We start from the raw sequence: 72089 nt of genomic DNA, 5'->3' as shown, positions 1-72089 counted from the left end.
CAGGGATGGGCTCAGGGACATTAACCCTTACTGTAGAGACGGTGAAGACATGATCTCTGTTTTTCAAATCCCATGCATAAACAGCTTTCCGGTATCAACTCAACAAACAGAATTTTCGTTTGTTCTGATTTATATCATCCCCCTCAAAAAATATACTTTTTTTTTCCCTCTTTTAACAACACAAAATACAGAAAGATTTATGAACCGTATTCAGATTGCAATAGATAACCTGAACAAGTTATTACCTGACCTATTCTGAACACCCTGGTACTCCCTGGTTAAATGTGTGTATCTAGAATTTTATCAAAGGTTTGTAGACAAATTGTATCACAATCACAATTTCTAAATACATTTTGGCATCCCTGTTTTTAATCATGAGCTCCGGTTAATGTATTGAGTTTGCATAGCTCAGAGCATCATACCACCACTGGCTTGCCTTCTTTCCAAAGTGTATCCTGGTGTCATACCCCCACCTTCCATTTTTAAATGGTCCATTGTATTAAATTTCAGCAGTAGAGAGGAATCAGCATTGGCAATCTCCAGTTATGTAGCAAGCTGTAATGAAAGGTGTACTGAAACTTATTAGATCAGATTCAACTTTATTGTCAATGTGCACAGTACATGTGCATGTACTATCAGAGCCAGGCTTTACTTTTCCAGTAATTTGTGCTTCAGGAGCTCTTCTATGAGACTGAGCTAGATGAACTAGCCTTCACTCCCTCTATGCATCAGAATGCCTTAGGAGGCTTTGACCCTGCCACCAGTTCACCAGTTGTCCTTCATTGGATCACTTTTAGTACATATTAACCACCGTATTTTGGTGACACCTAAAAAGACCTGTCATGTTGTGTGTAAAAAATATCTTTAAAATCTAACATCAGAGTTTTGTATAAATCAGAGCTGTACATGTAGCTCATGGTGATCACGGAAAGATCAGAAACAGTGTGATTAATATGATGTGGCAGGCAATATTTGTCCCTTATTGATCAGCCTGAACTGAAAATCAGCTCATGTGAGTGAAGATAACTGATGGTTTATTGTGCAGCCAATAGTGACATACTGCTCAGTTGCTGAGATGTTTTATTTATTTATTTATTTATTTTTTATACTTCCTGTTAGACGTGTTGTTGCATGTGTTTGTGCAGTTGCTCTGCTTGTGACAGTTAATAACATTTCTGGTCTCCTGCATACAAATGCCTTCATGCATTTCATTTAAATTAGAGATTCATCACAATTCAACAACAGTAGCGACATTGCAAATTTCATATTGTGGGTAAAAATCAACAATTATTTGCTGAGACTGTGTGAAAATTAATTTGACATCACAAAGATGAAGTGCATAAAATTGGCATTATGAAAGGACAAGCTAGTTACAAGAAATATTCAAGAAATATGTACCAGTACACAGTTCTTCACTGAATAACTCAACGTGTGAACTGAAACAATGAAGTTTTATGTAAATGCCTTTCAGCATTAATTCACAATCAGAGGTGTTCCAGCAAGCAATCGAACAAATCTTTACAGGCTTCTCATGTGCCATAATTATTGATGATATAAATGCTGGTAGGAAGGGAGAGAATCACGAAAGGTCAAACTGAAACTGAACCCCCACACAAATGCAAATTCAGGTTTAAAGAAATCAGTTATGTGGGTCATCTGTTCATGGAACATGGACTAAAACCTGATCCTTTTTGCTGGCAGTAGTCTTCACCTCTTAAATTCTTATCCACATGTATGGGAAAAGCAGTCGTAGTAGGGATGGACAATCGACCTTGTTACTATTGTGAGTAAAAACTGCTCCCACACTTTTACAACTTAAGCTGCACAAATTCAAACTGACACTCACCTAAAAGAGAAAAGCAGTTCTGTCGGACACACTCTCACATGCTCCCTGGAAAATAATAACACTTCACTTAGGAGGATGAATCTGAAGTGTTGACAGTCTGGCTGATCTCTCCCAACCTTAAACAAGAGCTCAGAGACTTCATGCCAAAAAAAACCCCAGCGCTCTGCAAAATCATTCAACCTGTGAAGCATGAATGACCAAAGAGAATAAAAATGGACACTTGGAAGATGAAGCCACTAAATGTAGAGCATGTGATGTTGCCGTTAACAAGATATTTAAAACAATGTGAAGTCTTGAGGCATATCCAATGCCCTGAATCCTCATCAACAGAAGGAGACACAGAGTTCACCTCCATGACATCCAACTACCATGGGCTGTAGAACACATCTTGAACATCTTAAGACCAAAATCAAAGACAAGCTAAAAGAATCAAATCATGCTTTCCTGTACATAAGTCTCAAGTGGTCCAGCTGCAAACATCAAAAGGCTTTGACGAGATTGGAGTAATAAAGAACTACTTGTCAACCCCATTGTGGAGTCTGAAGGTAAAGTGTACAGGTGGAATCATCAACATTCTGTCTTGAAGAAGGATTTCCTGAAATACATAAAAGACAAACTGAATGTGAGAATATACCTTCAGATCCCAAAACAGATTCAAGCAATGACACTGACTAACAGTGCAGTGCATGTTGAACACATCATAACTGATCATAACAACCATTCTAAAGCCACTAGATATTTTAAAATTCCAAACCCAATCCTAAGAATGATGTTTAAGTACACTGATCAATCATAACATTAGAACCACTAACATGTGAAGGTAATAACTGATTATTTTGTTATAATGGTATCTGTCAAGGGTTTGGATATATAAGGCAATTAATGAACAATCATTCGGGAAGCTGATGTGTTGGAAGCAGGTCAAATGGGCTCAGAGTGACTTTTACAATTAGTTTCTTTGTGATTTGTGGCTAGATGAGATTTCCTAATGACAGGAAAAATAGTAAATAGTAAAATTCTACTGATTTTATTAGCACTTGACTATTTTACTCATATTGAACATGGGGTCAAAGAAGCACTATTCCCAATACAAAGATACATGTATTTAAAAAGCCAAAAACAATTGTGAGGTTTTATTTTCTAAAATACAAATCAAACTGAGCTCAAGACCAACACAGCAGCCTCTTCAACAGCAACATCGCCACTTCTGCAGCAAAATGCAACTGTCAAATTAAATATAGTGGAGTAAAATGTACATATAATGAATCATAAATGTAGTCGAGTAGAAAGTAAACATTGCTTATAATCAATAAAAAAAAGTGTAGTAACAGAAAATGGAAGGTTTTGTATGGTGTTCATAGTATGCAGTGGTTATTGAATGTGGGGTTAAAATAGTGACCTGGAAACAGGGTCATACTTGCTGAATTCATTGATGCTCTTAGGAATTCTGACCATTAAATTATACATTTTTAGTTTATGTAAAAGATATAAGAAAGAAAATGGAAATGTGGAAATAATTAAACGTATTATTTTGGAAGAAGGTATAAAATTATGGAAAGGGAATGTATGTAATGTCGATATCTGATGACTTAATATATATGTGTGTGTGTGTGTGTGTGTGTGTGTTAGTTTGTATCCTAGCAGTTATTAAAAATCTTTGGTCTCCTATATACAAATGCCTCCATACAAATCAATCTAGTTTTGATCTAGTATTTTATAATCACTGATCACTGATTCTGTTTTAAATTTTACTATATGTTTTGGGAATGATGACTATGCAAAAAAATAAATAAATAAATAAATAAGACTGTTTAAAAAGTATTTGCTAGTCATGTATCTAGCCCAATGAAAATTATACACATTGTGATGTACAGTGGTGTGAATTCTTATTTTGTTTGTCACACTTAAATGGTTCAGATCATCAAACTAATTTAAATATTAGTAAAAGATAACACAAGTGAACACAACATGCAGTTTTTAAATGAAGGATCTATTATTAAAGGAAAACTAAATCCAAAACTACATGGCCATGTGTAAAAAAAAGTGTTTGCCCCTAAAACTAATAACTGTTTGGGCCACCCTTAGCAACAACAACTGCAATCAAGCGCTTGCTATAACTTGCAATGAGTCTGTTACAGCGCTGTGGAGGAATTTTGTTCCACTTATCTATGCAGAATTGTTGTAAATCAGGGTTCACGAGCATGTACCGCCTTTTTAAGGTCATGCCACAGCATCTCAATAGGATTCAGGTCAAAACTTTGACTAGGCCACTCTAAAAAAACTTTCTTTTCGGCTTCTCCCGTTAGGGGGCGCCACAGCGGATCCTCCGCACGTTTGATTTGGCACATGTTTTACGCTGGATGCCCTTCCTAACGCAACCCTCCCCAATTTATCCGGGCTTGGGACCGGCACTAAGAGTGGCTGGGGATGGTTCCCTGACCGGGAATCGAACCCGGGTCGCAGCGGTGGGAGCGCTGCATCTTAACCACTAGACCACCAGGGGACCTACTAGGCCACTCTAAAGTCTTCATTTTGGTTTTCTTCAGCCGTTTAGATGTGGATTTGCTGGTGTGTTTTGGATCATTGTCCTGTTTAAAAAAATGTATTGATTGTGAACAGGTGTGGAAGTAATCAGGCCTGGGTGTGGCTAGAGAAATTGAACTCAGGTGTGATAAACCACAGTTTTAACAAACACTTTTTCACACAGGGCCATGTAGGATTTTGTTTTCCCTCAATAAAAAAAACCCTTCATTTAAAAACTGCATGTTGTGTTCACTTGTGTTATCTTTTACTAATATTTAAATTAGTTTGATGATCTGAAACATTAAAATGTGAAAAACATGCAAAATATTAATTTTTTTGCGCACTCGTTTTCCTTCCAGTTTTCAATAATAATAGAGTTCAGATATTTGCCTTATTTCAGAAGTGGCTATATTTTGTAAAAATATATATATAAAATCAAGAACTCTTTGTCTGTTTTTTTTTTTTGGAGAGACGTTTTGAAAGCAAGAAAATGAGTCAGAGTCTTTGGCGAGCTCATTCAGTATCAGAGTTGATTTGTATTTGCATCAGTTTGTCTATAACACAATGCAACATGGTGACTAATTTCTAGAACAGTCTCCAAAAGTATCTAAAGTGACTGACACTAGATTCATTATGAATTAAATTACAGCCTCACTCTTAAAGGTGACCTTTCGGCCAGTTTATAATTGGACATGTGTGCAGCTTTAATTAATTCTCTATTATGCAAAATATGTCTCTCATTACCACAATGCTAATGGCTGAAGCTGCAGTATTTAATTTTCTACACACTGTTCTATTCGATATAACCCAGAGCACATGTTCATGCCATGCGTCCTCTAGGTTCCATATAGTCCAAGACGGAGCATTCTTTAAGACCAAATGCAAATATGTTCTCTTTTATAGCATGCTGATTTAATTTTTCACGTCAGAGTACCAGCAAACTGACAGATAAGGAGTTTATATTCATTCTTTTTTTTTTTTATCTGAGAATGAAAGCTGGAGAAGGATGAGCGAATCAATTTAAATTGTGTGTGTCACAATTCATAAAGATGATCTCAGGGAAGGATTGTCAGGTATAATGAGGCGCCTCATGTCAAATGGACAGCTCTGACTGCGGCTCGTCCACTTCACTGCTCCTTGGCAGTGTTCAGACACAAGGCTTGAGTCTGAGTCAAGTTTGTACAACTGAAAGCACACATGCAGATTTAATACTTTGATCCATAAAATCTGATTTTGGTTCTGTGATGCGTAAATGTGGTTCAGTTGGACAGACTACGTCGTCTTATCCTGGATGTACAGTGGGTACGGAAAGTATTCAGACCCCTTTAAATTTTCACTCTTTGTTATATTGCAGCCATTTGCTAAAATAATTTAAATTCATTTCTTTTCCTTATTAATGTACACACAGCTCCCCATATTGACAGAAAAACACTGAATTGTTGACATTTTTGCAGATTTATTAAAAAAGAAAAACTAAAATATCACATGGTCCTAAGTATTCAGACCCTTTGCTGTGACACTCATATATTTAACTCAGGTGCTTTCCATTTCTTCTGATCATCCTTGAGATGGTTCTACACCTTTATTTGAGTCCAGCTGTGTTTGTTTATACTGATTGGACTTGATTAGGAAAGCCACACACCTGTCTATATAAGACCTTCCAAATCACAATGCATGTCAGAGCAAATGAGAATCATGAGGTCAAAGTAACTGCCTGAGGAGCTCAGACGGAAGCCTCTCCTCAGTGCAAGACACATGAAAACCTGCATGGAGTTTGCTAAAAAACACCTGAAGGACTCCAAGATGGTGAGAAATAAGATTCTCTGTTCTGATGAGACCAAAATTTTAACTTTTTGGCTTTAATTCTAAGCGGTATGTGTGGAGAAAACCAGGCACTGCTCATCACCTGTCCAATACAGTCCCAACAGTGAAGCATGGTGGTGGCAGCATCATGCTGTGGGGGCGTTTTTCAGCTGCAGGGACAGGAAAACTGGTTGCAATTGAGGGAAAGATGAATGCGGCCAAGTACAGGGTTATCCTGGACAAAAACCTTCTCCAGAGTGCTCTGGACCTCAGATTGGGCCGAAGGTTTACCTTCCAACAAGACAATGACCCTAAGCACACAGCTAAAATAACGAAGGAGTGGCTTCACAACAACTCCGTGACTGTTCATGAATGGCCCAGCCAGAGCCCTGACTTAAACCCAAGTGAGCATCTCTGGAGAGACCTAAAAATGGCTGTCCACCAACGTTTACCATCCAACCTGACAAAACTGGAGAGGATCTGCAAGGAGGAATGGCAGAGGATCCCCAAATCCAGGTGTGAAAAACTTGTTGCATCTTTCCCAAAAAGACTCCTGGCTGTATTAGATCAATAGGGTGCTTCTACTAAATACTGAGCAAAGGGTCTGAATACTTAGGACAATGTGATATTTCAGTTTTTCTTTTTTAATAAATCTGCAACAATGTCAACAATTCTGTGTTTTTCTGTCAATAAAGAAGGCTATGTGTATATTAATGAGGAAGAAAAATCAACTTAAATGATTTAGCAAATGGCTGCAATATAACAAAGAGTGAAAAATGTAAGGGGGTCTGAATACTTTCTGTACCCACTATATATAGTGCCTTATTTAATTGTCTGTTTTACTTATCTTCTTCTTCTTCTTTCGGCTGCTCCCATTAGGGGTCGCCACAGCGGATCATCTGTCTCCATACCACCCTGTCCTCTATATCTGCCTCTTTTACACCAACTGCCTGCATGTCTTCCCTCACCACATCCATGAACCTCCTCCTTGGCCTTCCTCTTTTCCTCCTACCTGGTGGCTCCATCTTCAGCATTTTTCTACCAATATAATTCATGTCCCTCCTCTGCACATGTCCAAACCATCTCAATCTCGCCTCCCTCACCTTGTCACCAAAACATCCTACATGTGCTGTCCCTCTAATAAACTCATTTCTAATCTTGTCCATCCTCGTCACTCCCAACGAAAACCTCAACATCTTCAGCTCTGCTACCTCCAGCTCCACCTCCTGTTTTTTACTCAATGCCACTGTCTCTAATCCATACAACATCGCAGGTCTCACCACAGTCCTATAAACTTTCCCTTTCATTCTTGCAGATACTCTTCTATCACAAATCACTCCTGTCACTCTTCTCCACCCACTCCACCCTGCCTGCACTCTTTTCTTTACTTCCCTAACACACTCTCCATTACTTTGCACTGTTGACCCCAGGTACCTGAACTCCTCCACCTTCTCCACCTCTTCTCCCTGCAACCGCATCACTCCACTGCCCTCCCTCTCATTCACACACATGTACTCTGTCTTACTCCTACTGACTTTTATTCCCCTTCTCTCCAGCGCATATCTCCACCTCTCCAGGCTCTTCTCAACCTGCTCTCTACTCTCACCACAAATCACAATATCATCTGCAAACATCATAGTCCAGGGAGACTCCTGTCTGACCTCGTCCGTCAACCTGTCCATCACCACTGCAAACAGGAAAGGGCTCAGGGCCGATCCTTGATGCAGTCCAACCTTCACCCTGAACCAGTCTGTCGTACCTACTGCACACTTTACTGCCGTCACACTGTCCTCATACATGTCCTGCACCACCCTCACATACTTCTCTGACACACCTGACTTCCTCATACAATACCACAACTCCTCTCTCGGCACCCTGTCGTACGCTTTCTCTAAATCCACAAATACACAATGCAGCTCCTTCTGTCCTTCTCTATACTTCTCCATCAACATCCTCAAAGCAAATAAGGCATCTGTGGTGCTCTTCCTCGGCATGAAACCATACTGTTGCTCACAGATGGTCACCTCTTCTCTTAGCCTGGCTTCCACTACTCTTTCCCATAACTTCATGGTGTGACTGATCAACTTAATTCCCCTGTAGTTACTGCAGGTCTGCACATCTCCCTTATGCTTAAAGATCGGTACCAGCACACTCCTTCTCCATTCCTCAGGCATCCTCTCCCCTTCCAGAATCCTGTTAAACAATCTGGTTAAAAACTCCACTGCTATCTCTCCTAAACATCTCCACGCTTCTACCGGTATGTCATCTGGTCCAACCGACTTTCCATTCTTCATCCTCTTAATCGCTGCTCTCACTTCCTCCTTACTAATCCTATCTACATCCTGCTTCACCAACTCCACATCCTCCAACCTTCTCTCTCTCTGATTTTCCTCATTCATCAGCTGCTCAAAATACTCCCTCCATCTTCTTAACACACTCTCCTCACTAGTCAACACATTTCCCTCTCCATCCTTTATTGCTCTAACTTGCAGTACATCCTTCCCAGCTCGGTCCCTCTGCCTGACCAATCGGTATAAATCCTTTTCCCCTTCCTTAGTGTCCAACCTCTTATACAGCTCCTCATATGCCTTTTCCTTGGCTTTCGCCACATCCCTTTTAACCTGCTGCCGCATCTCCTTGTACTCCTGCCTACTCTTCTCATCACTCTGTCGATCCCACTTCTGTTTTGCCAACCTCTTTCCCCTAATGCTCTCCTGCACTTCCTCATTCCACCACCACGTCTCCTTGTCTTGCTTTCTATTTCCAGATGTCACACCAAGTACTTTTCTAGCTGCCTCCCTCATCACTCCTGCAGTAGTTGCCCAATCATCCGGCACCTCTTCACCACCACCAAGCCCCTGTCTGACCTCTTCCCTGAACCTCACACTACACTCTTCCTCCTTCAGTTTCCACCATCTTATTCTTCTTTCAAACCTTACTTTCCTCCTCTTCTTCTTCGCCTCCAAAACCATCCTACAGACCACCATCCGATGCTGTCTAGCTACACTGTCCCCTGCCAACACCTTACAGTCTCCAATCTCCTTCAGGTTGCATCTCCTACACAGAAGATAATCCACCTGTGTGCACCTTCCTCCACTCTTATACGTCACCCTATGATCCTCCTTCTTCTTAAAATACGTGTTCACCACTGCCATTTCCATCCTTTTAGCAAAATCTACCACCATCTGCCCTTCCACATTCCTCTCCTTAAAACCATACCTACCCATCACCTCCTCATCACCTCTGTTCCCTTCACCTACATGCCCATTAAAGTCTGCCCCAATCACCAATCGTTCTTTCCTAGGTACACCATCTACCACTTCATCTAATTCACTCCAGAATCTTTCTTTCTCCTCCATCTCACAGCCAACTTGTGGAGCATAGGCACTGATGACATTTATCATCATCCCTTCAACTTCCACCTTCACGATCATCACCCTATCAGAAACTCTCTTCACCTCAACTACACTCTTACTGTATGCTTCTTTCAGAATCACCCCTACACCATTTCTCTTCCCATCCACACCATGGTAAAACAGTTTAAACCCACCTCCAATGTTCCTGGCCTTACTCCCTTTCCACTTGGTCTCCTGAACACACAACACATCTACCTTTCTCCTCTCCATCATATCAGCTATCTCTCTCCCTTTACCCGTCATAGTACCAACATTTAAAGTACCAACCCGAACCTCTACTCTCCTACACTGCTCCTTTTCCTGCCGTCTCTGTAGACGCCTTCCTCCTCTCCTTCTCCTCCTTCGGCCAACAGTAGCCCAATTTCCACCGGTACCCTGTCGGCTAACGATACCTGTGGCGGTCGTTGTTAACCCGGGCCTCGACCGATCCGGTATGAAATTCTCATTTGTGATCCGCATATTTGATTTGGCACATGTTTTACGCTGGATGCCCTTCCTAACGCAACCCTCCCCATTTACCCGGGCTTGGGACCGGCACTAAGAGTACACTGGCTTGTGCCCCCCTAATGGCTGGGTTCTCTGTTTTACTTATATTTTGTTACATTATGTCTGTACTTCTCCTGCACTGAAAGCTCCTGTTACCACATCAAAGTCCTTGTGTGTACTTGGTAATAAAGCTATTTTGATTCTGATTCTGATTTAAGTTTCACAGTAGCAGCTTATCACTTTCAAATGGAGAGAATTAGTGATAAAGAAATGTAGACCCCTGATAAAAAAAAAATCTACATTACATTATGCATTTGATGTCAGTCACAGTGTGAGACAGAAATCAGCTCACTTGTGTATAAACGCAAACATTCTTTGAATTTAGTACAAGGTGCATACCGTATTTTTCGGACTATAAGCCGCTACTTTTTTCCCACGTTTTGAACCCCGCGGCTTAACCTTTAATCGGTCCTTGGGGTCTATATGACCCCAATCGACTTTTCCTTGATGAAAAAAGGGTTCCCTTCATCTGAGTGGAATAATATTTTGTGACTTTTCCTACATAATCTATCTATACACACACACAAAAACTGGGCTTGATTCGGTTGTTCTGAAGGTATGTAAAAAGATTTTTTACACTTCTGGTCTTCGGGGTCAATATGACCCCACATTGAAATGAATGGGAAATGTGAAAAAAACTCAATATTTTTTCTTCATTTGTCGAAAAAAATCTATAAATCCAGCATAAATCAGAAATTTAGATCATCATTTAAGTGATTTTTTCATAAAAAATTAATATTTCATATGCAAGCTTATGGTGTAGTTAAGGAATTGTGTGGTAAATAGGTACAAAAGTACTTCATATCTCCCAAAACACAGCATTAATGAATAGATGAGAAGTAAACAAAAAAATATATATATTATTCGTATAATTAAAAATGTATATTTTTTGTATAATTTCTCTATCAATTGTTGGGGTCATATAGACCCCAAAGACCAGATTTGTAAACAGGAAACGAAGACCTTATGACAACGAAGCGGCTTATTTATGAATTTTTCCTGGGTTTTTCCCGGTTTCACAAACTTCAAGCCAAAAAACTGAACTCCATAACATTAGACCAATGAAAAAAAAACAATGAAAAACGCACCTCACCTGTGTTCTGAGCTGCACGGCATCGGGAGAAAAAACTTTTATTTTAAACGCACGACGATGCCAAAAGATAAACTCCAGAGAGAAATTGTTGTGAAAGGAAGGAGGAAGACAGTGAACAATGACTTTCTTGGTAGGCTACTGTTTAGATACAAGCCGTTGTAACGCGTTGAGTCTGGGTGAAGGAAAATCTCGCTAACTCCAATTGCAACAGAAATCATATAAGCACAGACAGGTTTCCAAAACTCGTGCTTTTTTATTTTTCTTGGCAACAGTGTTAAGGGTTAGTCAAAGAAACTTAGAAATAAGCATCAGAAAATAATAGGGACATAATCCTTAGTCTTGCACACATGCAGTAATAGCGGAAAAATGCTGCAGCAGGCTATTCCAAAAATGCCGCTCTGCTCTTAAAGGAAGCGCAACTTATTTCACCCGTTACACCGTATAACAGACTCTGTCTTTCGTTAAAGCCTGTGTAAAGTTTATTAGTTTCAATGTAGACACCTGCGGCTTATAGACAGGTGCGGCTTATTTATGTTTAAAATAAAAATCTTTGTCAAATTCAGTAGGTGTGGCAGTAGTATATGGGTGCGCTTAATAGTCCGGAAATAACGGTAAATGGAAACTAGGCATGTCAAGAAGTCCATGTTTGGAATTAAAAGCATTTTATTTCCAGGAAATTCTGGTTCAGATGTTGTAATTGTTGTGAAAATGTTAATAAATAACAATCTCTGCACATTTCTGTAAATTTTCAGTGTAGGATCCCCAAAATGTAAAGATATTATTGCAAGATAAATATTAATTCAGATGTGTTTATAACACTAAAGAATCGTTATTTATTATATGTTGCAGTCTCATGGCCTACAGTCTTTCACAGAACCTGTTAAATAATAATAATCATTTTCTGATATTCTTCATTACAAACCATAGTGTACAGCGCCTCCCACCACTGCCAACATGCATATATCATGTCATTTGAGCATTAACTATATATACCATATATTATTACCTACTGCACCTTCTGTACATTATTCACCCTCTCCCCTGTACATATGGACCCCATACCCTTATTTTTCACACTGCTATTTATTTATTGTAAATAGGCCACTTATGCACTTTTGGTTAGATGCTAACTGCATTTCATTGACTCTGTACATGTACCTTGCACAATGACAATAAAAATCTAATCTAATCTAATCTAATCTAATGTCAAGAGAGAAAAAAATGAAAGAATAGAGAAGATGAAGAAAACTTAAAGTCTCATTCATGCAGCTAGGATGTGTTGCTGTAAATATTATTTTCAGTATTTTTCCAGCATTGACAAAGAATTTATTCAAAACCTGGAGGTAGACAAATGACTTTTGTCTCACACTGCATAGAGATACTCTGGGGAAGGATTGTCATTTGAACTGGTGTGAAAAGGACATCTTCTGGGCAGAATTCAGAATTCGGCAGCAGTGAGTGATTTGCATTTGACAGTGGTGTTATTCACTAGTCTGAATAAAAAATAAAGGCAAATATTTGCCACATACTTTCATTATTGTGAACAATATTGTTATAAAAGCATTTAAGAACACCTTTGTAACTGTATCACAGTTGCAATTAATTATTAGGTGTGGAGTCAGTAATCTTCAATAACAACATATGGAACTAAATAAAATGTAAACATTATGGTTCTGGTTGTACAGATTTTTTTTTACTTTACAGTACAAAGATGATGTTATAGTTATGATCGCATCACATTCAGTAGTCTCTCTGTCTTTCTCTCTGTTAACTAATTTATTTAAAATGTTTATGTTGCTTGCACATCCACTTGCATATCCACTAATAACAACATTAAATGTAGCTGCTGTGCTGTAATGTAAATAGGGAATAAAACATTTTGGGCAATGCTGTTATATAATAATAATCAGCAGCCATATCAGAGATACTGTTATCAACCTGACAATCAGCCTTTTCTATAATAATGCATTCCAAAGTGTTGTATTCATCTTATACAACAGTTTGTTAACAATTTAAGATTTTATTGATTAGAGAATGTCATATTTTTACCCATATATAGTTACCTTTAATGTTGTAACAGCTGTTAATACATTCCCTAACCAGCCAATCTTTCTATTAATAATAATAATAATAATAATTATAATAATAATTATAATAATAATAGGAACTGCATCTAGTCTGCTTACTAGAAAAAAAGAATTGATTTCACATTCCTGAAGACTTTTCTACTGTATGATTTAATTAATGTTTTTACCACATTTTTTTAAGATTTTAAGAATAATAACCTTTCATTATTAGAGTTACATTGTGCCAAGCATCCTTTGTACAAGCTGTTGCTATAGAAATGCTAAATTAGAGGAAATTAATAAGCTTGTCAATATAAAACTGATTTGCAGCTGCAGGACTTTATAGAGAATTAATCAACACCTTCTGACTAATCACAAAACCAAACTCAACAGCGCTTAGGTGTAAGAATAAATTAAACTTGTACAAATCGCTGTGCATGACATTGAATTGCTGGCTTTCAGTTTGTTTTGTTTGGCAAATCACCCACTGATTCATCCTCGATGTTTAGCCAGGATCCGGAACATGGCAGGTGTTTAGATGGTTTTTGTTAATGAAGCCAAAAATCAGGCAGGAATATGAGCACTCAAGAGCAAACAAGAACCTATATCGAAAATACAGGTGCTTTTTATTTACACACCTGCCGGATGCTGGTTATAAGCAAACACTGTAATACATTTACTAAATGAAAGGGTTGGTACTGTAATTATAGAGCAGTTTTGTACACACCAAGTAGTGTGTGTAAGTGAGAGTGTGTATGAGTGTATTTGTGTGAGTGTGGGCAATCTGGATTATGTAACATCACAAAAAAAATTATAATCGGAGTAGGCCACCTTCAAATGTCCATGATTAATACGGCTTTTATAAAATCAAATACTGATTTACTGATTCCTGCATGTATGTTCTGAAAACCCATGAACTACATATTAACTGTGAGAAACTGTTCAACTCTAGACAACCCTATAACATTCCATTGAGCAGCCTTCAATCATTCAAATGTAGACCTTTATACATGTCTACAATTAAGTGTTGGTCTATCACAACATTCTTTTAGGACAACGAGGAACCTTTAACTAATCAAATAAGACTTTTTTCATCCTTAACAGAGAAAAGCATGTAAACTGGACAGCTTTTTTCTGATTTTTGTCACCCTTAAAGAAATGTAGGTGGGAGGTGTTAATAGTAGGGATGAGACCAGGAAATGGTGGGAGTAGAAACTGACACAAAGAAGAAAAACAAAGAGTAAATTTACTTTTACTGCAGATGCCGTTTTTTTTTTTTTTCAGAAATGCTCTAAAAGTCTCTACTAATAACATCCTTGCAAAGCCGTCTTACAAGCTGATTTGGCCATGCTCTCTGTGTGGGAGGGGCATACTCTCTCTCTCTCTCTCTCTCTCTCTCTCTCTCTCTCTCTCTCTCTCTCTCTTCTCTCTCTTTCTCTCTCTCTCTCTCTCTTTCTTTTTCTTTCAAGTGTGTTACACTGTGCTGTGATGTAATTGGATGGCTGCACATGTCTTATAGTTATCACATGTTAGCCTTCAGCCTCCTCTTGTTGGTAGCTGGGGCGTGTTAGGGGAGATGAGGCTCGTGGTTGAGAATTGGTTTGTGACCAAAATTAGGATATAGAAAAAAAAATACAAAATGAATACAAAAGAAACTAAACAACAAGAATTTTCTATGCCAGTCCTTCAGGGAAATGTTAGTGCAGAAAGAAAACATGTAATACTTGGCGAAGATAATAGGGTTTTAACTATTGATTGGAAGGTTATGAGTTCAAATCCCCGACACACCAAGTTGCCCTGTTCACTCTTCGAGCAAGACACTTCACCTTCATAAGTGTGCAGTTCTTTCCTGTCTCCATGGATGCTTTGAATAAAAAGATTGAACATAAATAAAAATTTATTCCACCATTTTATCCAGTTGAGAATATTTCTAATTTAGAGCTTTTATGTAACTTGATATTGAGTCCAGCTGCATCCTGATTGAAGCTGAGGGCAGGGTCTGATTGGTGCCTTCAGTACCTGGAGGTCCACGCTTTGTAAGCATGCATGTGGGCTTTTAATCTGATGCACAAAGAAACGAAAGCCAGTAGAAAGAACACAGTGTGATGTTGTGGGAGTGTTTTGTATTCTGGTCCATTTGCAGCAGTCAGACTGTGTCCAGAGTCTAGTCTTGACCTGAAAAGGGACTCAATAAGAGCCAGAGTGCTCCCCGATAAATCTACTTTAATCCTCTTGATGTTGAAAAGAAGAAAACCTGTATGATTAGTCATGCAGCGTACCATCATTAGTCATCAAATACAGAAGCAATTTTATCTGAGGCAAACCATTTAGTCTGACCAAAAATAGATGGACAGCACAGTTCCTGAATATGACTGACTGTATTAACAGTAGATAAGAGATTCTTATTCTTTGTACTTCCACAGGGGCCAAATTATAATCAGTCTATAGATAAGCAAATGAAATGTGTGGTAATGTGTACTGAACAAGCACGTCTGCACACATAATAGAAGATAATCACTGCAGTTGGGAGGCCTGAACGAGTTTGTTGGATGAAGGATCATAAATTTAATTGCAGTGCAAATCTCTCCAGTCTTCTAACTATTGAGAATATGTTCACCTAAATCCCTAAAGCAGAAAATATATTTTTTACATTTTATAAACTATATTGAATGTGTAAAATGACATGTAAATGCGTACCAGCAAAGAATAACAGAAGCCCACTTGCTCCTAGGATTCTTTCATACTAATGAATAATCATGTTATAGACATGAAAGCAAGAGTGCTTGAGCTTCAAGGACACTTAATATCGAGGCATATGAAATACCCGGTGTCCTTGCACAGCTGTGAGATGACATGATAAAGACGTCGTGGGAAGAAAAAGAGAAGGTGCTTAGCGAGATCATGAGAAATAATCAATAATAGAATGTGCAAAAATATTTTTTTATTTAAAGCTTCATGAAAGAGGATAAATTCTTAAAGATATAAAGAGAAAGATATAAACACGACAACCCGTTTATGATTTTTTTAAATAAATTAATTCAAGCAGAAACAATTAAGCAGTGCATGATGCATTTCATTTGATTCACTGATTAACATTAATGAAATTCTTTATTAAACAAACAAATAAAAAAGACGATGTGATTAACCCTGAATATCTTTTATATTAATGTCTATAATGGTGTCCAGTTTATTTTGTAATGAGCAATTTAATTTAAGCTTCTTTTGATAACATTAGGCTGTTTTTTTTTTTATTATACAACATTGTATGGTAATATAATAGTGCCCACAGTGCTGTGGTCAGAAATTATATGTTTTGAAATGAGTCAAATACAGCATTAATATACAAACAGAAAAAAAGCAAAGAACTTGACACTCAGGAACCTAGCATGATCTTCACTGTTTGTGTGTGTATATACTGTGTATATATATATATATATATATATATATATATATATATATATATATATATATATATATATATATATATATATATATATAGTTGCAAGCAAAGAATGAACATGTATGTAGCCATGTTTTTTATTCTTTCTATTTGTAGCTCGAATAAAGATAAACTCACTTCTCACAAGAATATAGAAAATACAGCCCCAACAAAGAGGTTAGCACCAGAACTGCTAAAAATACCACACATATTTTATTATAAGCTCATAATTTGAGCTTCAGGGTGCAGTTTTTCTGTAAGCATGCATGTCATATTCATGGACCAAAATAATTCTTATTTCAAATAACTAAAATCCCCTTCCATCAATCAAAGTGTCTAAGATTACAACAATAGTGACCAGAACATCACACACGCTCCTAATCAGGCCTTAGCCACATTGCTGTGTGTGTAAGTATGTTTGATGGCTTGAATGGGCATGGTGAGCTTTGGCCATCTGTATGCGCCTACACACCATGTGCTCCTCACACCAGTAGAAGCAGTTTGGAGGGGGTTGGAGTGAAGGGGAGTGATGTGGTGTGGTGTCTTGGAGGTGGAGGCTGACATTTTGTTTTCACATCCCACAAGCCCAGAACTGCACTCTGTCACTCAGTAAAACACACACAAAGCCTCAAACTGGATGACCAAGTGTTCTGAAAACGCATATATTCATGCTGTATTTGCTGGTTTTTATCTGGTCTACAGTATAAGAAAAAGGATGTAAAGCAATGGAATATCATCCCCACTGTCTGGGTCCCACTCACTCAGCCATGACCTCATCTCTGAAAATTAGGAACGCAGTAGACCTTCTATGCTGCCTCGTGGCTTGCGGATTGGACTCATTGTGAATATTTGGATTAATTTATGAGTGGTTACCATGACAACTCAGCGCAGATGGGCGACAGTCAAAGTGGAAGTGACACCCAAAAAAACCAAATATAAAATGAAAGGAAAAGGGGGAAAAATTATTAAAAGAGAGAAAAGAAGGTACTTGACAGTTCCTTTGCTGATATTCAGTGTTAAAGCAGCAAAGCTATGGAGAATGATGGAGAATGAATAGTGAATATAATGAAAAGAAAAATCACAAAAGAGAAGGAATAATTGGGGAGACAGGGGGAGAAAACCAGAGGATCTGTGTACAGATAAAAATACAGCTGGAAAACTGAAAAGACTACCCGAAAGAGAAAAAGAGAGAGAGAGAGAGAGAGAGAGAGAGAGAGAGAGAGAGAGAGAGGCACATGTTGTATGCTCATTTGCATAATTATCATAATATCTGCATATTCGTATAGCTTTAAGCCGACAACTATACTGAGTAAAGCCTTTTGTCACGGATGTGGATTTAAAAATAAAATCTTTGACTCTGTATTGCCACCTCCTGGACACAACCATGGCTGAGTAAAAAAAGTTAGGACACCCTTAGCATACACACAAAATAATTATAACTATAAAGGACATATATTCAGATGTTTCTCCCGCCCAAGTAGAAAAAGTAATTACAATTAAGAAAAAAATAACGTTAATAATGCAGCAAAAACTAAATGAGACCAGATCGGTGGTTTGCATTGTCCTTTTTGAATACTGTGTTGCTCAAATATTGTATAAGCTAACAATTAGTTTGAAGACCCCTGCTCCCATTTATTCCGATTATTGTTACATGATAATTTATCTGGGATTTGTTGTTGTTGTTGTTGTTGTTGTTGTTGTTGTTGTTGTTGTTGTTGTTGTTGTTGTTGTTTATAAATGAGCAAGGACATTGTTTCCCAGTTGTGCTTTTTTCTCTGGTACATCAATTATTGATTTGTTAATTTATTTATTCATGTTTAGCTTTTACCTACTGTAACCTGGTCAGAGGTTCTGTGGACTCACAGTATACTATGAACACTGAATGTGGTCATAGCCAAAGACTTTGGACAAAAATAGTATAAAAAGTAAATAATGTTTATGTTCTGGGGTTAGCAATATACATAAATTAATCCAAAGGAGCTTTTGGCCTTCTTTTTTTTTTTTGTTGCTCCTAAACAAGATTTAAAAAACCTATTAGCTCCTCAAGAACTCCTAGTTTTATTTTGTTTTTTAAGATTAAGGTAACAGGATTATGGCAAGGTTAGGTTACAGATTTTATTAGCTTAGATTTAGTAGATAATAATTTTTCGATACATTAGTAGATATTTTTCTTTTTCACCCAGAAATCATCGGAGTGGTTTGCTCTGCATATCAGTCATTTTATTTGATTTCAAATAACGATTAAAATATATACTTTATAAAATGTTTACCTAAAAGTAGGTGAAGCCTCCATATATGTCTTACACATTCATATTCAGTGTTTATGTGGAAGATCTGCCTGAAAAGCATTTCACCCACAGTGTGCCATAAATGAAAGTGTAATCTCTACATTACTAAAAAAAAAAAACCCTTGTTTTTGTTTTTGAGCCTTAAGATGATGATGTATTGTCTCCTAATCAGCCTCCCTACTGTTAAAAACATCATCACGAAACTTCGCAGCAATTAACTGCTATTTTGCAATGTGAATTAAATGTTAGACTCCTGAGTATAAAAAAACGAAACAGGAAGTTTCTTTAAGTCAGTAAACAACAGCAGTAAATACTTTTATATCTGTGTGATAGAAAAATTAAAAAAATCTTGAATCCACACAGGCATTCTGGGTACTTCACTTGTCTGCACCTCATTATCATTGTTCACACCTTAACATTATGTCTCATTTGGCTGCTTCTGTCGTTCTTTGTAGTGTGTCTCATAACTGGATGCCTTTTTTCCAGTTTCCAGCGTTTCTCTCTTGTGTATCTTTTCATTTGTAGTCAGCTCTATCTGGGTATCATATAATAATAATGTTTTTGTTTGTGTTGATTTTGTCTGGTTGGGCATTAACATGAGTTATGATTGAGCACTGTGTACATTATGATGCAGATGAGCTTTAAAATAAATTATAATAGGCATTATTAAGTATCCCAGGAAACTGGCTAGAGTGTGATAATTAGTGTCACACTCTATTTTGCTTTAAACAAAAATAGCACAAATATAATCTAATATATACTGGGTAATAGCTGCCATAATTAGACATTCTATCTTGTGTTAGACAAAGATAGTACATAAAGGTTAGGGTTAGGGTTAGTGAGAACAGTTTAGGGTTAGTTGGAAGTGAGAACCTTTTGCTGAACGTTGTTTCCCAGACGGCACTTTGATATCAGACACCGAGTAAATTTTAAAATCAAAAATCAGTTAGACAGCTAGATAAATATGACCTCGGGTCAGTCTATTACCTAACACATCAACTTTCACCGCCGCAGGCTCCGGTTTAGACTTCTATAGAACAGTTTGGTAATCCCTGCACGTACCCAGTTAAGAAAAGTTATGCCAAGGGATTCTGACAAATGCATCTATATGTGACAAGTTGGGAGTGAGAGCGTGTTCAAAAAGCATATCAGCAGTGCTGGAAGGGTGTTGATTTGGGCTTGAACCTGGGTAATTACAGTTGTTAATTTAACCATGAGCTCCTCTATATTCCAGTAGAGGCCATTTGTCCAATAACTAAAGCCAAGCCAAAACTGGGTAATGCAATAGGACAATAATCCCAAGCAAACCAGCAAATCTACAACAGAATGGCTAAAAAAAGAAAAGAATCAAGGTGTTGTAGTGGTCCAGTCAATATTTAGACCTCAAATAGAAATGCTGTGGCAGGACCTTAAAGAGAGTTGTGCATAAACAAACACCCACAAACCTCAATGGAATAAAGCAGCACTGTCAAGAAGAGTGAGTCAAAATTCCTCTACAATGATGTGGGAGGCTGATAAAGTCATAGAAATAAAAAACTATTACTTCAGGTTATTGCTGCTAAAAGCGGTTCTACAAGCTATTGAATCCTAAGGTGTACTTAGTTTTTCCACACTCTCCAATTTGGCTTTATTTTTGTAAAATAAATCATTTTAAAAAGGCTGATAATGACCAGATGATTGTTATTATGTCTTGTTAGATAAAACCATAGAATTCTGAAATGGTGTACTTTTTTTTCTTCACTTAACCGTAGGTCACATACCTTTCAAAAAAGCTACATTATACTCTCAAACGGGAGAAGTAGACAATTTATATTAAAAAGTGTGCTTGATTATATTACTTGATTACATGATTTTTGATCAGATGATACATTACTGAGATTTGGAAAATATTTGAATTCTAAAGCTTAAATTTGTGAAAAAAAGTGGAAAAAAAACCCTTATTGCTCCTCCAAGACTTATTATGAAAAAACAGTATGAATAATATCCCCCAGAGTTGAGTTAGATGATTTTCTTTGTATATGTGTATTTAAAATGATTATAAGAGGCAACTAGCTGCAATCTTGTTTGTGCAAAGGATATGTTTTAGCTAAACGTTTGTTTAAACTCAAAAATGATAAGCTGACAGTTAAATGATGAAACAGCAATTTGCTAAATCCTCCAGCAATGTAGCATGGCCAAAGAGTGCCAATACTTTTTTTTAATGAGCAAATTTGTTCGTCTTTAAGATAATTTATTATTTTCTGTTTAATCCCTCAAACCTCACTTAGCTGTATTTTTCTCTAATCAGTCAAAGCTGAATGCAAAGCCATTTGTACTGATATCAATAAGACTAAATTAATTCAGTTTTATTTGTGTATCTTATAGAATGCATTACTTAGCAAAGGATTTGCATTAATAAAATACAATTCCGTTTTTACCAAAAGATTGGAACATTCGAATGCTATTCGGGTCTCATTTTTTAAACCAGGAGCAGATTTTAGAGGTTTTTTTGTAACCTCTGGGGCATCGATGGTGCATGACTATGTAGTATCCAAGGGCAGGTTCATCACTAAACTCACAAAGAGCCAGATAAGCAGGTGTTCCAGTTAGAAAGTACACTTCATCTTGTATTCTTTTTACTTTTGGGACTCTCAAAAACTGCTTGGTTTAGATTGATATGGTGTTCTGAATTCGTTCTGACTCTCAAGGAAGAAATTCCACATTAATGTTAGACATCTCATATAGCAGTAGAGGGAGAAAAGACTCCTAGATGTGACTGTTTAAGCTTTTCTTAAGTCTATAGTAAAATAACATACATTCATGTTTACAGAATGTGTCCACAGTTACATACAGGTACAGTATATAATGGCACATATATTTTAAAGTGAAAATGTCTTGACCGTAGTCAAATTGATTAAGAAATATGAGTATAGTTGTTAGTTTTTTGCTTTTAAATTAAAAAAAATTATACTAATGTTAGGTCTCGATTTTCTGACCTCAAATAGTATCAGCTCTGATGATAGCTGCAAAGCAAATTGCTTCCTTATACTAATGCTATCTTTTCTATAGTAAGAGCTCATTCATAAATACTTTTGTAGTAAATGCTGCTAAAATAAATTTAAATAAAGTTATTAGGGTGAACATTTCTATAAGAAAAAAAGCTTTTTTTGCTTAACATTTACATTTACATTTGTGACATTTAGCAGACGCCCTTGTCCAGAGCGACATACAAAAGTGCCTCGAGTCTCTATCATTGAATTAAATCTATACTAGTATGCTAGATTACAAACTTAATATAAATCAGACTATAACTCTTCAATTCTACAAAGTAAAACTTGGAAAGTGCTAATTTAAGTGTTTCAGTAAGAGGTAGGTCTCTAACCGTCGCTTGAAGATAGCCAGGGACTCTGCTGTACGGACATCTAGGGAAAGTTCATTCCAAAACCTTGGTGCCAAAACAGAGTAGAGCCTTGAAGTATATTTACCTCTCATTCTGAGAGAAGGTGGTACCAGTGGAGCAGTACTGGAGGATCTCAGACAGCGTGGTGCAGTGCGAGATGTGATGAGGTCTCTGAGGTAAGATGGTGCTGGTCCATTTTTGGCATTTATTTAGGCAAGCATCAGTGTTTTGAATCTGATACGTGCAGCTACTGGAAACCAGTAGCAACAATTAGGAAGGAGTAGTCAGTGCCAGTGCCAGTGCCAGTGCAGCTTTCTGGTATCTTCATGACAGATTAGTTTATACTTTACAGTTTCTTCATAACATGACAAATTGACACTATTCGAGCATATCATTATGACCACCTGCCTACTATTGAGCTGGTCCCCTTTTGCTGCTAAAACAATCCTGATCCATCGAGCATTATCACCATTACCTTTTTCAGAAGTTTGAGCTACAGGGGCTCGTCTGTTGGATGGGACCACACGGTCCAGCCTTCGCTCCCCACGTGCATCAACAAGCCTTGGCCGCCCATGACCCTGTCGCAGGTTCACCACTCTTCTCCTTCTTTCTTTGGACCACTTTTGATACTATAGATACTGACCAATGCAGACCGGAAACAAACCCACAAAAGCTTTGGAGATGCTCTGACTCAGGTGTCTAGCCATCATAATTTGGCCCTTTTAAAAAAAACTTTTAAAAAAAGCTCAAATCCTTGCACATGCACATTTCTCCTGCTTTTATCACATCGACTTTTAGGACAAAATGTTCACTTGCTGCATAATATATCCCACCCACTAACAGGTGCCAGGATAAAGAGATAGTGTTATTCGCTTCACCAATCATAATGTTATGCCTGGTCGGTGTAGGAACTAACTTGTTTCTTATATTTTCTTCAAAATTTAGTTCTGTTTGTATTGTTTGTAGCAGGAAGACTTGTGCATATAATCTCAAAAACACAGTTATACACATAGTAAAGCACGGTGGTTGGACCATCATGAAATGGGTCTGCGTCTCTTCAAACAGTACTTATGCATTACATTTCATCAAAGTAAACACAAATAGCATGAAGTACCAGGATGTGTTATAATTGAAGTATTGAAAATGGAGAGAAGATAATCATTTAAATGAATAACGATGCCAAACATACAGCCATATTATCTCAAGGCTGGTTTCTAAAGAAAATAAATGTGTGATCAGCGGTCACTCAGTGTGGGTTATCGATGGAAAGTCCATGCTGTTGAGCCCTGGCACAAAGGTCTTAACCTTCTCTCCTCCGGGGTCGCCTCATCACGACTGATCACTAAAACCAAGAATTTCGCTGTGCTCCAATGTATGGTAGTAAAAAATTAAAAAATTATATTTTTTAAATCTAGCAATTAAAAAATGAAGTGCATTTTGTGCCTTTGATTGTTGTGGTTATAAAAGAAATAATACATTCCAGGATGTGTTGTTATAAGAAAGTAATAAACTTTGGGGTGGAAACAGTTACTCTTCATCACAGCACCTGATTATTTTCCTGTTAACACAATACAGCGTATTTTATTCCTCTTACTCCATCATTAATGAAATCTAATCTCAGCACTGAATTCACACAGCGAGGTCTGTTTTTAATAAAAAAGAAGCCGTTATCAGCATTTTCTTGTTAAAAGTTTGCCTTCTCCTTTTCCAACTTCTTTTCCCTATAAAGTCTTAACAGGTCTGGTATCCCAGCAGGCACTGGGGCACCGTCTGGCTTGCAGAAGACAGACTGCATGTTTTTCTGTACGGCTCCCGCTGAGCCTTTGGCAGTAGGAAAACATTCCCTCCTAGGTGTGGAGATGTTTCTAAACCTAACTGTGGGATATTTAGAGTACTAATTAACAATTTTGTTAAAACCAAACCAGTGCAAGTGAGAAATTATGTACCTGGAAGGAGTACACTGCTACAAACATTTAATTTGAATTTGAGCTTTTCCTTTCCTGAAACCTCAAAAGAAAAAATAAAGTGATGAGAAATGAGCTGTAGAATATTTAGGATATTTTTGTTTTTGTTAATTAATACAATTTCTTTTTATATATTTATACAATGTATATAATATTATCTCTTCATCATGGCACGTGTTATAGGGTGTAATATATTATGCAGCAAGTGAACATTTTGTCCTCAAAGTTGATGTGTTTAAAGCAGGACAAATAGGAAAGGTTAAGGATTTGAGTGAGTTTAACAAGCATATATATATATTCTTTTTCTTTCAGCTTCTCCCACTAGGGGGCGCCACAGCAGATCATCTGTCTCCATACCCCCCTGTCCTCTACATCTGCCTCTTTCAACCCAACTACCTGCATGTCTTCCCTCACCACATCCATAAACCTTATTTTTGGCCTTCCTCATTCCTTCTGCATGGCGACTATTCTTAGCATTCTCCTACCGATATACCCCATGTCCCTCCTTTGCACATGTCCAAACCAACTCAATCTCCCTCACCTTGTCTCCAAAACATCCTACATGTGCTGTCCCTCTAATAAACTAATTTCTAGTCCTGTCCATCCTCGTCACTCCCAACGAAAACCTCAACATCTTCAACTCTGCCCCCCTTCAGCTCCACCTTCAGTCTTTTACTCAAAAATGTTCTATGTTGTAAGGTCTCTAAACCATACAACATCGCAGGTCTAACCACTATCCTATAAACTCTCCCTTTTACTCTTTCAGATACCCTTCTATCACAAATCACTCCTGCCACTCTTCTCCACCCACTCCACTCTTTACTTCTCTAACACACTTTTCATTACTCTGCACTGTTGACCCCAGGTACCTGAACTCCTCCACCTTCACCACTTCTTCTCCCTGCAACCGCACTACTCCATTGCCCTCACTCTCATTCACACACATGTACTCTGTCTTACTCCTACTGACTTTCATTCCCCTTTCCTTCACCTGTTCCCTACTCTCACCACAAATCACAATGTAATCCGCATACATCATTGTCCAGGGAAACTTCTGTCTGACCTCGTCCGTCAACCTGTTCATCACCATTTTTAACATGAAATGATTTAGAGGCGATTCTTGATGCATTCCAACCTCCACTTAGAACCAGTCCTCATACATGTCCTGCACCACCTTCACATACTTTTTTGAAACACCAGACTTCCTCATAAAATACGACAGCTCCTCTCTCCACCCTGACGTACTCTTTCTCTAAATCCACAAACACACAATGCAACTCCTTCTGACCTTCTCTATACTTCTCCATCAACATTCTCAAAACAAATAATGCATCTGTGTTGCTTTTCCTCTGCATGAAACCATACTTTTGCTCACAGATGGTCACCTCTTCTCTCAGCCTGGCTTCCACTACTCTTTCCCATAACTTCATGCTGTGACTGATCAACTTTATTCCCCTGTAGTTAATGCAGGTCTGCACATCTCCCTTTTTCTTAAAGATTGGTACCAGAACACTCCTTCTCCATTCCTCAGGCATCCTCTCACCTTCCAGAATCTTGTTAAGCAATCTTGTTAAAAACTCCACTGCCATCTCTCCTAAACATCTCCATGCTTCTACCAGTATCTGGTCTAACCAACTTTCCACTCTTCATCCTCTTAATCGCTGCTCTCACTTCCTCCTTACTAATCCTATCCACTTCCTGCTTCACCATCTCCACATCATCCAACCTTCTCTCTCTCATTTTCCTCATTCATCAGCTGCTCAAAATACCCCCTCGATCTTTTCAACACACTCTCCTCACTAGTCAAAACATTTCCATCTCCATCCTTTATTCTCTTCTTAGTGTCCAACCTCTCATACAGCTCCTCATATGCCTTTTCCTTGGCTTTCGCCACATCCCGCTTCAACTCCTCCTTGTACTACTGCCTACTTTTCTCATTACTCTGTCGATCCCAATTCTGTTTTGCCAACCTCTTTCTGCTTATGCTCTACTGCACTTCCTCATTCCACCACCACGTCTCTTTGTCTTTCTTTCTATTTCCAGATGTCACACCAAGTACCTTTCTAGCTGTCTCTCTTAATACTTCTGCAGTAGTTGCCCAATCATCCAGCACATCTTCAACACCACGAGCCCCTGTCTGACCTCTTCCCTGAATTTCACACTACAGTCTTTCTCCTTTAGTTTCCACCATCTTATTCTTCTTTCAGTCCTCACTCTCCTCCTCTTCACCTCCAAAACCATCCTGCAGTCCACCATCCGATGCTTTCTAGCTACACTGTCCCCTACCTTACAGTCTCCAATCTCCTTCAGGTTGCATCTCCTACATAGAACATAGTCCCCCTGCGTGCACCTTTCTCTACGCTTATAGATCACCCTATACTCCTCCTTCTTCTTAAATATGTATTTACCATTTTCATCCTTTTAAAAAAACATTTTAGAAAAATCTACCACCATTTGCCCTTCCACATTCCTCTCCTTAAGGCCATATCTACCCATCAACTTCTCATCACCTCTGTTCCCTTTACCTACATGCCCATTTAAGTCTGCCACAATCACCAATCATTATTCCTAGGTACCTTTTACCACTTCATCTAACTCACTCCAGAATTTGTCCTTCTCCTCCATCTCACAGCCCACTTGTGGAGTATAGGCACTAATGACATTTATCATCCCCCCTTTAACTTCCAGCTTCATGATCATCACCCTATCAGAAACTCTCTTCACCTCCACTACACTCTTACTGTATTCTTCTTTCAGAATCACCCCTACACCATTTCCCTTTCCATAAACACCATGATAAAACAGTTTAAATCCACCTACAATGTTTCTAGCCTTACTTTCTTTCCATTTGGTCTCCTAAACACACGACATATCTACCTTTCCCCTTTCCATCATATCAGATACCTCTCTCCCTTTACCAGTCATAGTACCAACATTTAAAGTACCAACTCAAACCTCCACCCTTCTACATTTGACATTTTCTTGCTGTCTCTGTATATGTCTTCCTCCTCTCCTTCTCCTTCCTCAGCCAACAGTAGCCCAATTTCCACTGGGACCCTGTAGACTAACAATACCTGTGGCGGTCGTTGGTAATGAGGGGGCTCGACCGATTCGGTATGAAAATTTGTGATCCAGATATTTGATTTGGCACATGTTTTACACTGGATGTTCTTATGCAGCCCTCCCCATTTATCCGGGCTCGGGACCGACACTAAGAGTGCACGGCTTGTGCAACCCTAATAAAATTGGGATGAAATTCAGAATTACCTTAACTGCTTCTGTTAGAGCCAATTGCTAATTTTGTAGCACATTTCATGGGCTTATAAAGAGATCGAATTAATATTTTGAAATAAAATCAAACTTTGCAGTTATACACAAACACTGTGTACCCCAACGCTGCATTTTGTCTTCAAAGCTGGGTTGTGAGTCATACTACTCGTTCATCTCTTACAGCATGAGAATTTTCAGAGATAGTTCCCTTCAGCAAGATTTTCACAAGGGCGTGAATGTCTTATATCTAAATTTTTTAAAGAGTGGTGCACAAAATCACTTGCCGAACTGAAATAAAGATGTTTATTTTATTGAAAAGACCTAGAGTATCTGTATCCTACACAGGAAAGATGGTGACTCAATTGCAAGAGTGTTGAAAGGAGAGTGTAGCAGTTTTATATAACCTTTAACAATAAAAATAACACTATTGGTCAAGCCTGTAGCTCTGAAAGCTGCTGTCAGCTTGGAGTGAATCGTGTATCATAGTGAACATTAGGTCAGATTCACTGCAGGATTCATCAGTTTTCTTTCCAAGGCTTCTGCCCAGTTTGATTTGCAGGGAATATTGGCAGAGGCAGTTTACGCCCACTAGCATGAGGCTGAGCATCCAGCATGGATTTGTAAGACTATGGTAAGAATATACAACAAATTAAAAGCCCAACTTTTGCCCTTTTTTCTCTCCTGTAAGATAACTTTTGCATGACTTATATACACTGTTTTCTTTGGCTAAGAGCAATTCTGTAAAAATGTCGAAAGAAAGAAAGAAAGAAAGAAAGAAAGAAAGAAAGAAAGAAAGAAAGAAAGAAAGAAAGAAAGAAAGAAAGAAAGAAAGAAAGAAAGAAAGAAAGTCTGTAATCTGTTTATGTGGCAGTGATAAACCTGAAGAGTAAAAGATAACTACCAATGCAAGGACCCTATGTGTTTTTTTTTCTTATTAAATTATTATTATCTCTAGACAACAACAAAAAATATATATATACACTCACAATCAGAAATATTCAACCCCCTCACCTCAATAGACAATACAGTGATGTCGATAAAAGATAATGAAGAAAAAAAAACTTGTGAAATAACAAACAATATTTATTGATACATATTTGAATTATTTTGACAACAGAAGTTGACTTAACTTTGAAGTTTAAATGAAAATTGTTAGTCTTGTAACACATGAGCATGTGCATTATTATTCAACCCCCAGCTTCAGTACCTTGTAGAGCTCCCTTTAGTTTTTATAACTTCTAACAAGCATTTTCGATAAGTGCTGAAAAGCTTCTTACACTTCTCAATTGGAATCTTTGCCCATTCACAGTAAGTGACTGGACGGGAGCTCGGCCCAACAGGAAAGGCTGGAGAGGACTCATCCGTCTCTATGCCTTCTGCTAGATCGGCCTGCAAACCCCACGACCTTCGGCGCCGCTTCGCCTCAGCAAGAGCAGGGCCTGAGTCGTGAGGGAGATCACTCTCCTCCAAGAGTGATCTTCAGGAGCGGAGAGTACGGATAGCCATGCGGCTACAGCACGAACAATCGTCTTTCTCAAAAACCAATTGAGCATGCTCTACTCTCGAGCAAACAACACAAAGCTCATGTGTGTTTTACATTCTGCTCTTACTTATGGAATGTGTAATCAGTGAAAATTGGCTTCACTTGAACTTGGAGATCTAACCCTGTTCCAGCATGAAAATGCCCCTGTACACAAAGCCAGCTCCATGAAGAAGCTTAATATTGGAAAATCCTGAGTGGCCTGCTAAAGAGCTCTGACTTCAACCCTACTGAACACCTTTGGGATGAACTGTAATGCTGACTGCACCAAGGTCTCCTCACCACCTTACATAGGTACCTGACATTTTTTGGCTAAATGAGCTCAAATCTCAAAAAATACATTCTAAAATCTATTGAGAAGTGTGCAGATTATTATAACAGTAAATGGGGACTAAATGAAATGTATATCTTTTTTTTTTTACTCTATAGTACTGTAAGTATGCCACATCTACACAAGTGTGTGTTCAGCTTTATAACAGTAGATGGCGCCTGGAACGTGCGTGTCAGAGTGTGCGTGTGCGTGTGTGTGTGTGTGTGTGTGAGTGTGTGTGTGTGTGTGTGTGTGTGTGAGTGTGTGTCAAACTATCTTACAGTAATCTGCCTTATCACCCTATAGTTTGTACTAAATATTAACCTATTGGTTTTTATAGATTTGCACAAATATCTGAGGGTAATGTAGAGTAAAATCTATAATATACTAAAATACAATTAATTTATGTCTTTTTTAACACATTGCATAATATACCACATTTGCATGCAATATAGTAGATTGTAAATTCATGATTAATTCATGTTTGAGTGATAGTTTTGTCAAATCTAGTACGGTACATGTAATCTTCCTCTTTATTTTTTCGTTATTTTATTTTCAGGTCTTTACAGTCAATCCACATAAAGTCAACAGTTCTTCAGAATTCAAGTGTAAAATATGTTGAAATGGTTTTTCACATGTTTTTTCACATATTGCCCAAATAATCAAGACTGTTGAGTTCTTAATTAAGGCCCTCTGTGTACTGCCTGAGAGAGACCTTGTCTCCTATTCCAAGATGGTGTGTGGGAATAACAGGTACACTTTTTTAAAATAAGTTTTACAAATTATACCTACTGTATAAGACCAAGAACAGGAAAGACTTTACATATAATAGTCAGACAAGCTTGGTGGTCTTACTTTCTCTGAGAAATTTTCAGGTTCCGGGGACATTTTCCCTACAGCCTTTATGCTTCTCGTGTATTTTTTATTTGTTTGTGTGTTTATTTATTTATTTATTTAGTAGGGTCTATTTTCCACAGAGGAGGTCTTTCCCTTTTGACTCCCATGAAAACAGGTTTCCGCTCATTTCTCTTTTTTTACCCGGCCAGGCACAAAGCTGATCAGCAGTCTGAGTTATTTTGCTACTGAATGGACCCTGGGTGAGAAATGGCCTCAGAGGCTGGTCCGTAGTCAGCCCAGCTCATGCCTAGGAAGCTCAGGCAGTGTTCAGTTGCTATGCAGCCTTAGCATTCGTCTCAAGAACTTTAGCTGTTCTCTTAACAAATTATGTTTTGTGCAGGAGCATGGCCCACGATTCAGAGTGTAGAATGGTCCAAAGAAGACTTTTCTAAGAAGCAGTGACCGAGAGTATTTGTGTTTAAATGTGCATGTGTGTTCGTTAACATCGCATTTACATACTCTATTAAAAATCTCCATTTGGCTTCATGTTCTATGGAATCCGAAGTATATTTCGTTTTATGTCAAAAGCTTTGTGTGGCCACAAATCAATATATTAAGGCTTGAGTTGTGTGTTGAGTTGTAATTGATGGCCATAAACATTGCAGCTGCTGCAAGACAAAGACCAGGAAACCAGTTAAATTAGTAAATTTGTGGTCACAGAAAGATCATTATGAACTTATAATACACTTCACTTTATGTCACATTCTATGTCTATGATTGGCTTCCTGTTCAAATGCAATTGATCTGTCACTCAGTTGTTTACAGCATTGTTGATTTTTTTATTTTTTTTTGCCCACAAAACAGATACCTGAAGACACACAGTATCTTGTATTCTCTCATTTGTGTGGTGGTACTGTATTAAAAATGCCCCACCACACCACCTTAGTACTCAACTATATTTAAAGCTGTGATATCTTTTAATAAGATTTGTTAATATTTTATCATATATTTATACATTTATTTGCAATCGAAATAAAATGTTTAGGTTTCTGATAAATATGCATTTTATCTTTTTATTTATTTTATTCCCTATGAATGTTTATACTTTGTACTCATTACATAATAATAATACATATTAATTCATTAAACACATTTTGTATGAAAGGAAAATTATCCATCCACCATTCAAATCCCTGTATTTAAGCTGTTGCCACAGAAACAATAATATACAAAGCACTTTTATATAATCCTGATTAATCAGAACCTATAATTCTGCAGCACTGTCCATATACATAAGAACAGGCTCTGATTTACTGGATTATACACTGAATAAAACATTACCAGTAATATGTGTGCCGTCTCCACTCACAGTCCATATGTTTATTTGTTGCTTTAAAAATTATTATTACTATTATTTATTTTCAATATTATATTTTCCATATAAAAATGCAAAATAAAATGAAATATAAAATATGATTAATAATATATTTGGCTGGCAGTCTGTGATCCCTTCACAGTATGTGTATTTATTTATTTTTCCACTTATTATTTTATTATATTTAATTTTTTTGAAAATATTATTTTAACCAAGCAGGCATTTTATGTAAAATTGTTTGAAAAATGTAAACTGTTAGAATGTTGTTGATCACTAATGTTAATAATAATATACTGTGTTAAAAAAAAACATTTACATTACATTTCTTACGCCTAACTGTACTGAAATTGAACCGAACCTGTTTTAAAAACCGCGGTACATACTGAAACATGAATTTATATATATATATATATATATATATATATATATATATATATATATATATATATACATACACAGTGAGGAAAATAAGTATTTGAACACCCTGCTATTTTGCAAGTTCTCCCACTTAGAAATCATGGAGGGGTCTGAAATTGTCATCGTAGGTGCATGTCCACTGTGAGAGACATAATCTAAAAAAAAAATCCAGAAATCACAATGTATGATTTTTTAACTATTTATTTGTATGATACAGCTGCAAATAAGTATTTGAACACCTGAGAAAGTCAATGTTAATATTTGGTACAGTAGCCTTTGTTTGCAATTACAGAGGTCAAACGTTTCCTGTAGTTTTTCACCAGGTTTGCACACACTGCAGGAGGGATTTTGGCCCACTCCTCCACACAGATCTTCTCCAGATCAGTCAGGTTTCTGGCCTGTCACTGAGAAACACGGAGTTTGAGCTCCCTCCAAAGATTCTCTATTGGGTTTAGGTCTGGAGACTGGCTAGGCCACGCCAGAACCTTGATATGCTTCTTACAGAGCCACTCCTTGGTTATCCTGGCTGGTTATGTGTGTGCTGGTTGTGTAAATATGTGTGTGTATGTGTGTGTGTGTGTGTGTATATACACACACACACACACACACACACACATACACACACATATTTACACAACCAGCACACACAGTAATCCAGAGGAAGTTGCACAACCTAAACACCAGTGAGAGCTCGGACTCAGAGGCTAAGGGAGCTGCAAGGCTACAGGTCCAGGTGAAGGTTCTGTACAGAGCCACTCCAAGGAGTGGCTCTGTAAGAAGCAGAACCTTGATATGCTTCTTACAGAGCCACTCCTTGGTTATCCTGGATGTGTGCTTCGGGTCATTGTCATGTTGGAAGACCCAGCCTCGACCCATCTTCAATGCTCTAACTGAGGAAAGAAGGTTGTTCCCCAAAATCTCTCAATACATGGCCCCGGTCATCCTCTCCTTAATACAGTGCAGTCGCCCCGTCCCATGTGCAGAAAAACACCCCAAAGCATGATGCTACCACCCCCATGCTTCACAGTAGGGATGGTGTTCTTGGGATGGTACTCATCATTCTTCTTCCTCCAAACACGTTTAGTGGAATTATGACCCAAAAGTTCAATTTTGGTCTCATCTGACCACATGACTTTCTCCCATGACTCCTCTGGATCATCCAAATGGCCATTGGCAAACTTAAGACGTGCCTGGACATGTGCTGGTTTAAGCAGCGGAACCTTCCGTGCCATGCATGATTTCAATCCATGACGTCTTAGTGTATTACAAACAGTAATCTTGGAAACGGTCTTTTCAGGTCATTGACCAGCTCCTCCCATGTAGTTCTGGGCTGATTTCTCACCTTCCTTAGGATCATTAAAACCCCACGAGGTGAGATCTTACATGGAGCCCCAGTCCGAGGGAGATTGACAGTCATGTTTAGCTTCTTCCATTTTCTAATGATTGCTCCAACAGTGGACCTTTTTTCACCAAGCTGCTTGGTAATTTCCCTGTAGCCCTTTCCAGCCTTGTGGAGGTGTACTCTAGTGTCTTTGGACAGCTCTTTGGTCTTGGCCATGTTAGTAGTTGGATTTTTACTGATTGTATGGGGTGGACAGGTGTCTTTATGCAGCTAACGACCTCAAACAGGTGCATCTAATTTAGAATAATAAATGTAGTGGAGGTGGACATTTTAAAGGCAGACTAACAGGTCTTTGAAGGTCAGAATTCTAGCTGATAGACAGGTGTTCAAATACTTATTTGCAGCTGTATCATACAAATAAATAGTTTAAAAATCATATATTGTGATTTCTTGATTTTTTTTTTTAGATTATGTCTCTCACAGTGGACATGCACCTACGATGACAAATCCAGACCCCTCCATGATTTCTAAGTGGGAGAACTTGCAAAATAGCAGGGTGTTCAAATACTTATTTATATATATATATATATATATATATATATATATATATATATATATATATATATATATATATATATATATATATATATATATATATATCACATAGTCACATCAATGAGCCAAAGGCTGAGAATAGAAATGTGACCTGCTGTTATTTCCAGATATTACACACATCAGAGCTGTTACACCTGTTTTTGTTTTACACTGGAACATTATGTCCAACTAACAGTATTAAATAAATGACTGAACTGAACAGTTATAGTCAGCTGTGTTCAGTTAGCAAAGTATAATGCACAATGTTTATTACTCACACAAATTATACAGCAGATTATAAAATAGTAACCTGTGTTTTTTTTTTTATTCACATAATGACAAAAACCTAGTTGTATAACCTCATGCATCCTAAAAAGGAACCTGTCATTTAGACAAGTAAATTTAGAAACATTCAACAACAAATTTTAACAATGTAAAAAATAATCCTATGTACCTTTTTAGTACAAAATAATCTTTTTCCAGTTACCTTACCACTATACATTTACTTTACTACTTTCCAAATTAGCAACAATTACCTAAAGATATTTTATTACATTCTTTCTCTTTCACAAACATCTAATTTCACTTAATTTGATCTAAATGAAACTGTTTTGATATATGTAATTATTAATATACAAAAATTATAATCATCTAAGCCATAATAGCTTTTAAAACTCATCCAGGATGTCAGTGATAGTTAGGCCAAATGTATTACTCTGGACTTTAATATCTACAATCAAAAGCTCATTAAAAGAACAGTCCAGGTTTAGGTAATACTTTAAAACTTCAATATGGATCATATCATTAGGAAACCAAATGTCTTACCTGCTCTGAAAATGAACATTAGGATCTTCTTCTTCTTCTTCTTCTTCTTCTTCTTCTTCTACTTTCGGCTTCTCGCATTAAGGGGTCGCCACACCGTCTCCATACCCCCTCTACATCTGTCTCTTTCAAACAAACTACATCAGGATGTTTGGTGAAAAAAGGCAAATGCACTGATGATTCTGACTGTTTTATATCTAGTGGTCTGAAGGTGTGAATGGTCATTGATGGCATCATTAAATCTGCTTATACCTGGATTATTCAGCTCCCAAACCTACACTGAAATGTTTTGCAATGACCATCGCATCTCCCTGGAATATATAGGAAAGATGTAATCTTTTTTAAAGACAGCATCATATGTGCAAATACTGTATAAGAATATAAAGAAACACAGTCACTAGATGTGGTGACTTTTTATTGACCATTCTAACAACATTGGTGACATTTTTCATTGACCTGCATCCCATACAGCTCATATAACAGCTGAAGCTTCTACAAGTTATAAGAGCAGGTTCTCTTCAATTCCTAAAGAAAAAAAACAATTGAACCAAAGTTATCTCTCTTAGTCTATCTTTGTCATGTTATCTTTACAGTAGCACATGTCACGGAACATCTGGAAGCTGAAGCTGGACGCTTTCTATACAATTGGTTTACTCTATTACTTTATTAGACTTAGGTTACGTATTCATGCTCGCATTTTACCATGGCACGTACCCAACAACTCAATTAAAATGAAATTTTTACTGTTTAAAAAATACCTTAAAACGATTACAATTCTTTTTTTATTATTATTATTTATTTATTTTTGTTAAACTGGCTCTGTCTAGTTTAGAAAGTTACAAAAATATGTAGAAGTGGGAGTAATATAATGACGCTATAATCATCATAATCATCCTTATCATCAACACAGTCTACATTTTTGTATATGATCAACAAAAGCACTGTGCACAAATAGATCATGGTTGCCATGGTAAAACCAAAGGGTGCAGAATGGCACTACCCCTCACTAGCCCCATCACATCACAGGACCCTCTGATCATTCAATCTTGTGTGTCATTGATCCTTGTTAACACTGTTATTTAGATTCTAGTTTTGAGTGCCTTTTTCTGTCATTTGTTGTCATGTGCACCACATTATCTCTTCTAGTCTGTATATTTATTGCCTCTTAGCATTCTCCATGGTTGATGTTAATGATTCATGTTTTCAGTGGGGGTTTTTTTGGCCTTTATCATCTCTAATAATTGACCTGAAATTGCAGCCACTATCCTAGAAATTTTGTGTCACTGGTTATTTATTTGGTGATCAATGAGGCAGATTTTTGTATCATTAACCAACAAAGTGTACAGGTTCAGATTAAAACCTTTGCACCAAATAATGAATGACACCAGTTTATCATGTGCTCGGAGTAGCTAAAGGTCTATGCGTTGCAGTGAATTGTTATGGATAATGCAGGCATTATTTTGGATTTATGTGCTTTATGCTGAGCAGTTGAATACCTTCTTTCCTCAGGTGGTTCAAGTTTTTGTGCACTGTGCAATGCGCACTGTGCACATTCTTAAGGGATTAAATCAACAGCGTGTTTTGACATGCACACTTTAAACCGTTCCCACTGTTCCTTCTACATATAAAACAACAAGGGTTCATATAAATTGTGACACAGAAAAGATGCAAATATTAATAAAATTATTGAATAAAAGTATTTTCACAGTAATGTTCTAATTTTTTCAGATTCAGATCATCAAGCTAATTTAAATAATACACAACGATAACCTGATTAAATCCATATTGCAGTTTTTAAATGATTATTCATTTATTAATGGAAAAATCTGTCCAAACCTGCCAGGCTCTGTTTGAAATAGCAATTGCCCCCCTTGCTAAATCATACTGCAAGTGAACTGTGATTAACCAGATCTTTTAGAAAGCTGAGTTAAATTTCACTTGCTACACCCAGGTCTAATTAGTTCGATCCCTGTTGAATCACTTAAATAAAATCTGTGTGACAAAGTGAAGCACAGTAAAAGACCTCAAAAAGCAACAAATCATGCCGTAATCTAAAGAAATTTAAAAACAGACAAGAAACAATGTAATTGACAATTATCTATCTGGAAAAGGGTTACAAAGCCAAGTCTTTGGAACTCCAGTGAACCATGGTGAGAGCCATTATCCACAAATGAAAAAAACTTGGAACAGTGGTGAACCTTCCAAGGAATGGCGGGCCTACAAACATTACTTCAAGATTGCAACGACAACTCATCCAGGAGCTAGTAAAAGAACCTAGAACAACATCTAAAGAACTGCAGGCCTCAATTGCTGCAGATAAGGTCAGTGTTCATGATTAAACTTTATAAAAAGGGGAGAAATAGGGGAGAGTTCCACGTCGAAAGCCACTGCTGAGCAAAAAAAAAACGTTAATCACATTTGACTAAAAACATGAAAACCATCTTGAATAAGACTTTTGGGCAAATATTCTTTTGACTGATTAGACAAAAGCTTAACATTAACACAGCTTAACACAACATATCATATAAGGATCACCATACCAACAATCAAACATGGAGGGGGTAGTGTAATGGTCTGGGGCTGCTTGAAGGAGAATGTTCGGCCATTAAGCTCAAGCACACTATGCAGCAGGACAATGACCCGAAACACACCACTCTGAACGGCTCAAAAATAAATACAAAATTAAGGAGTGGCCTAGTGAAAGTCTGCATTTAAATCTGATTGACATGCTGTGCCATGAACTTAAACAGGTAATTGATGCTAAAAAATACTCCGATTTGGCTAAATTCAAACAATTCTGCAAAGTAGAGTGGACCAGAATTCCTCCACAGTGATGTGAAAGGTAATGAGCTAGTTATCGAAAATGCTTAATTGCCGTTGTTGCTGCCAAAGGGTGGCACGACCGGTTATTAAGTTTAGCAGGGCAGTTACTTTTTCACAAAAGGCCAGGCAGGTTTGGACAAATTTTTTCCCTTAATAAATGAAATCATAATTTAAAAAATCCATTTTGTATTTACTCTATATTTAAAAATTTGCTTGAGTAATTAGGTGTGATTAATATGCCAAGAAATTAAAAATCTGATTTTTTCACAGCACTGTCAGTGTAATGAATTAATTATTGTTAATTAAAAATTATTAATTACTAATGATTTACTAATTTACTAATGAAAGTTAGGAGTATTGTCTCTCAGAACAATTATTTTTGCTACCACCAAGGATTATTAAAAGAAAAACTATTTTAAACTATTTGTCCATGTTATAGACATGTTATATCTATAGATTATCGAAATAATTGTTAAAAAATAACATTAAACATTTAGACTTCCAAAGATTTCAGACATTTATTTACTACTTTTGAACCACAATATGAATCATACCATTAGAAAAGATTAAATCTAAGATTCTGCCTCATGAACATCAGGATGTGTGGTGAGAAAAAGGCAAATGCACTGAAGATTTACAGCTAGTGGTCTGAAGGTTTGAATGTTTATTAATAGCATTATTATTTATGCTTCAGGATAATTCAGCTCTAAACCCAGATGCCTCTGGTAGGAGCTTCAAACTTCATACTGGATTTTTCAACAAGATAATGATCCCAAACCTACACAATAATGTTTTGTACTGACCATCAAATAAAAATAAAAAGACTTTGTGGTTAGTTATGGTGACTTTTTCCCTCTTAATCGACCATTTTAGCCATTTCTATGCCAACATTACTGACTGTCCTGTATTACATACAGCTCACACAACAGCTGATGCTTATATGAGTTATAATAGCAGGTTCACACACTCAAAGTGTAAATCCAATGACCAATCACTGCTCACAATTCTGCTGATCATCACCGCTCCTGACAACAAATCACCATTATTTCACCACATGTGCACTTTATTGTTCTAAACTCTCTTTATGGTCATATTTATAGCAAAAAAAAAGAGTAATTTAATCCATAACCATATTCTTTAGTGTCTATTTCTCGAATCCTCCTTTACATTCTTTCAGTTTGTGCATTTACAATAGGTAAATTTATATACATTTCTATAAACTTTAATAATATTTTATGAATCTATTATTTACATTTTAATAAATTATTTTATTTTAATAAAGCTGTGAAGAAAACATCTTGAAGATCAGTGAATATTGTCCATGACGTCATCTGACGACTTGTTGGCATCCAGCTAATTCCCCCTAAAGTTGGTTTTGCGTATATTGTAAAAAATAAATAAATAAATAAATAAATGTTTATTAACTTTTTTTTTTTTCAAAAAAACAAATCCGTTCGGTGCGCGTCGTCATTTCCGGTGTTTTTGTGTTTGGAGCAGACAGGTGTTCTTCAGGTGTCAGGTTAACGCGCGCGCGCTCTTCAGGATGAACGACTTGGCGCGCGTTCAAGAGTCGGTCTTTTTTTTCTTTCTTTTGCGCATGCGCCCAGCGCGCCGCACATCCGCCCGCTATATGAGACCGAACTCGGGCATGTTTTAATAAAAAAAAAAAACACAGTGTTCGGGATGGACGGGACCGAGGCGACCCGGAGGAACTGTACGAGAAGCGACGCGGTCGCGGATTCGGAAGCGGACAAGAAAAGCGTCTCGAAGGACCGCGTGACACTGAAGAAGGAAATCGGTTTGATGAGCGCGTGCGCTATTATTATAGGTACGTCCTTTCCTCGTGCTCGCTTCGGCGTTTGAGTGCGCGCGCGTTCCCCAAGTGAAGTTTAGTTTCCTGTTTTTGTTTGTATGTTTGTTTGTTAGTTACTTTCGATTCACAACGTGTTCAATCTGAGACAGGAAAAAAATAATTTGTACACTTTTCATGTTCACACTTAAACTGAAAAGGCGTCTTATTCATATGCACATTAAAGCTCGTGCATGCTTTTAGATAGTTACAGTATAATACTTATTATACATAAAGAAGCACTGTTTTTTGTGAAGGAAAAAACTTGATTTAAACATAATTAAACATCTCTCTCTCTCTCTCTCTCTCTCTCTCTCTCTCTCTCTCTCTCTCTCTCTCTCTCTCTCTCTCTCATTCTCTCATCCTTAAGCAGTATTGCATCATTAGGAAGTTGTACTTGAACTAGAGCGCCTACGTGGCTTCAATGCACTTTTGTGCACGCGCCACGTCTCCTCTCAACCCGGGCAGAAAAAGATCACTTACACTACCAATGCAGGAACAAATCAATTTCTAGTGGCCTTGAGCTTTTACAAAATCCTTCGGTCCAATCACCGAAACTATATTGTTTGTTATTAGGATTACTATTATATATGTTTTTACAACTACTGAGGAAGTGAACTCGTAACAACACGTGCATAGACACGTAGTATGACTACACGTGCTCTCTTCATCTTTTTCTTTGTTATACTGCATGGTGGTTGATACTAATAAGATACACATACCCAGTTTGTTATGCATAAATACACGGTGTTACAACATCATAATAACACAGTATTAAATTTCCTGCTGTCTTGTGTGGAACTGAGGTGAACACCTTTGTACCAATAGACGCTTCTTTTTTAGAGATGCATGTAGTGTACCTTAAAAGATTTACTCTTAAAAGTATTTATGGGGCATTCATGTACCCTAAATTATTCGTAATTGCCAGTCTTTTTAATGTTTCTAGATAAAAGATACATTCTGAAGCAAACTTTTATAAAACAAATAACCCCAAATCTTTCAATGACTAAATGAAAGACCTGTTAACTAAAAAAGGTTACGGTTTAGTAGCATCTTAAAGAGTACATCTCTTGGCACTTGCGTGGAACATTGCAAAATAGGGAGCATCATAAAACACATCACAGCGTTCTCCATTTCATCTGTTGCTACTGGCCCCAATTCAACAAACGACAGAGTTCAAGCTTCTGAGCTCTCTCAAATATAAATCACTTCAGGATCCTAAATAAAACCTGTTTATTTCATCTTGGTAAACATTATAAATAATCAGATTTTTTGATATTTCTATTACATATCATTAGATAATTTTTTTAAGGCAAGACATTACATGTGAGCTGTTACTTAAATGAATAGAAAAAAGGATTTAAAGGTACTGTAATTTTTTTGCTGATAAGTCTTCGATAAATAGGTGCATGAATTTGCATTCTTTATAAAACACAAAATCTAGTCTTAATCAAAAGTACTGTATGAACACAGCATGTAATATAAATTGTTAAATTGATATAAAATGTAACAAATCTAATTATATGCATTTAAAAATGATATGCAATGAGCTTCTCAATAATGATGTTAATGCACGTTCCTTGCCTGCGGATCATCTTAAAACCGAATGAAATGCAAATTGTAACTTTCAGGCAGATTAAAAACAGTGCAATCAGTATATTATTGTTAAGTCTGAAAGATGTAATATATTCAAATTGATAAAAAAAAAATAATAGCCATAATGATATAACCATATGCTTGCCATATAACTACATGCAAGCAGTGAAAGTTTAGTAAGTAGTGAAATCTGCTGAGGTACTCAAAGGGTTAATGTTACAGGGCGGCGATTGAATGACCTTCATGAAAACGTATCACAGGTGCTGTATCTTTTAACACCTTGTGAAAATGTAGGATGTTTCCATGCTAGTCAAATAAAGTTCTCTTTACTTAGCGAGCTTTACCCAGCCAGATATGGCGTTTTGTTTTGTCCAACACCAAACATAGCTTCTTGATTTTATGCTTTGGCTTAATTAGACTGAGAGAAGAAACAGAATTATAGGTACATTTAGTACAGCCTATGCACTGTTAGTCAACAGTATGGTTCCTTATTTAAATTCCCAGGAGGCTTCATGCCAGGGTTTTCCATGCCTGATCTGAATGGCTCCACATTTGATGGACTATCCACAGGTCTGCAGGTCAACATCCTGAGGTCCATTTAAGTGAAAGAAAGCCTCTGAATTTATGGCTGAGTGCCAGAAATGAGAGACACATTAATTCTATACAAATCTTACATGTTCACTAGTAACCGTCCAAGCAAATGCTTCCTTCCTGTTCTGCGTCTTTATTTCCCAAAGAAAGAACTGTTGGCTGGAAGAAATCAAGGATGAATGAACGTAATGGAGATGTTGAGTTACTACAAATGCTTCTAAATGGTTCGGTATAAATAACCAGGAAAGAGTGAGTCTTAATGTGTCAGAAGGCTGAGAAGTAGAAGGATGGCGTCTGTCAGAGAAGCATCACAAGTTTAGAGCAGGATAGTCACCCGTACAAGCAAGAAAAGGACAACAGATCAGGCACATGTCTGACCCTAAAATTAACAGGTCATTAAATTAGAGAATAATTAATGGCTCAGAGCTGATGGAAATAAAAATAATCAGTTACGGCAACCATCATCTGTGTTAAAACTTTCTGATGCATGACTCATGCACATAGTTAACCCTCATAAGGTCTTCGTTTCCTGTTTACAAATCTGGTCTTTGGGGTCTATATGACCCCAACAATTGATAGAGAAATTATACAAAAATTATACATTTTTAATTATACAAATAATATATATATATTTTTTGTTTACTTCTCATCTATTTATTAATGCTGTGTTTTGGGAGATATGAAGTACTTTTGTACCTATTTACCACACAATTCCTTAACTACACCATAAGCTTGCATATGAAATATAAATTTTTTATGAAAAAATCACTTAAATGATGATCTAAATTTCTGATTTATGCTGGATTTATAGATTTTTTTTTGACAAATGAAGAAAAAATATTGAGTTTTTTTCACATTTCCCATTCATTTGATTGTGGGGTCATATTGACCCCGAAGACCAGAAGTGTAAAAAATTTTTTTACATACCTTCAGAACAACCGAATCAAGCCCAGTTTTTGTGTGTGTGTATAGATAGATTATGTAGGAAAAGTCACAAAATATTATTCCACTCAGATGAAGGGAACCCTTTTTTTTATCAAGGAAAAGTCGATTGGGGTCATATAGACCCCAAGGACCGATTAAAGGTTAAGGGATTTCAAAACATTTCTAACTTCTTTTAACTTTTAAAACTGACCTAATATACAATATCACAAGAATTTTATGTGTATTATGTGTTTTTTGGGTAGGAATGCCAAAAATGTAAAATCAATATTTTAATTGCCACTAACACAACCACACACAGAATTGCTTTATGTGGACTAAAAATGTAAAGTTTAAAATAATAAAAAAAAATAAAAAATAAAAAATAAAAAGATATAATATAATTCTATTTATAATATAAATAGAATTTACAGAATAAAAGCAATATTTGCATTTGTTAGACGAGAGACAATCTTCAGTAATTATTGAGTTTATTGGAGTCTGACATATAAAATAAATTTTTTTTATTATTTTGGATTTTGTGTAGACCATATAAGATACCAGAGACATGTTGCATTGAAAATGATAAATTCTCACGAGAGTAATTACAGTAAATATCTTGAGGGACTTAGAGGCGAATAACAGGTTTTCCTAAAAACAACACTCCCTTAGTGTGAACATTACACATGAAAGGGTTAAAAACAAGACCATGGCATATAAAGATGATATAAACAGTTTAGATTTTTGTCAAAGTTAGATTTTTGTACTTTAGTTCAGTGTTTACATTCTTACTGTTTCCTCCCACACCCAAACATCGATTTCCTCTGAAAAAGGAAAGATACGTGTGACATTTTTTGAGTGCAGGGTATTTCCCTATGCACATCATACACATACACATACACAAATGCACCAATGTCTACACATGTACAGTTGTTTGTGTTACCCCTATCATGTGAAAGGGCATGCTGTCCTACAAACAATCCATTGATAAGATATAGGTTTCACACTAGTCAAAACAGTTGCAAAGCCTTTTCAGCAAATTTTTTTTAAATGAGAACCTATAAATGTGAACTTTTTCCCAAAATCAGTTAAAGGGATTGTCCATTTGTTGGAATACCATGAATAAAAAGGATTAATTTATTAAGGATTAATAAATGTGTTTTTAAACTTTTTTTTGTTTGTTTTCATATTTTAAATGAAGATCTATTCAGAAAACATATGGATGAATAATTTTAAAAGCAGAGGGGCAAAAGATTATAAAAAGGAAGCAGCTCATTGAATAGGATCATAGCCAGCATTTTGGTGTTTGGTTGTTTACAGACAAAAATTGCTCTTGCCTGGTTTTATTGTGACATGCTGATGTTATCAGCACACAAATTATGCCTTTAACAAAGTTCTGGTACCTGATTTACTATAGCGTAATTAGCTGACTATAATCTTTAATCAAAGATTTTTATGAAGCTCATTATAGATCTGTATTGGTTAGTTTAGCACAGATCTATTGCACATCTATTACAGGGTGATGAGTTGTAATCGTAAACAAGTGTAGCACTATAAATTCAACTTTGGTGTAACGGTACACAAAATCGTGCCTCGGTTTTTAAGCCACGCTTCGATTAAATTTCATTCCGGTTAGGGGGAAGAAATGCAAAACATAAAATTGCTGGTTGTTAATAACGCTGTTTATTATTTTTAACATTTGTGATCAGTTGAACAGTTACAATTTTTAAAATAATTTGAAATAAAATGCATGCTTGGTTAAATTATGTAAAATAATATTTATCTAATATTTAATACAAATAAAATAGTATAAATCTAATCAATGCCATACACTATTGTTTTATATTAAATAGAGTAAATAATTAAAATGTCACAAATTAAACTGATTAAATACAATTAAATTAAATAGTGTACATTGGTTAGACCCGTGTTTGTTAGGTGTATGTGCGTGTGGGGGGGGGGGGGGTGTTTTACATTTAACATAAAAATTTCTAAACATATGATCTACGGTTCTACTTATTTCAGCAGACTTCAAAAAATTTCTTCATTCCTTTCATTCCAATTTTTAGGATTTTCTCCTTTTAAGAGAAATTCTTGAAGCTGGACATAAAATGCTAAAGAATCCACAGCGTTATCGTTAGCTGCTAGCTTGTTTTCAAGTTTAATAATAAAGTTCTGCCACTTAATACGTTTCGGAGGGAACTCAGATGTTCTGCACATACTGCCACTGTTACACTCATATGAATTACCCATCTGACTGCTCTGCCTCTAAAACCCTTCACAGATTTTATCTGAGGTCAAAGGATTACAGATATTCACTTTTTCATAGACTTAAAATATAAAAGTTATTTTATTAATTGACCAGTAAAATACTGAAAAACTTTCTAAAATAAACTGTGCATACCATGGAATGTATATTACTGTACACTATACTAGAATTTAAAAAAGGTTTGGGTTCGTGGATCTGTCCATCATCCAACCATCCGTTCACAATTATTTATTTTTTCCACCAATTCATGTATCTGTTCAACTGTCTACATCTGTCTTCATTCATTGTTTCATTTATATGTATCCAGTAATTTGTCAATCTATTCTTAAGCATTTCATCCATTAAAAAGTATCAATCCGTCCATCTATATATTTTCCATTTGATCCTATAATTTATTCCGTCCAGTAATTTGTTTATTCATTTGTTTGTTTCTTTGTCTGTTCATTTGTTCATTCAAGTGTCCTTTTATTCACCCACTCACTAATTCTCAGTTAACTTGTTTATCCATCCATCAATCTCTCTATTATCTGCTTATCCTTCTGTCAATCTTCCATCAGTCTGCTAAACCAACCAAACAACCTACCACCAATCCATTCTTCTACCCATCTATGCGTTCATTCAGTCATGCAGCAATACATCTCTTTATTTGTTTGTTCTTATATTTCTTCATTTATTCCATCATCCAACCATCCATCTGTCTATCTTTCCCTCCTTAATAGTTTATCAGCAGCTCCATCTCTGAGCAGTATTGCTGAGATCATCTAATGCAGTATTGAATTTCTCTCTGTGATGTTTACATCCATTCACTCATGCTCAGCCCTTTACCGTGCCCCCCACTGTAGCACAGACAGGATGTGGTAAGTGGTATTTTTCTTTTTTACTGAGTAGCTTCTGAGTTCTGTGTATCAAAGGCCATTGGAAAGATTAATAAAAGTCTGAAATAGAAAAGACACAAGAAACACAGCAGGAGGAAGATCCCTGATTTCTTCCTGAAAGAAGCCAGTTGACTCTTTGCAGCATGTGATGTCTGTCAATTTCCATAATATATTTTGCTGCTTGACACCAGGAATCTGCCTCGCCGGCGCCTTGTTGTAAATGTATTATCTTGATAAACAAGGGCTAAAGCTTGCACGTTTTATGCTGACTTGTGCAACTTTTAATGTACTGCTGTCAGCAATTGTTTACTTGGTTTCAGCGTCTCTGAGATTATTATTTTATATAATTTATATACAGACAGAACAAATTAAAAAGTATAGAAAATACAACTCTGTTATGTCCTGCAATTTATTTAAATTCATTTGAATTTATTTGCGTGCACTTAATTCAAAGTGTTTTTGACTAATCACATTTATTCTATTTACTCCCAGTATGCCCTCTTCCACAGCAAAAAGGCTGAATTAAATAATGACTATGCCCTTCAGAAACATCACTTGATCATGTGGTCACGTGGAGAAATAATAATAATAAAAGAAAATTAAAAAAAAACTTTTAAAACTAGCTATTTATATAATGATCTAAACATTCATGAGGAGCATGACTCCATATTCTGCTGTGATTTTTATCATTTCTACTCACAGATTTGTTTAACTTGATTTTCAGCTGTATTCTGAAATGTATTGCCTCTGATTCAAATATTCAAATATAAACCTCCAAGCATATGATGTTATATGAAGTTGAGCCATAATTCATTCTTGGCAGGAGACATTATCAGACAGAAGATCTCACACACTCATTCTCCTTCTAATGGGTTCGATTGGAGTTCAGGGTTTACTTCACAATGGACTTTAATCCTGATTTCAACACATCATTCTGTTGATATTTTTCATGTTTATCTAAAGTTTTTCGAACTTCGAGATGTCTCAAAGACCGGACTGAATAGAAGACTTGATCTGCTCAGTGAATTAATGGTCCTTTAAGTCAGTGATATGTTCATTCCCAAGGTACTTTTAACAATATGCAGCTATTACAGAATTCCAGATGTTGTTTGAAACATCAAACAAACAAACAAAATGTTATATTTCTGTGTTTTTTTTTTACACTATTGCTAAAGTTGGATTTTCTTAGAAGTGTAATAGAAGTGTCTTTTTCTGCATAAGCATCGACTCCAAACCAACACAGCATTTTTTTGAGTGAATTTATATCATAATGTACATTTCAATGTAGACAGTGTTGGATTTAAAATTGTGCCTCAGTAGAGTAGAGTCAGTAAAAATGGAGACACAAATACTCAAATACTGACCCCCATAGTAATATCTGCGGTCTTAATATTGATTCTCACACTTCACTCAACTCTGAATACAACGAATGTGTCATGTATTGAATAAAACAACATTTCCTCACAGTTAGCGTTGATTAAAAGATGATTAAAAGGATTCTATATTCATAGACCATGCTATCTAAAAAACTCATGCCTGTTTATAAGGATCATATGTTACTTATAAAGAACATATTCACTTTGAATCACCACATTATCTGTGTAAAGATGCTTTGAGACAATGTTCATTGTTAAAAGCGCTATACAAATAAAAAATGAATTGAATATATAACAGTTACTTCCCGTGGGCTCACCACCTGCAGGAGGGACCGTAAGGGACGGTGCTGTGAGGATTGGGCAGCAGTCGGAGGCGGGGCCTGCTTAGACTGCTGCCCCCGCGACCCGAATTACGGATAAGCGGGAGAAAATGAATGAATGAATGAATATCACAGTTAACAAAAAAATGTAATTCAAAAATCATAAACTTTTGCCACTACTAATGTTTGTTCTTACTTTTAGTTTATTCCCCAGAGGCATTGTATAAAAAAAAGTTTATAAGTGAATAATCCTATTCATTCTATCAGTGACTGAATTTCACATGCATCTGTTCAATTACTGTTACATATATGTGGGAAAACTATCAGATCTCAGTGACAAAATCACTTGGCATGACTATCACTGTCTCTAGGTTTCATAGATCACCAGGTGACAAAGAAATCAGCTGCATCTGTATTTCTCACTTCTTCATACAAATGTATGTTTTTCTTAAAAATGGTATGTCATGTCATCCACCTTTACTATAGCACATACATTAATAACACCAAAAGTGAAACCTTTTTTAATGTCAGAGTATAAATATTTATGTTTACTCTCTTGTTTTGTGCAGGTAACATCATTGGCTCAGGTATTTTCATCTCTCCAAAGGGGGTTCTGGAGCATGCCGGCAGTGTGGGCCTTTCACTCATCGTCTGGGTCCTCGGTGGTGGCATTTGTGCTCTTGGGTCTTTGTGCTACGCTGAACTGGGTGTCACCATCCCTAAATCTGGGGGAGATTACTCCTACGTGACAGAAATCTTTGGAGGACTGGTGGGGTATGGGGATTTTTCTGTGTTTGTTTTCTAAGTTCGTAGCCATCAGGTGTATGGAGATTAACATAAAATACTTAACATTTGCATTAATGAATGTTTCAACTACAACATTTCATGTTCTTTGGATTATTATTCATTCCTCAAGGTTAAAAATTCAACCGTTTATTTTAGTCTCTTAATTTAATCTTTACTTTTCTGGCAACAATCTTTAGAATCTTGCAGCAATCTGCACATTGCTTTTTCATTAATTATTAGAAAAGCAAGATTTTGGACAATGTGACAATCAAGTCACATGGCTGTTAAGTCAATGGTGCATGAAGAACTTTTAGTACAAATCACCTGCTTAATTATTACTTCAATAAAAGTAATAACAAAACAAAAATAACAGTCCACCATTTAAATGTCTATTAGAGTAAAAGTACAAAAGTGTTTTATAATGTATTTAAGTATATAATCTAGTAAAGTATATTTCAGTCATGAAGCAATTTAATGTTTCATTCTCTTGCACATCATACCTTTTTTAATGTGAGAGTTTTCTTAGTACTCTGTGGAAACTTTTGTGAAAACTGTGGGGGTTACTGTTGTGGTCTCACGATTTTTTTTAAGGCAGCTTCACTTCAAAGTAGTGAGGAACAGCATGTACATGACATTTATGAGAAATAAAGATATTACAAATTAAAAGGTAATAAAGTAAAAAGTGGCATCTTAGTGGTATCAGCTAAGGTTCCACTTAGTCCTGTGCACATCCATTTGCAGCAGCCACAAAACAGGACAGGAGCAGACTGCAGTAAACAGTAAGAACAGCAGTGCTCCCCTGCTTCACACCCGGGACACAACTTCTTTCAACCCCTCTCTTATGACAGGTGCTATAGAACTTTGCTCACCTAAACTGCCAGGCACAGGAACAGGCAATCACCCTCATCAACAACTGACAACTGACCTTAATTCTATGTTCTGCTTCATATCTATAAGTACTACATTGCAAGAACAGATATCCCCATATGTTACACACACTATTGCTGCTGTATATTGTACAAAAGTCCTAAAGTAACACTTTATCTTATGTGATGCACAATACTGCTATTTTAATACTGCTACGAGTTTACTGATTTGCAGACAATCATCAGGTTTAAATGTCAGTTGAAAGGTATCTTCCTGTTGAAGTGGGTGCTTCTTGCCTATAACTGAAGAAACCAAAAAATAATATATCGTAAAAACCAAGCATCTGACTCACGAGAGTGGACTTCTACACAGACATACTGAAAGATCTCATAGTTGGGGTATGTTTTCAGATCTGTCTGGAACTGGAGCATTTTTTCAAAAAGGTCTGGCCAAAAAATGACATAAAATGGGACAAGATTTTTTTGTTATCCAATTCATGTTAGTATGGACAAAGCCTGAGAAAATAGGTTTAAAATATGGGACATCAAGACTGTACTATAAATCACTCTATACAGATACAAAACGTGTTTGTATGTGTCTGTGTAATTACCGTATGTTTTGGACTATAAGCCGCTACTTTTTTCCCACGTTTTGAACTCCGCGGCTTAAACAACGAAGCGGTTTATTTATGGATTTTTCCTGGGTTTTTCCCGGTTTTACAAACTTCAAGCCAAAAAACTGAGCGACATAACATTAGACCAATTAAATTTCCGAACGGAAACAAAAAAAACGCACCTCACCTGTGTTCTGAGCAGCACGGCATCGAGAGAAAAACTTCCACCTGTGGCGCACGACGATGACAAAAGATAAACTCCCCAGAGAAATACAGTGGTACCTTGACCTACGAGTTTAATTTGTTCCGTAGACGAGCTCGTATCTCAATTTGCTCGCACATTAAATCAGTTTTCCATATTGAAAATAAAATTAAAATGGCATTAATCCGTTCCAACCCTCAAAATGACACCTTGTTTTTATGTTTCATGTTATTAAATTGGAAAACACATTTCTAAATAACAAATCTTGTATAAAAACATAATAAGAGTATGTAAAGATATAATAAGGTTTTATTCAGTGTATTTTCCTTGGAGATGAAACGATTTGAGCTAACGAAAACGCAGGTGGGGTGTGTGTGTGTGTGTATGTGTGTGTGTGTGGAGGGGGGGGGTATAGGTGATAAACGGAGGTGGAGGGAAAACTTGTTTTTTACTATCACTCCTGTACACTACGTCTCGAGCTCGTACCTCAATTTTTTGCTTGCGTAACAAAGCAAAAAAATTGGGCGAGTCACTGCTCGTACCTCGGAAAACTCGTATATTAATGCACTCGGAAGTCAAGGTACCACTGTAGTTGTGAAAGGAAGGAGGAAGACAGTGAACAATGACTTACTTGGTAGGCTACTGTTTAGATACAAGCCGTTGTAGCGCGTTGAGTCTGGGTGAAGGGAGAGCTCGCTAAAGCTTCAGTTGCAACAGAAATCATATAGTCAAGTCAAGTCAAGTCAAGTTTATTTGTATAGCGCTTTTCACAACAGACATTGTCTCAAAGCAACTTTACAGAAATGAACAGTGAAGGTGAATGGTGTGTATTTATCCCTGATGAGCAGCCGTGGCGACTGTGGCAAGGAAAAACTCCCTTAGATGTTATGAGGAAGAAACCTTGAGAGGAACCAGACTCAAAAGGGGAACCCATCCTCATTTGGGTGACATCAAGAGTTTGATCATAAATCTTTCAACAATACAGAACACTGGAGAGTGAGAACTAACATGAGTACTGGAGTATAAGATTATAAGTGATGTTCTTTCTGCAGTCTTATACAGTCTATATGGTCAGTAGCTCCTAGTTTTATAAGCTCAGCATTTGTGATCATCACAGATCCAGCATCAGCTTCTCCATGCCAGAGCCTTTAACACTCCAGGAGGTCCAATGTCAAACTCCACACATGTAGCGGGATCCAAATGGCACTGGTACGTCTCTAGATGGTTCGGGATGTTTGCGGGATAAAAGGACAGACAGATTTCCAAAACTCATGCTTTTTTATTTTTCTTGGCAAAAGCGTTATGGGTTAGTCAAAGAAACTTAGAAATGTGCATCAGAAAATAAAAAGGACATAATCCTCAGTCTTGCACACACGCAGTAATACCGGAAGAATGCAGTGGCAGGCTATTCCCAAAATACCGCTATGCTCCTAATAGAAGCGCAACATATTGCATTTAGTGTCTTTCGTTAAAACCTGTGTAAAGTTCATTAGTTTCAGTGTAGACACCTGAGGCTTATAGACAGGTGCGGCGTATTGATGTTAAAAATAAAAATCTTTGTCAAATTCAGTGGGTGCGGCTTTTTTATTGTCCGGAAATTATGATTATGATGATTTATATATGTTGTTTTTCTGTTGTTTTATAGGTTCTTGTTGCTGTGGAGTGCAGTATGGATAATGTATCCAACCACACTGGCTGTAATTGCTCTCACTTTCTCAAACTACGTTTTGCAGCCTGCTTTCCCCAACTGCCTTCCTCCCTTTATCGCCACTCGCCTCTTGTCCACTATCTGCATCTGTAAGTTTAATACACACACACACACACACACACACACACACATCAGCCTTTGCGCTTGTGTCCTCGCAGTTCAAGTCCTTGGACAGCTGAGTAACAAACTTGGCACGGCGCACGTTAGGGTCAAAATATTTACAAGACGGCAGGATCAAACCAGTCAAGCAGACACTGCTGAAGGTTTGGTGTGTGCATGTAGCAGTGTTTGTGTGTGTAGGGGTGGGGGATGGGGGTGGGTGTGGGATAGGGGGCTGTAGTCTTATGACTCAACTGGTTTGGGCCTGCATGATCTGGAGTTGAAGAACACGAGGAGGTATGAAGGGGGCGTGTGTGGCTGTTTTCTTTTTTATTTGTTGTACACAAGCCAGTTTTATGGCCGGCAGCATCCCACTTTATTTTAGGCAGCAGAACTCTATAATAAGCACCATATTGAGAATGATATAACTACAGGATGAGATCAAATAGTCTGAAAAAAAAGTAAAAAGCAACTTTTAAAGGCTTAGTATAAAAACAGACTTCTTCTTTCTATATGTCATCGACCTGATTTCAGATGGAGGACCAGTTACATATAATTCCATGAGGGATTACATCTCAAAGTCTGTGAAAAAAGCTTCTCTAACAATGTAGCTTTCTGGTGTAATAAGCTGATTTCAGCTTAATCTAAAAAAATTTATGTAATTACATTACAATAGTGGGTTTGCTACAAAATGTTTACAAACCTAGATTCACTGAGGTGCAGACATTATTTTTGTTTGTTTATGACTTTTTATTCATTTGATTAAATCTAAATCTGTTTGAACTTGTTTTTATCCATTAGGCCACTATTTTATGATGCCTGCCCTAGAATCTTCTTTGCAAATGCAGTTTGATTACATCTACACCAGGGTTGTATTCAAAACTCTAGTGGCATTAGTATACACCAGACATTTTTATAGTTTAATTATTAGTATTGATGATTGAATATGACGAAAAGGAAACTGTTTGCAGTATATGAAAAAAAAATCTTAGAAATAAATCGATAGAAATGAAACAAAAAAGTGTTAAAATATAATAGTTACACATACACCATTATCCAGTTTGTAGTTTTTTTGTTGATGTGTTTCTTACTTCCTGACAGCACACTTTAGTGCTTCTAGCCACCTATAAATAAAGAGCCAGAGGTCAAGTTTAGGGTTTTGTGAATGAGCGTGTACACAAGGTCAGGTTGAGTGTGTCTGTGATGGCTTTTACATGGCTGCAAGTGCATTAGAGCACCTGATTCTCACATGGCAAGTGTCAGCCTCTGTAATGGTACCAGGCTTTGAGCGCCACCCTCATTGTACATTGTTTTTTGTCGCGTCAACAGCATCGCAATTGGAGGTTGAGGGACGCACCGCCGTCGGGATCAACCCATCTAAGCAGAGATCTGCTGTCCATGCATATAATAGAAGAATGAAAAGTGGGCTTTTAAGAAGCACCAAGTCTTAGTTAATATTCACAAACTCTTCCGAGTTTATTAAAAAAAACAGAAGCGGGTTTTCGGAAACTCGCTCAACCTGCTGGTCGAGGCTATTATTTCTGTTTCTGTTTCAGAGCTTCATCTGCTATTCTCTTTGTTTTAAATGTTCTGAATATTTGTGTATATTTGCATAAATGTGTGTGGGAATCAGAGAGATAGAGAGAGTGAGACAGAACGAATGAAAAACAGCAAAGTAATAAGGAGGTGAGAGTAAGATAGACAAAATAAGACAGACAGAAAGAGAGCAAGTGACAGAGAGGCAGACAGACAGAGATAATGAGACAGACAAATAGCGACAGAGAGAAATAGAGAAAGGCGGAAAGAGACTCTTGCCCTCTTCTGTTGAATGTTCTAAGTAAAAGTGTCAAGGTCATGTTTGTGCACTCACATACTCACACACATATACACTCAGTGTCCCACTCCTCTGCAGCTGGATCAAGAAACAACTAGAACACCATCATACAAATAACACTAACACACATCAAAACACAGCGGGCAATCTGATACAGAACGCAGCTGCCCAACTTGTTTTCGAACGTCTTACATTTTCCCACACTTATTTCATTGTCCCACACATCCACACTGTCCCACACCACTTTATTGCCCCACTTCGGCCAATTTTCCCACACCAGCCGACTGCCCCACACTAACCTATTGCTCCATTACCACCCCATGGCCCAATAATGGATCAGCACCCAGCTACCTCAAAGCGTTTATCACAACACACGCTGCACTAGGCTACCTCCAATTCTCCAACATTTCTCACCTAACTGGTGGAATAAACAGACTGCAATACCTTAAATTTAGTAAAATGTATATAACATTGCCTATTAAATCTATTTCAAGTATTTTGTGCTCAATTTAATCTTGATATATTGTTCTGTTGCAGATCATTTTGCTTTACGCATGATTTTGGTGCATGTGCGTAAGCGGCGGTAATGAGAGCTACATTGGTCACACACTTTTGATTGTAGGATGAGAGGTTTTAAAACTCAGTGCCTTATTTAGCATAAGTGGCAGCCTGGGTAGTACATAATTATTCGATTTGAGACACAATGCAGGGACAGGCAAATATTTTGTGGGGGATGCAAACTTATGCACTCAGCTGTATCTATTCATCTTTATTCCTTATATAGAAATGTTTGAGACTTTAGGTCTTCCACATAACTTTCAATTAATACCAAGAGTATTGATATAAAGTAGGGCTGATTATTTAGAAAATTGATTAATCAGACGACAATTTTCTTCTTCTTCGATTAAAAAAAAGAAATGTAATAGATATTTTGCTTATTATAACTATATAAACCCCAATTCAAAGTATTCATGTATCATGTACTCTAAAAAATGCAAAAGCCACATATTGAATTGAACTATTTTAAATTTTCACATGATGAGGATTAGACAGCTTTTGCTTACCGTGCTGATGTTTCACCATAATCCATGACACCAAAGCTTCGCTTTGCATAACTTGTAGGTTTGTTTAGTTTAGTATAAAAGCCTCCCATGCCTTGGGTGACTTAGGACGCACTCTTTATCTTGCCGTCACACTAACCCATAACTTGCCCAACCAATTGATTACAGCATTTGTTGACACCGAATATATAGTATTCCTGATATATAGTACAGAAACAGATCTTATTTTTTTGTTTAAAGCAGTTGTTTATAAAAAAATATTATTCTTTCATTGTAACTGCCTTCCTACTTTCTGCAACTGTAGACACAACGTCAGTGTTAAGGCCGGCTGACATAGGTATTGGCACATTTAATACATTTTTTACACATTATTGAACCATTTAGCTTTTTATACACATACACACTAAGTAGGTGTAAACAAATGGTGTAGATTATTTTGATGTTCACCATCAGTGCTCCATCAGTGCAAAGCAGTAGAGTATGTGAACCCTTCATGTTGGCCAACTTAGAAGTCTGTGAAGCTAGAATATATTCCAAGAAGCTGGAATATAAACTCTGCACACTCTGTTTAACTCTCCACTGTACACGTTTAACATGACATACCACTTAAAGAATGTTTCTGTAGTCAGCACTTAACCAAACAGTGGGGTACTGGAATGTGTGCTGTATAGCCTCTTTTTTGACATTCATATGCCACAGAATTTTTCTCTGTAACACATATGTTCTGCAATAAAAAATCAGGCTGTTGATAGAGAATTCAACACACTTTGTAAGTCACTCTAGACAAAGGACCTCTGCCAAACGGCATAAATGTAAACGTAAATGATTTAAGACTGATTTATTCCAGGAGTGCTAACAGTAACAGTTCAAATAGCATATACTTTGCTTCAAGTGAGAACAGCAAATATGGTTGATGTAGTCCTTGTAAACATGACATAACACCCCACCTAAACTGTAGCTGCATACCATTAAGTTAGCACAAATATGCTTCTTATGAGTCTTATGATCTAGTCAGTAAACTACACTAGACCAGTTAGTTAGCAAGTGACAGCTAGCACCGGGTAAAGGCGATGTCATGGTAACAGTGTGCACGTAAGCTTTATTGTGTCTGTTATTAATTTTCCGTATCAGCATAAAAGGAATTCTAGGCAGCAAAATACTTTGCCCTATTACACACAGCGCCTGTGGCCACACACAAACGCACACACATACGTGCTCACATCACACACCCACTGAAACCACTTCATTTGGCTGGTGAAACAACTCGTTTGAAACCGGGGAGAGATAACAGCTCACAGCAGTCCACTTGGAAGCAAACACACACACACACACACACACACACACACACACAAACACACAAACACACACACACACACACACACACATACACACAGTACAAACACACATACACACAGTACAAACACACAATACAGATGCAGCACACACTCAATACATGAACGCTGAACCACACAATATACAAAACACATATGAACACTAACCACACATAGCCACAAAGCACACACGCACTTTACATGTCATACAAATACTGTACACTCATTCTGTACATACAGCGTACACTAAACAAAGAGCATCTACATACACACTTTGCATACACCATATACACACACACTACAAAAAAACACACATTATCAGCCTCACAGAAGATATTCACACTACACAACACCCACACATAGCACATTGACACTCTTACACCTACATTAATTCCAATATAAATTTGTTATAATTGGCACAAATTGAGCTGGTATGGTATTTGAAATTAATTTGTAGTTGTTTGTCGACCCTAGTCTGTCTTCCATATGGCAGGCCGGGACCACCGAGAGTTTCCAGGCCGATCTCATCCATTGCATTTATTGAGCCTTTTGTAGGTTTTATGGGTCAATTAGCCACTTTGGGAAATCCCTCTTCACTTTTGGCCAGAGTGGTGCTCTATCTTGGCAGGAAAAACACTAGAACTGTCGGAGCTTCATTGAAATTCTCCTCTCATTAGCATTGAGTTCATTTCACTTCATTTGGCTGCTGTTGATAAACTTCCGTTTTCGGGATACAGCACACAGAGGAAAATGAAGTGAGATGTGAATGGAGGAAGCAGGACCCAGCCGAAGCACCTGGCGGATCCACGTGCAAGTATGGCATAGGAAATGTTTCTTTTTAGCGACCAGTCTTTTCAGATCTTTACTGCGAGCTTTACGAAATGAGAGCATGCAAAAGAAAATTGACATACAAAAGAGGCAAAATGTTATTCTAGTACAATTGAAGGATGTAGAATTGTTGACCATCAATATCATAATTTCAAATTTAAAACTTCACAATTGACAAAGAGATAAAACTTAATTCTTCCCTTTTGTCCTCGGGAGCACTGAAATTGTGTTTTGTCTCAGTGTCCACCATGTGGTTGTTGTTTTCAGACAGTCTGGTGTTGGTGGTGTCAGACAGCATGTTTCCCAAAATTGTCGATCTACTGTGAGTTTCACAGACAACAGGCTCTACACAGATTGATACAAAAAAACATTCAGTAGTTCTTAGGTTAGCGGATAATAGGTAGTCTGGTTCAAGCTGACAGAAAGGCTACTGAAATTTAAATGAATAACCTTTACATCTGTGATGAAGAGACCACATTGAATCTTGAAGTGGACAGACTACAACACAAGAAAAGCACATCGTGTAATTTAGGTACATCAGAGACTAAATTGAGCACATGCTGTGTCCGCTAACTACATATAAATACACATTTATACATGTAATCTTAAGCCAAACATCTATTATATTCCTGTTTCTCTACTGTGTGGTTCTTTTTGTTATTGTTTGTTTTAGTCTTGAATGTAGTCTTGAAACTACTTCGGGGTACTGACCTGATTGACATTGCAGTAATTATGCGTACATAGTACTGATCTTTCGGTACTTAGTGGTACACCAGTATCCTTTTATGAACAGGCAGGCATATGAAATTCACATGAGAGGTAACAAATTGAGGAACAACAGCAGCATTAAACTGGAACACCGCTTGCAGTTTGTGTGTTTGTGTGTTTGGCTGTCGTTTAAAAGCAGTTTTGTTTTGAAATCCTGACTAATTCCTGGTTTTGGGGTGCATGTTAACCGAATGTGCACACTCTACGTGTGTGTGTGTGTGTGTGTGTGTGTGTGTGTGTGTGTGTGTGTGTGTGTGTGTGTGTGTTTATCTGGCTGTTGTTTGAAAGCAATTTGTTGTGAGATCCTGACTAATTCCTGGTTTGTGTGTGCCTGTTAAGCATCTATGCACTCAGCTCTGTGTGTGTGTATGTGTGTGTGTGTGGGCGGGCAGCTCCAGGCAGTGATGGATGAGAAGGGGGAAGCCGTGTCCCCCTTACCCAGTGTCCTTTGCCACATTGTTGGATTCACTGCACCAGCCGGCCCTGGAGACTCCGGATCTCCACTGGAGCTGTTGTCTACCACGGCAGGATATAAAAACACATGCACAAGAGCACACATACACATGTCTACACAACAAATTATGCATGTGCATACAAGTTAAACTCTTTTTTTGTTACCCAGTTTATGTATTTTTCTTCATATATACAAGCCTTTGCTTTCTTGCATTCCATTCTTTCATCCTTCCTTCCTTCTTTTCTTTCTACCATTTTTTACTCTTCTCTCTTTTTCCTTCTTGTACACATTTGTTCTTTCTGTCTTCTTTCTTTCTGTTCTTCCTTCCTTCCTGTAATTAACCCTGTAGAATTACCAGGACAGCACATGATGTTTTCTAAAGAATATACTGTATGTAAAAGTGTATCTGTGATTTTTCCCCTGAATATTATGCCCTGAATTTTAACCATATGGCCATATTTAGCTGTGCTGTTCCCATTACTGCGTCATGCACTGTGATGCATTACCCCAAAACACGTGATTCCACTCAATTCTACAACCGACAAAGCTTTAAGCTGGCCTACAGTGAAATATGAGACAGAAAGAGAGAGAGGGAGTTGTTCTGAATTGCATTGAGAGGCTCGCTGTAATTACAATGGGTTCTTTTGAAAGCAGAATGTGGCTCAAGTTTATTTCTTGTCTTTGTAAAACACAATTTCTTCAGAGCTTTGATAGGATAATCTGAGCCATGTTAGAAATGTGGGATTTTCCAGCATTTGTAATATTTGATGTTTCTTTGTTTACCTTTTGATAATTTGACCCACTAAATCTAATTTTAGAAATTACCCTGAAAGATTGTGTAAATGTTAAGGATAGCATCACACTGGTCACATTGGTAACATAATGATTACAATGCTTTTTGAGGAAACAGTGCTGCAGTACTTTATCAGCACTTTTCCTTGATGTAATACTACAGGAAGCGGCCCTAATGGCTGGCGGAATGCGAATGCTTTTAAAAAGCTCATCCACCAGCAAATTGTGGGTCACAGCTGAGCTTCTAAATTCAAGAGTTTCCTAAAAGACAATTTTCAGTTGGGAGCAGGCAAAAAAAAAAAAAAAAAGAGAGAGAGAGAGAGAGAGAGAGTGAAAATGAGGTGTTACTAAGCAGGACACTTTTTTTTAAGAGTAACTGCAAAAGTAGATGCACACTACATGATTTTAGCTAGCAGTTCTCTCTGTCTGTGAGCACTCATCAAGGTGCCAACATTTTAAAGCATGTTTAATATTCTGGGGAATCAGGGAATCATGAAGTGTCTGCTAATGCAAAAATGAAAAACAATCAGAAAGATGCCATGCGCACCAGATTCCTGAATCCAGTTGATTATTCATCTTTTACTATGGAAGTGCGAGGACTTATTATAAGTGTAATATTACAAATGATTTCAATAGAAAATACGTATGTTGTACCTAAATGAACAGGGGGAAAAAAAACACATTTTCTGGCAACACACAATCAGTATTAAGATTTCTGGCAATCCTGACTCTGTCTCTTCCCAACCAATCCTTCTACCACAATTTTGCTTATTTCTCATTTTGCTTGATGGGTTGTTTTCATGAGAAATTGGGATTCTGGGATTGGGTACACCTCAGCCCTTCCATCTCTCCAGCTAAATAAGAGGTTTTGTATGTCTGTGTCATGAAATTTGTATTTGTTGAAAACATGGGTCAATGCATATCAGACAGTAACACTGCTGTAGAGAGTGGAATTATTAATTATTTGTTTGATTGATTTATTGATTGGATGGTTGGTTGGTTACTTGAATTTTGTTATAAATATTAACTGAAAATGTCATTATGGCTTAGCTAAATATTATTTGTGTATAGAGAAGGGCAGTTTTTACATGTGTGCGTTTAATGACAATGTGAGTTCGCTAACGTGTGAACCTTTTTTTTGGTTATTTTCCATCTTAAACCTTGGTGTTGTGTTATTAACTGTTTAATGATATGTGATGTTATTTACAGAACTATGGCTCAGCCACTGTTGATCTTGTTTGTTTCTTATTTGCTTCATGAATAAAACCTGAATTAAACTGACTTTTGATCTCTCTCTCTCTCTCTCTCTCTTTCTCTCTGCTTTAGTGCTGCTGACATGGGTGAACTGCTCAAGTGTTCGCTGGGCTACACGCATCCAAGATTTCTTCACCATTGGGAAACTGCTTGCTCTTGTTCTGATTATTATAGTGGGCATGGTCCAAATTTGCAAAGGTATGTGTGTGTGTGCGTGTGTGTGTGCGTGTGTGTGTGTGTGTGTCAATTGCCACTACAAACAGATGTTATAGCTCCATTTCACATGCATTTCTAGCTACAGGTCAGCAGCATTAGAAGGATCACTGAGTTCAAACACGTGATTTCTTTTTATATATAATCTTTATTAGGGCCACATTAAGTTAATAAGAGCCGTGTCCTGAACTGGAGCAAAGAAACATGTCAGCAAAAAAGAAAAAAATCTGGGTAATCATGCATGTATAGACTAAAATCATAGGCTGTTTCTTGTTTATTTCCAATTAAGCTTTAATAAAATTAGTTTTAATTAATATATTTACAAAATTATCTGCAGTTTTTATGCCACTATTACCATAATTTCCGGACTATTAAGCGCACCCATATATAAGCCGCACCCACTGAATTTTAGAAAGATTTTCATTTTGAACATAAATACGCCGCACCTGTCTATAAGTCGCAGGTGTCTACACTGAAACTAATGAACTTTACACAGGCTTTAATGAGAGACTATCTAAACAGTAGCCTACCAAGAAAGTCATTGTTCACTGTCTTCCTCCTTCCTTTCACAACAATTTCTCTCTCGAGTTTTTCTTTTGGCATCGTCGTGCGTTTAAAAATCACCATCGGTGAAGCTTTTCTCCCGATGCCGTGCAGCTCAGAACACAGGTGAAGTGCGTTTTTTTTCATGCCCGGTTGTTTTCAGCATGACGAATGATTCACATTTCCTGTTGACAGTCCGATTGAGCGGCAGGTCAAACGTCAGAGGAACCATATCCATAATTATGATTCACCTGAACCCATTCGCCAATAATTGGTCTAATGTTATGGGGCTCAGTTTTTTGGCTTGAAGTTTGTGAAACCGGGAAAAACCCGGAAAAATCCATATATTAGCCGCTTCGTTGTTTAAGATGCGGGGTTCAAAGAGTGGGGAAAAAGTAGCGGCTTATAGTCCGGAAAATATGGTATTTAGAACAATCCAATTTCAGAACAAGCCGATGTGTAAACTAATCTAATCTAAACTAGTTTTATTGACAATGACACAAGAAATTGACAAATCGTTTTGCAGATGGTTCACTAAGACATCCGCAAAGGTAAAATGATTGATTATCATGGTAAAAATATTTTATACATTTTATATATACATCTTTACATTATACATTTTTTATAAAACAATACGGGGTTCTACAGGGTTATATGTTTGGATTTACCTAATAAATAAAAGACATAATTGCCAACCTGTTTATTAAAGAAATAAAACTTCTAGTATAATAATCAACAGGTGTTTCTAAATCACTGTATTGTCCATGTGTCCATGACCTTGAACAGCCTTGTGAGACACTGAAATAGAGAATGGGAAATATCTCTGAAGGCTCTTTGTTTGTTCAGATGAATGATTCTCTCAGACAGAGGAGGAAACTGAGCACGTCATTACTTGCGTGACTGTGATAATCCAGGCTGACTGTTTGATTATAGTCCAAATTTTTATTATAACATAAGAGGATTAGCGATGGTGAAGAGCTAAGCTTTTAACTTTAGATGGTTCATTATCAGATTAACCTTCCACCTGCAAAGCTCCATTTTTTTCTCTCTTTTTGTCATCTCTATTAAAGTTGCAGATGTAAAAGTGATGGTTACAGCGACAACGTTTCATCAAAATGGTGTTGACTTTCGGATTATGAATAGTCAGAACGAACAGCAGCTCTCGCAGTAGTGCAGCTGCAAACCACACACTTATGTTAATGTGTTATTGTTTTGATAGTAACAGCTTATTCACAGGGACGGGCACATTATATTCTCAGATAAAACAAAGGTGTAAGATACAGTGATTTTGCTTTTGTGTCTACATTTTAATATTAAATTCTAACGTCTTTAAGAGAGATAAAAAGGGATAATTGGTTATAGCTGCTATAACATAAGTGGGTAAAGGAGGTCACTTTTTTAAAACATTCCACAACATTACATATTTACAAATTATTGTTTTTTAATGGATACTGTGGTATAAGTGGAATTAAACACTTTATCACCATCACCACTTTGTGATCTATTATATGTAAATGTGTTTATATTTTTGGTCCGCTGTAATGGAGGTTGCAAAAGACAATAACTTTGACCAACAACATGACAACATAATTAAAAATAAAACTTTTCTTAAAATGATTTAAACATGTGGCACATGCTGTAAATATTGCAATAAACGTTTTATAATTTTCTCATGTGCTGGAAATGTTTTAATGTTGTCCTATTTTGTTGCCTAGCTGATATTGTTTGGAAGTAAAAAAAAAAAAAAAAAAAGTTACCTAACTTTAATATAAATCATCTTCATCCACAGGGCACTATGATGCTCTGGAGCCTCAAGCAGCATTCGAGTTTATCCGAGATCCTTCAGTAGGGCAGATTGCTCTGGCTTTTCTGCAGGCCTCGTTTGCCTTTAGTGGCTGGAATTTCCTCAATTATGTCACTGAGGAGGTGGTGGAGCCTCGCAAGTGAGTCGAGAAAAAAAAAAGAATATTTTGTGTAGTTTCACACTAATAATTGTATAATTATTGTAATGTATTTTTTTTTTACAAAAGCTTGTGTAGTGGGCAGATCTTAAAGTCTTTTTTGAAGTTACTATCTCTGAGATAATATGGTGGTTGTAAGTGAACTAAACTCGTGTAGTATTAATATTATTGCCACTATCTTACATTTCCAATGCTATAGTTTAAGAGCAAGCACATCATTTTGCAAAACAAAAATTAAACTCAAACCTAAAAAACATTAAAAACACAAATTTAGTTAATTGTGAATTTGCTTGTGTGTTTGTACAGGAATTTGCCACGTGCTATCTATGTCTCTATTCCTCTGGTCACATTAGTGTACACACTCACCAACATTGCCTACTTCTCCTCCATGACCCCAGAGGAGCTGCTTGCGTCGAATGCTGTTGCCGTGGTAAATGACCCTCAACGCCTTTCCACAATGACCACGGTTGGTCAGGCAAACAAGTTAAACACTTCAACTAAGTGTGCTAATGTGTTTTGCAGACATTTGGTGAGAAGCTGTTGGGGATGTTCTCCTGGGTCATGCCCATTTCTGTGGCACTCTCCACATTTGGTGGGATTAATGGATACCTGTTCACGTCCTCTAGGTAAACACAGTGCCATGGCTAAAAGCTTGAAGCAGACTGTTTCATAAGATGATGTCATGTGGGATTGCTTAGTGATTATCTGTTCTGTGCAGGTTATGTTTCTCCGGAGCAAGAGAAGGACACCTGCCCTACCTGCTGGCTATGATCCATCTAAAGAACTGCACACCCATCCCAGCGCTGCTTGTTTGTGTAAGAGACATGATACACACTCCGTAGTCTCAGAACACACACCACGATGTGTAGTCTTAGACCACACTTCTCAGTCTGTAATCTGATCACTCCTTCTAAATTGTCATTTCACCACACACCCCAATCTGTAATCTCACAATATAAACAGCAATCGGGAATTACACAAAACACACCATAATTCATAATCTCAATACAAACACCCAGGGCTGCAAATTTACAGCATTTTGATTCATAATCTAACACACTGTGATCAGTAAACTCACAACACACACCATAATCCATAATCTTACAAAACACATCAGAATTCATAATCTAACATCACACACCACGATCAGTAATCTCACAATCTCAGTCTAAAAAAGATAGAAAGAAAGAAAAGTAAAGAAAGGAAGAAAATTGTTACTACACAACATTGGTGTGATGAAGCAGTGTCACTGTTCCCATCCAGTTGATTATTTTTCTGAAGAGGTTTATTTCTCTTACATCACAGCGTTTTACCATTTATTACAACTTTCCATTTAGTAATTAACAATGAATTTTTGCTTTTTATGTACAGTGAGGAAAATAAGTATTTGAACACCCTGCTATTTTGCAAGTTCTCCCACTTAGAAAACATGGAGGGGTCTGAAATTGTCATCGTAGGTGCATGTCCACATAATCTAAAAAAACAAATCCAGAAATCACAATGTATGATTTTTTTTACTATTTATTTGTGTGATACAGCTGCAAATAAGTATTTGAACACCTGAGAAAGTCAATGTTAATATTTGGTACAGTAGCCTTTGTTTGCAATTACAGAGGTCAAATGTTTCCTGTAGTTTTTCACCAGGTTTGCACACACTGCAGGAGGGATTTTGGCCCACTCCTTCACACAGATCTTCTCTAGATCAGTCAGGTTTCTGGCCTGTCGCTGAGAAACACGGAGTTTGAGCTCCCTCTAAAGATTCTCTATTGGGTTTAGGTCTGGAGACTGGCTAGGCCATGCCAGAACCTTGATATGCTTCCTACAGAGCCACTCCTTGGTTATCCTGGATGTGTGCTTCGGGTCATTGTCATGTTGGAAGACCCAGCCTCGACCCATCTTCAATGCTCTAACTGAGGGAAAGAGGTTGTTCCCCAAAATCTCGCAATACATGGCTCCGGTCATCCTCTCCATAATACAGTGCAGTCGCCCTGTCCCATGTGCAGAAAACACCCCCAAAGCATGATGCTACCACCCCCATGCTTCACAGTAGGGATGGTGTTCTTGGGATGGTACTCGTCATTCTTCTTCCTCCAAACACTTTTAGTGGAATTATAACCCAAAAGTTCTATTTTGGTCTCATCTGACCACATGACTTTCTCCCATGACTCCTCTGGATCATCCAAATGGTCATTGGCAACTTAAGACGTGCCTGGACATGTGCTGGTTTAAGCAGGGGAACCTTCCGTGCCATGCATGATTTCAAACCATGACGTTTTAGTGTATTATCAACAGTAACCTTGGAAACGGTGGTCCCAGCTCTTTTCAGGTCATTGACCAGCTCCTCCCATGTAGTTCTGGGATGATTTCTCACCTTTCTTAGGATCATTGAGACCCCACGAGGTGAGATCTTGCATGGAGCCCCAGTCCAAGGGAGATGTCAGTTATGTTTAGCTTTTTCCATTTTCTAATGATTGCTCCAACAGTGGACCTTTTTTCACCAAGCTGCTTGGCAATTTCCCCGTAGCCCTTTCCAGCCTTGTGGAGGTGTACAATTTTGTCTCTAGTGTCTTTGGACAGCTCTTTGGTCTTGGCCTTGTTAGTAGTTGGCTTCTTACTGATTGTATGGGGTGGACAGGTGTCTTTATGCAGCTAACGACCTCAAACAGGTGCATCTAATTTAGGATAATAAATGTAGCGGAGGTGGACATTTTAAAGGCAGACTAACAGGTCTTTGAGGGTCAGAATTCTAGCTGATAGACAGGTGTTCAAATACTTATTTGCAGCTGTATCCTACAAATAAATAGTTTAAAAATCATACATTGTGATTTCTGGGTTTTTTTTTAGATTATGTCTCTCACAGTGGACATGCACCTACGATGACAATTTTAGACCCCTCCATGATGTCTAAGTGGGAGAACTTGCAAAATAGCAGGGTGTTCAAATACTTATTTTCCTCACTGTATTTCTTGTTGGTTGCATTTAATGTTCAATACATCGTACATGAAACAAATTAGTTCGGTTTCTTTCTTACAATGTGGCAGCTATTAATAAAAATACGCAGTTTGTCATGTTACAAAAAAACTAAAAGTGTAATCTCCATTAGACTCCATGTCCATAAGACTTACTGACAAACTTTCTTATATAGCAATTTAGTGGAGGGTTACATAACAAGAGAAATAGTAGCTATAAGAAAGTTCATCAATATGAAGTTTCAACATCAAGGTGCATTAAATTGATACATATCAAATAAAGTGTTTTATATTACAAAAGTCTCTCTCTTTTAGTGCACTGCAACCATCATCATTCTCTGTATTGGCGAAACCCACAACTTGATCAACTATGTGTCTTTTATAAACTACCTCTCATACGGCGTGACCATTGCCGGCCTGCTCTTCTACCGCTGGAAGAAACCCAATCTCGTCAGACCAATTAAGGTGAGAGGCCTTAAAACACCTGATTTTTCAGCAGTGCTCTCAGCTACACGTGAAACCAATTTAGCAGATTAAATTTTGTGTATAGTTCAGAAATATATTAATCACAGGCTGGAGTTTGTGGTAAATACGTAAATGGCCCGAATCGAAAAAAGCCAAAGACCACTAGGTTCTGCTTTGTGTGTGTTCATACAGATATTCACAACTTCTACTTCCTGTACATTTTTGTCATGGTTCTCCTTTTTCTACCTCCACTATTTGAGAGCCAACTTACAAATATAAGTTGTTTTTTTGATAACGTCATCTTTTAAGTCTAGGGCCAAACAGGAGTAGCGTAATAAATCTAAAATGTTTTCTTGAGGAAAGAGCATTTAAAAGATCCAGTAACAATTTTTTTTTTACTTTCAACACATGTATACTACTATTATATACTACTATTGTATACTATTAACAATAATACAAGAAAAATTAAACAACCGGCTACTTGGTTAAGCAACTCAACTCTTCTCTTCCACTACATGATCAACAATAAACAGGGTTTTCATGACAGCCCTAATGTTAACCAATAAATACAGGGTTGGAGTGATATAATCAATTATTAAATAGATATTATTGTTATTATGGTCATGGTGTTATTATTTTTGTTGTTGGTTCTTTGCTGCTTTGTTTTTTTCCTCATGACTTTTTATTGCACAACAGACTCATTTAATTATAATAATATATATAATTATATATAAATTTTGTGTGTGTGTGTGTGTGTGTGCGCGTGTGTGTGTGTGTGTGTGTGTGTGTGTGTGTGTGTGTGTGTGTGTGTGTGTGTGTGTGTGTGTGTGTGTGTCCATGCAGGTGAATTTGCTGGTTCCCATTAGTTATCTGGTATTTTGGGCCGTGTTGCTGTGCTTCAGTCTGTACTCGGAGCCTGTGGTGTGTGGGATGGGGCTGGTCATCATGCTTACCGGAGTCCCTATTTATTTTATCGGAGTGCAGTGGTCACAAAAGCCACGCTGGATCTACAGTGCAGTGGGTGAGTGATGCAAGAACTGTTAGGATTGCAGTAAAACATGACTGCAGTCAGATGCCATCAACTGAAAAAATTTCTTCTCAAAGAAAGTTCTTCATTATCTCTGTAGTATGTAATAATATATGTTAAATAATAGATGTTAACCTGCTTTTTTTTTTTTTTTTTTTTTGTTAACAGTCAGTGTTAGACAAAGTACACCATTCCTCTACCGTTCAAGTTACACTACAAATTGCCTGCTTAATTATTACTCCAGTAAATTAAAACATCGATTTACATTTCAGTTAAAGAACAAAAGTACTTGCTTTTGAATTTACTTAAGTTTCAAAAGTAAAAGTACAAATATATAAACAAATTTATTTTAGTCACTGATGCAGTTTAATAGTCCGTTTTCCCGCACATCAACGAGTTTTCTATATTTACAGTGCAAGTACCCTTACTCCACACTAACTCAAAATGTTTTTCTAAGATGTATTGGAGCAAAAAATATAAGATATTACACATTAAAACGTAGTTAAGGATTAAATTACTTAAGTACAATAACAAAGTAAAAAAAAATAATTAGTATCAAGTGTAAAAGCACTTTCTCATAACTGACATAAAACATCATTAAATGCAGTTACTCAGCACATTTTCACTTCTTCTTTTGTAGATTTACACGTGCTGAGTGAGAATAATGGAGTATACTTATATACACTTGTCGTAGTGTTTTAGTGTATGGAAACATACCTTGTGTTTTTTTATCTTGAAAGTTGCAAATTTTCATCCTGCTTCACTTTCCTGTGTGTGTGTGTGTGTGTGTGTGTGTGTGTGTGTGTGTGTGTGTTTATTTCCAGAGCGTGTGACGTATATAGGCCAGAAGCTATGTTACGTCGTGTTCCCCCAGGACGATCCTTCCGAAACAGAGCCTCTCACAGAGAAAACTGAGTCAGAGCTCTGAAGCGTCAAACCTTCCAGGGAAAATTTGTCCCCTTGTTATTTTAAATAATATCAAGGGGTCAAAAAGCCCACCCAGAAAAGCAGCAGTTATTAACTCAGAGTTTCTTGTGCAGGTAATGAGATGGATTTCTCTACGGTGCTCTAGGTTTCAATTTCAGTTGTTGTTTTTTTTAAAGTGTAAAGAAAGAGAGGCCTTTTGAGGGAAATGCATATTGTCTTTTTATTATTCCGAGTCTTTTCCGCTGGCTGCGGATGTTAGAATGTGTAAAACGAGCTCTTTTGTCCTCGCAAAAGGAACTGGTTTCCACCAACCTCCTCTCGTTGCTACCTGGAGGCCTGATTTAAAATACTGCGCATGTGTTCTCTTGAGCCATGCAGGATCCTTAGTTTTTTTGTTCTTTGTTTATTAACGACTACCGGCCAATAACCTTCAGCTGTGTGTAAGAGATTGTGAGTATGTGTCTGAACATGTCTGGGGTTTTTTTTGTTTGTTTGTTTGTTTTGTTTTGTTTTTTTTATATAAAGTCCCTGTAGCCATAAATCCATAAGTTGTACCACAAAAATATGCATAAATTTAATTTTTTTTTTTTTTTTTTTTTTTAAGATAAGCTTTATCAGGTGTCCTTAAAACTGGTGTGTACTTTTTAAACAAGATGAAACTTTTCATTTTTGATACTTTTGAGCATTTCTGTAGCAGATAACTTAAAAGCCTTTCGAAGAAAAATAATATTCAAGTACAACAATTACTTGAAACAATACTCTTATCATCAAAGTTGTTTTTACTGTTTCATAAGAGTAATAAGAGTTAGGGAGAACCGTTTTCTTTTTTAAACACATTGTGTATTATCCCTATTACCGTTATTTTCCGTTATTTACCGTTATAATGCTGATCGTTTTTTTTAAAACCATTTGAAAAAAGATTGGGAATTTTTCCAATGAAAATAATTCTAGTCATTATACAATATACATTCTCACCTGTACATTCTCGGCTACTTTGTTATCTTAGCAGTAAATGTTACTGTCAACTGAGAATTAATGTTTGATCATTTATTTTAGTTGTAATCGCTTGAAATATTTTATATTAGTACAGTATGTCAATGTATGTTATTTACAGAACAGATATTAGCAGCTTTAGTGATAACACTCTCACGTTCTTAATTTAAGAAGACACAATATTCTGATTTATTTATTTTTCTCATATTATATTTTCTCTCACCGCTGCGACCCGGGTTCGATCCCCGGTCAGGGAACCATCCACAGCCACTCTCAGTGCCGGTCCCAAGCCCGGATAAATTGGGGGAGGGTTGCGTTAGGAAGGGCATCCAGCATAAAAACATGTGCCAAATCAAACGTGCGGAGAATCCGCTGTGGCGACCCCTAATGGGAGAAGCCGAAAGAAAGTATATTTATTTTTCTCATACTGGCAGGTCATTTTCAACTTCGACATCTTCATGCACAAATATTTATTATATTAAATTTTTATTTCTTAGAACTATTTGTCCCAATCACAGAAATATGCTCTCTACAGCATGCATAATGCACTCCATGACCGACAAACCTTCATTTTTGAAAAGAAAAGTTGCAGATAGAAACATTACAGAAGGAATATTAAGGGAATGGAAAGATAAGTAGGCAAAAGAAAGAAGGCAAATATTTAAACAGCTAAAAATAATTATTTTATTTGGTATAAAGCCAAAATATCTCGTACACTTTGTTTGTTCAGTAAAGTTCAAGTATTAGTTTTTAGTAAGCGCTTTATACTTATTAGGGTGTGGAAAGTCTATGCAAAAAAGTCTGTAAAAAAACAAAAGGTGAGGTGGAAAAACATCCTGGATCTGGATGCTTGTTCGGAAAATTTATAAATTTTTAAAAAACCTACTTAAGTAATGTTACTTTACAGCTCACCATATTCATACCTAACTAATTATATCTACAACAAAGTTTGCACATTAATATGCAATGATTATTTAATAATTGTCTTTTCTCATGTGCAAATGCATGAATCTTGTTACTTTGTGACCAACGTGAGTTTTAAAGAAAAGATTTGTAACTGTACATGCTGTTGCAGAAATATATAATTCTAAAAAAAAAAAGGTTTTATTAATAATTTATCAAAACAGTTTATTCAGTCATTATATGCAACCTTTTTTAAAGACAAGCTCTTTCTGCTGATGTGCATTCATTCCTCACATTAATGTTAGCATGCAGGATAAAGTTACACTATGTTTAAACTAACAAGAAAAACAAGTCAGAAGTCTTGTATGTAGTTTGTCACTTGTGGGCGTGGCCTGTCGAGCATTGTTTTGTTATTTTCAATGAGAAATGGTTGAAGCTACACGTCCAAAAGCTAACTTATGAAACACTATTTAAATAAGTCAGTAGTCAGGATGAAATCTAGTTGTTTACGTTATGCGCTTGGCTTTGTACTAGCTTTGTTGGCTAATTAGAAGCTGTACTAGCTACTCACTAGAGACGCTAACGATCTTTGCTATTTGCTTGACTTTGTGACTTGCACTTACGTACAAAAAAATGCTCGCCTGTTAGTTTGTCGTCCTTTTGTGTGAACATTGTGTTGCTCATTCAGTACTTTAGACAGATGTGTCCTGAAAAGTTGTCAGGATGTAAATATGTGTTAATGCTAGAGCTGCCTCTTAATGAAGATCATGCACTCTGTAATGTAGATATTTGTTGTGTGTGTGTGTTTACCATATTATTAATATCAATTAATTGATGATTTTTATTAAGATTTGGTTCTAATGCTGCATTCATGGCTGAGTGTCAAGTTGGAGGTTTACGACTTCTGATTGTAACATATTTATCACTCAGAACATCTGAGAAGATTCTGACATTATTCATCATGTATGTATAAAGAATTCTGTGATGTCATTGTTGCTCCCATAGTGCTGTATATCTAGAGTTCATTATAGGTTTTAAGGTCTCTATGGTCCGAGAACCATATCCACGTTTCAGAAACCCAATGCGACTTAGTTTCCAGGGACCCTGTATACAGTTTTTTGTTCCTGTGGCCATTTATATGTGTTTCTATGTTCCCAGTACCCAATGTACCTTTATGTTTGTTTCAAGGACCCTATGTGTCTATAATCTAATAATGCCAGTGTTACATGCTCCTAAAAATCTGTGTATATACAGTTCGATGTTCACAGGGCCTTATCTACTTGTGTCTATGTTTCCAAGACATACAAAGTATGCTAGGTATCCTGGTGTCTATCTTTCCCGGTTCCCTGTATCTAGAATGCAATGTTCTGAGAGCCTTAGAGTTCCCTGTTCTCATATTCCTAAGTGCTCCATCTTTAGGGTTCTATGTTACCAGGGCCAGTGCTTTCAAACACTCCATTTCTTTGTTCCCAGGGTTGATGTTTCTAAAAATGTTTGTTCTTATGGTTCATTTGTCCCTTTATTGAAATTATATAATTTTATGCTGCACAGGAACATATTTACATTTTTGTAATTTGTCATATTAATTGTGTAGTTTGTAAGATGTTCTTTTTAACCATATCTATTTTATAATTTAGACACAAAAAAAAGCCATGAAAGTGGAACAGAGTTTGTATTAAGGACACCTGATAAACGTGAATTTAACTGCAGCACTTACCCATTAAACCATCAGGTTTAAAGTAACTTAAATATAAGATTTAATAACCAAATCCCAAATAATGAGCCATTATAATGTATCTATGCAAACAGAGGTTTAATCACTTTAATAGTTTATGAATTTTTTTTTTTTTCAAGTTATATAGAAACTTGCTGCAGTAACTTCACTGCCTGTGCAATCCCAGTAACTTGGCCGTGTCTTCTCATCACGATTTTAAAGACATAACAATTCAAAATGTGTGTAGAATATTAATTATTTAATATTTGTTTGCTGTGCTGTATTTG

At 36.9% G+C, this 72089-nt stretch overlaps 1 protein-coding gene across 1 annotated transcript; it reads left to right on the top strand.

Moving 5' to 3' along the window:
* Window positions 1–39150: 39150 nt before the first annotated feature.
* Window positions 39151–69036, top strand: slc7a10a (solute carrier family 7 member 10a). The gene is made up of 11 exons (XM_083550909.1): window positions 39151–39521; window positions 48060–48264; window positions 51604–51755; window positions 60160–60285; window positions 62633–62786; window positions 63111–63234; window positions 63327–63430; window positions 63523–63619; window positions 66089–66238; window positions 67082–67259; window positions 68090–69036. Exons 1-11 carry the CDS (start codon window positions 39377–39379, stop codon window positions 68191–68193), a joined length of 1539 nt encoding a protein of 512 aa, XP_083407035.1. The 5' UTR covers window positions 39151–39376; the 3' UTR covers window positions 68194–69036.
* The last annotated feature ends 3053 nt before the right edge of the window (window positions 69037–72089 follow it).

This window comes from Silurus aristotelis (genome assembly GCF_946808225.1).
Source record: "Silurus aristotelis genome assembly, chromosome: 9".
In the NCBI taxonomy this organism is placed as follows: Eukaryota; Metazoa; Chordata; class Actinopteri; order Siluriformes; family Siluridae; genus Silurus; species Silurus aristotelis.
Note: the sequence above shows the minus strand (reverse complement) of the source record. Positions and strands in the feature narration are given on the sequence as shown.

Bases quoted from the DNA above. Each gene is read 5' to 3' on its own strand.
- slc7a10a (XM_083550909.1), top strand. From the start codon at position 39,377: ATGGACGGGACCGAGGCGACCCGGAGGAACTGTACGAGAAGCGACGCG. The intron at 51,756-60,159 runs GTAAGTTTAATA...TCTCTGCTTTAG, and splicing joins CTTGTCCACTATCTGCATCT to TGCTGCTGACATGGGTGAAC. The intron at 66,239-67,081 runs GTGAGAGGCCTT...GTGTCCATGCAG, and splicing joins ATCTCGTCAGACCAATTAAG to GTGAATTTGCTGGTTCCCAT.